A 60,948-nucleotide genomic window follows, 5' to 3' on the forward strand; every position below is an offset into this window, starting at 1 on the left:
CCCTTGAGAAGAGCAAACCTTCAGTGCTTAGGATTAGGGTAAGAGAAAGGAAACAAAACAAATGACATTCAGTTTTATGGATGAACTTTATATCAAATTAAATTCAATGAATTTCTTGGAATTGATATGCTTACCTTCAAACTTACATTTTTTATTTTTTCCAAATGTTACTCTAAATGACAATATGATCTGTTTCTTTTACACAAAATCCTTATGGCAGATAGATAGAGATAGAGATAGAGATAGAGATAGAGATAGAGATAGAGATAGAGAGAGAGAGAGAGAGAGAGAGAGAGAGAGAGAGAGAGAGAGAGAGAGAGAGAGAGAGAGAGATTTCAAGGCACAATTATTTCTGGTATCTGCAGAATTTTTTCCAGTAATAACAAAACTAGGCATTTATGATTATAGTTATCCACAACTAAATAGATGCTTCCATGAATTTGTTTTCCATTTAAATTCATCCCAAGCATCACAATCATATCCATGACGCTAACTTTCTTTTTTCTTTTGGATTTGGGTATTAATACCCACCACAATTTTGCAAAAGACTCTTCAAGTTCTGAAAATTTCAGATTGTTTGTCTCAATGAACTCAAGGAAATAGAAAGCAACACTATGATCAAAACCTATTTCTCTGTCCCTAGAAAAACTGTATCCAGTATAATAAAACCTGAGTATTTCTCTTAGACCACATGTCTGTTATGCTCAGGCTGGCTAGAGACTTAGTGTGGAGTAGTGGTTAAGCTGAGGGATTTAGCCCACTTTCAGCTACAGGAGCTGCTGGATGACTTCGGGTCAGCCAGTCTCTCTGCACAGGCTACCTCAGAGGGCTGTAGTTATGGAGGGGAAAGTGGAAGTATTATGTATACCTTGAACCTGAAATGAAAGGTAAAATAGAAATAAAATAAAGATCTGTAAATAAATAAATAGAATCTATATTCTCTTCAGTCATTCAGCACTCTAAATCTATTGGAGAGTCAAATGCTTGTATACACTACCTTTCAAAATGTGTCTGGCATACATTCTTCAAAGGTTACCATGTACAATAAAACATTACTATATATCTCTGACCTTCACCTTGGTCTTTAAAATCCTATGTCTTTCTTGATTATTTCCCACTGCGTAGTTAGAACTTCATGGTAGCTTAACACAGATTTCACAGAGCCGACGCTTATAACCACAAATATTTCAGAGAAATTCTGCAAATACAGAGCTTATGTTGGATTTTTCCCCAATATCCTTATCCTACATAACTTTGGTGTCATAATGAAAGTCATTAGACAATATGAATTCATGCTGACTAAGCTTTAAAAAATAAGGCCAGAGTGGAAAAGGAATGCAAAAGTATCAGAACTTGTATTTCTTGAATCACTAACTTTTCTAAACCATCTTATTTCTAACCAGGGTCCCACATTCAGCTACCGAAAGAACTTCAAATTAGGCAGATGTGGTCAATAATGCTGTTAAATTACACTTTTAAAAAAAAATGGAAATTGAAAGTTTGTTCAGAAGGAGCCACGTGTTGTTAGTCATTGTAGTTAGAACAAGTCAACATAATGATATAAATGGTTTGTCACTTGGATTAGCGTAGGCGTTGCAGTGGATAGGGGTCTGAAAGGGAGAAAATGAATAAGCAGCAGGCAAGAGTTTGCTAAAGAAGCTCAAAGGATACTTCTTGTATTTCTCTTCTATAATTAGGATCTATTTTAAATAAATATCAGTAAATCACTGGACCTTTCAGTACACCTAAATGCACAAGAAAGAAACCTGTCACCACTTGCTGGCAAAATGAAGCTTTCTGTTATATTCTTGGAATTTAACATTATAAATATAGGAACGCCTATTCTCATATTTTAAAAGGTCAGAAATCACCCTCATCTATTTCAACATGACTGCTTTAATGTACATTCCAGAGAGAGTACTATTAAATTAAAAAGTTTTCTACACAGGCTTGATCCCAAGTAGCTACAACCAAGAATTGGTCAACACTCTCCTATCATTAAGGCTTATTGTAATATAGCTTTTTCTAAATAATAATAAGAATAATAACAGTCAACACACCTAATGTAACTGTTAACAAAAAGAAGAAAATCTGGTACATTAATGTTACTAGACTGATTGATGTTCGGGTTCAGAAAACGCAATCTGAAAAACCTATAAGTAGCTGAACTTGCAGATCAAGGTTAGATGAGTTTGCAGATCAAGGTTGGATCATGATTGGAGCCCTTAGAACAATAGCTAAATCTCTCTCTCGATATTTGGAAATTTTGAAATTATTGGTCCTGAACATCCTATTTTTTTAAAAAAACAAAACCCTCTTGTTTGGAACTGCCTATAGCAGTGGTGGCGAACCTATGGCACGGGTGCCAGAGGCGGTACTTGAAGCCCTCTCTGTGGGCATGCATGCCGTCGCCCCAGTCCCATCTGTGGCATAAGTGTCATTGGCAATGGGACCAGTGATGAGATTCAAATATGTAAACAACCCATTCTCTGTGTGGATGACACTTCCGGAAGTCCATTCTGGGCCTAGGCAACAAAAAATTAGCTACCGGTACTACCAAAGTAGTGTGAACTGGCTGAATCCCACCACTGAATGGGGCATGGGGAGTCAGTAGCATTGGGGGCAGGCCTATGATGGCAGGGAGCAGAGTGGCGGGGCAGTGGCAGGGCAGTGGTGGAGGGTTGGACAGCAGTGTAGTGGCAGGGGCAGGGGCAGGGCAGCAGCTCTCCACAACAGTCCCAATTTTGTATGTGGCCCCTTGGGAAAATTAATTGCCTATCCCTGATTTAGACAATTTAAATGATTTATTTATAAATAAATATAAAATTTATTTATTTATTTATCACCCATTTTGCCACAAGGTGATTCTGGGAAATTTACAGTATAAAAAGCCATAAAATTATAACAATAAAAATATAATATTATAACTATAAGAATACAAACTTATAATTAAAAGATGGGAGAGAACAAGATGTACAGAAGAGGAGATGGGACTTTAGAAAGAGTACAGAGAAGAGCAACAAAGATGATTAGGGGACTGGAGGCTAAAACATATAAGGAACGGCTGCTGGAATTGGGTATGTCTAGTTTAATGAAGAGAAGGACGAAGGGGGACATGATAGCAGTGTTCCAATATCTCAGGGACTGCCACAAAGAAGAGGGAATCAAGCTATTTTCCAAAGCACCTGAAGGCAGGACAAGAAGCAATGGATGGAAACTAAGCAAAGAGAGAAGCAACCTAGAACTAAGGAGAAACTTTTTGACAGTTAGAACAATTACCAGTGGAACAACCTGCCTCCAGAAGTGGTGAATGCTCCAACACTGGAAGTTTTTAAGAAGAAACTGGACAGCCATTTGTCCGAAATGGTATAAGGTTACCTGCCTGAGCAGGGGGTTGCACTTGATGACCTCCAAGGTCCCTTCCAACTTTATTAGTAGTAGTAGTAGTAGTAGTAGTAGTAGTAGTAGTAGTAGTAGTAGTAGTAGTTCATCCATCACCTCCAGCGTGGTACTCCCCCCTTGGAGGCCCAGGCCAACTGGTAGAGCCAGGTCTTCAGGCTCTTATGGAAGGTCAGAAGAGTGAAAGCCAATCTCATCTTAGCGGGCAAGATGTTCCCAAGGGCTCAGGCCACAGCAGAGAAAGCTTTTTTGGAATTCCTTGACCAAAGGGATATGCAGCATGCCTCCTCTGCCAGCATGGATGGCACAGGCCTGTTAATAACCAACACCTTGCACCCCAAACAGTGCAGGTCACAGAACACACTCTGCACCGATTATAGCTTCTGAATGTTCTTCAAGGGTAGCCCCATGTAAAGCACACAACACTAATCCAAGTATCAGACAACCAGGGCTTAAATGACTGAGCACAATCATTGACATATTTTTTTAAGTATTTGGTTTTTAAAATATTTTTTTTAAAAAATACCATTCTTTAAAATCAACAACTGTATCACAGTTTTCAACAAAGTGCCAAATCTGATCACTAGGCCAAAAAAAATGAAGATAACAGATTCATACTAAAATTCATTAAGAATTGATTTTTTTTAAGTATCTGTGATTTATACACTGTATAATGACATATTTTCCATATTTATAGTTTGCTCTATTTTGAATCATATAGTCTAATTATATTTACTATAATCCCAGTTTTCTTCTTTCCTTGCATTAAAATATATACCAAAATATAAACTCTGCCCACAGCCAGGAGTTTGATCCTAACCGGCTCAAGGTTGGCTCAGCCTTCCATCCTTCCGAGTTCAGTAAAATGAGGACCCAGATTGATGATCATAATATGCTGACTCTGTAAACTGCTCAGAGACGCCTGTAAAGCAGCTGAAGCGATATATAAGTGTAAGTCAGGGGTTCTCAACCTTGGCAAATTTAAGACTTGTGGACTTCAACTCCCAGAATTCCTCAGCCAGCAAAGCTGAGAGTTGGGAGTTGAAGTCCACAAGTCTTAAAGTTGTCAAGGTTGAGAACCCCTGGTGTAAGTGCTATTGCTATTGCCTGCTTCAAAGCTCTAGCACAGCCCACCCTGTTCTGCAATATGTTTATTGTTGTTAATTTGTGGTGCACTAGAAAACTTCAGATGGGGACCAAAGCTTTTAAAGGGTGCAATAGTTTGGGTTTAGGGGCCTTCACTGGGCCTTAGAACAGCTCAATCATCAGAAACTTCCTGAAACCTATAATTTAACGATCCTAACATAAATGGCATGGCGGCAGATCCCAATTCATAATATCACAATGTAAATGTACATCTGAGTGTCCTCATTACACTGAGGGTATCTTACCCCAAACCAATGGCTGAACTCTCCCAACAGTTTTGTATAGGCGTTAAACAGCAGAGTAGATGAATCAAACCTTCTGGGTCCTCTCCAAGTAAAGACATCTGGGCCAACCTGTGCTCCCTCACTGCAACTTACAGGTACCACTTACTTAGGAAGGAGCATAACCCCAAAGCACAGCTCCCAACACTTGCTAAGAGTCCTGAAGTATAACAGAGTTGGAAGAGACCTTGGAGGTCTTCTAGTCCAATCCCCTGCTCATGCAGGAGACCCTATACTATTTCAAACAAATGGCTGTCCAAACTCTTTTTAAAAATATCTAATGATGGAGAGCCCACAACTTATGAAGGCAAGCTGTTCCATTGATTAACTGTTCTCACTGTTAGGAAGTTTCTCCTTAATTCCAGTTTGGTTCTCTCCTTGATTAGTTTCCATCCATTGCTTCTTATCCTGCATTCAGGTGCTTTGGAAAATAGATTGACCCCCTCTTCCTTATGGCAGCTCCTCAAATATTGGAACACTGCTATCATATCACCTCTAGTCTTTCTTTGCACTAGACTAGACATACCCAATTCCTGCAACCATTCTTTTAGTCTCAGAACCCTAATCATCTTTGTTGCTCTTCTCTGCACTCTTTCCAGAGTCTCAACATCTTTTTTATGTTGTGGTGACCAAAACTGGATGCAGTATTCCAAGTGTGGTCCTCTCTAATATCTCTGTTCATTGTATGAAATGGGACTGAAATATCTAAATAGACAAAGAGGAACGTACTTTCCACAGTCAGTTTCTGACAAAGATTATCATCTGGATATTTAATCTGAAGATTAATTACAAGTAACAGCCATAGAACTGAATGCTAGAATCTGCAATAGTTAAATGTAAACAAGCAAATGGAAAAATTATACATAGGACCTTGACTTGAATATCAGAATTCTTCAGAACAAAGAAAATATTTAAAAACAAAGTTCTGGAGGTCCTTAAGAAATGTGATAAACAATAAAATATTCATCACATCACAATATGGTACCATTCATCACTATCACTATTAGATACCACCATCTTGGATTATAAAAGTAGGGGAGGGGGTATTCATATATTTGATCATTTTTCCTAAAGGGGGAAAAATCAATTATGTTTTCACAGTAATGCTGCCAACTTATTTTGTATCACAGAGATATATGGTTTTTTAATATGCAAATCTTTGAAAAGTTAGCTTTAACAAATTGTATATATGCAAATTATTCCCACTGTCCTCCCAATATCCTGAATTTCCTGTATGAATAATAACTGATACTCCACTCCTTAAAAGTAAAAAAAAAATTGGATACTTTTTGGTTCTCACTTTTCATCTTGACAACAGTCTCTTGTTTGATTATATTATTAGCCTCTCTATCTTTATGACAAAATTACTTCATTACAGCAACAAAACCTTCTGCATGTCTGTCACTGTTAAGACAGATATTTACTAAGACAAAAAATATATCATATAAAAATTTCCTCAGGGTTATCCCATTTGTGAGCTGAAGAAACAAAAATCTGTCTTAAATAATAATTGTTACTTGGCAGTTAAATATAAATATTGTATTAAAATATTTAGCAAACAATATCCCACTGCCGTAAGAATCCCCCCCCCATTTAAAATCTCAATTTATAAAATTATTTATACTTTATTGATATAATGTATAGGCTGCCCATTCTCCAAGCCCTCTGAGCAGTTTACAATTAAATATATTAATTAGACTAGAATAATAATACCCTTTCCAAAATAACTTTTCCAAAAATCTCAAATACGGATTATTTACTTTATGCTCATGCATATATAATACTATTTTTGAACTGAATAATATATCAAAAAAGAGTGAATTTAAACTTTGAAAGTTGTTTAATAGCAGACAGATTTCTGCTGTTACCTAGTAGCAGTGTTAATAAACATCACATACTGCTTTTAGATAAAATTTTATTTATTGTTTAGCAGTTGTCAACTATTTTTATGACAACAGAAATAAGCAATTATGGTGAAACGTTCACCTCTAAAATTAGTGTTTATCACCAAAATTCTTAAGCACTCCAGATGTTTCTTAAAAGCTCAAACAAACTTTTAATTTACAATCTTGATAAATGTTAGATTTCCAGCTCTGTCAAAAACAAAAAGTAACTTCTACCAAACTCTACTAAAATCCCAACTCTACCCCCCCCCAAAAAAATCACAACAGCTATCAAATCTCTTAGCTGATGAAGAAGGCTCTAGACCAGTGGTTCTCAACCTGTGGGTCGGGACTCCATTTGGGGTCGAACGACCATTGGCACCCAGTGATGTATAAGTGGTTGGGGGTCACCACAACATGGGGAACTGTATTATGGGGTCGCGGCATTAGAAAGGTTGAGAACCACTGCTCTGGACAACCTCTGCATTTCTAAGAGGACCATGATTAAAAAAAATATGTCACTTGTCTACTTTGTGTATTTGGATATTACATGCACATACAAAAAGTACAAAGTTAGCATTGTGATGCACAGGGCTGTTGTCATCCTTTTGACAAAAGCATTCAAATCCTCCAGATGCCTGCATATATGGAGTCTGTATGGCTTCAATAGAGCTGTGAAGATCTTTAACAAATGATTACGTGAAACACTTCTTGAAGTGATCTAATTAAAAAAGTCTGCTCCCTCATTTTCCTAAGAGAAGCAACCACTGCGCTTTGCTGTACTTGTTCATAGCCTTCCCTGGGCTGTTCTAGCATTTTCCATATCTGGAAAACATTTTGACAAAGGGCCAGAAGATGATAACAATACTCTGCAAAGTGAAACAAAGCATCTCATCATGGACTATACACAAAGAGTCATCACTGCAGTGAATCAAATTTGTCTCACACAAGCAGAGGGTTCAGGAAACCTTATCAGAAATAAAGATGAAACTGGAGCTGCATGCTCTGTTTCATAACTGAGCGTGGGTTTCCTGTTATCACTCTTTCTTAAAATGCCAGGTGGAGTAAAGAACTAATATAGATAAAAAAAGATAGTGTTCTCAAAAAAAAATAATTTAAAAGAATAGTTCAGAAGTTTGGTTGTTTTTTTTTTGTTTCCAGTAGCAGGCATTAGTGATTATGTATTCACCCAGCACGTGTAATTTTCACTATTGTACACTATGAACTTCAAAGAATGTTCTGCCTATCTTACTTATACACAGAACCCATCTTTCATTAATTCCTATTATTCATATCTCATTTCTGTGTCAATGTTGTCATTTATGCCTATATAGTATTAAGAAGGCTACAGTAGTACTGAGCAAGTCCTCAGAGTCCTGAATATTACTTTTTCAACTCTATTGCTAGCTTATAGAGCTAAAAAGCATGACAACAAAACAGTTTAAATTTAACTTAGATAGGTTAAATTTAACTTAGATAGGCTTCCTATTGAGGGATTCAGCTTTGCATTTGAGAAGAAAGTATTTCCATGATTTCTTATCTGCAGTTTAGACAACAGAGGGGCAAACAACAACAATAACTAGAATAAAATGTTGGTGGTTGTCTATGAAATCTATTTTTCTCAAAACATATTGAATCTTTTCCTGCTATTACCCTATCTGCAAGATAATGCAGCCAGGCACGCTGGCCAAGGAATTCTGGGAGTTGAAGTCCACAAGTCATAAAAGGGCCAAGTTTGAAGACCCCTGTCCTAATGCATACAAGCATCCTATTGCATAGAGGATTAAATGACCCACTGAATTCTTTCTAATGGGCTGATCCACATGTATCTATTGAACAATTGTAAACCACAGCAAGTAACATGATCTGCATGTTTGAAATGCAGAGAAGCAACAGAAATTCTAATGAAGATACTCTCTCTTTTCATGGAATCTGCTCTGACACCTCTCACATTACTTGTATGTTATTAAAAAATCAGTGATGTTCCATACATATTTGAGTCAAATTTGTCTCATGTTTTTCTGGGCCCAGAAGTCATTTAGTTACCCAATACAGATCAGAGGAGAATAATTGCTCACTAATTCTCTTGGAAATGGAAATGTGGTTTGGGTAGAGATGCAACTACAGAAGCATCACCTTTTTTTGCATCTGTTATCTGATGGACCATAGGGGCACTGGGGAAAAGGATAGTTGGGAAGGGCTTCTGTTGTTTTCCTCTTTCTTTCTGCTCTGCCTTTCCCAGTTGGCAGACTTTTAGAATCTCACATTGAGTCTGTTTCTGCAGGAAGAATAAAAATCAGAAGGGCCTCTGTAGGTTAGATCTTAAGCAACAGAATGAAGTTTAATGGAGACAAATGGAAAGTTATTCGCTTGGAAACATAAATCAAATGCCCTGACACAGAATAGGGAATGACTGGCTTGGCAGCTAAGATTTTCAAAAAGGGCTTGAAATAAAATTTGATTGCAAACTGGATATGAGACAGCAGTATGATATGACTGCAAAAAAAAATCAATTTTAGTCTGCAGCAACAATATAGAGTTTCCACATCATAGGAAGTAATTATTTGACTTGATTCTGTGTTGATGAGGTTCCATTTCTAGAATTGTGCCATATTTTAATAAGAATCCTTTAAGAGAGATGCAGAAAAACAATAGCTTTGGAGAAAGGCAACAAGAATGATCAGGGGACTAGAAAATAAATCCTACGAAAAGGAATTGAAAAGTGATGGGTAATTTTAGCCTTCAGAAAAAATGCCCGAGGCACTATGATAGTGCTCTTTAAATGCCTGAAAGAACATCACAAAGATGTATGCTCCATATAACTGCAAAATGCTGGATGGAGAATAATGGATGTAAGTACAGAAAAGCAGGTTGTGTTGAATATGAGAAACAACTTTCCAAGAGTAAGAGCAGTTCAACAGTAGAACCAATTATCCAGAAAAAAAATGTAGATTCCCCTTTACTGAATGTGTTCAAAAGGAGGTTAGATAGATGTTAGAGGTGGTTTAATTTCAGTTCCTGCAATGAGCAAGTGGGTTGCTGGATTCAGTGAACTAAACAGTTCCTTCCAATTTTATGATTCCAACTGAAGAGAATATATATATAGTTTAGTATTGAATTGTGGAGTTATTGGTGCTTTCTGGGCCTGATTGTTTGCTTGCAGATGTTTCATTCATCTACATCATCAGTGCTAACAAGCATGGGGTGTGCTCGTTTATATTCAGTAGCTCTCCCTGCCAGTATTGTTAATTTTGTGGATTTCTCCTTGGTAGATTAGAGTATTGCTTTCTGCTTGTTTACCTGGTGTTTATCCATGTTTATCTGGGTGTTGGTTGCTGGAGGGTATGTGATCTCATCTTTTTTTCTTTCTTAGCTTGTTATTTCTTTTTAATGATCTGTGAATATAGTTTATTTCTATGTGTCTCTTGATGGCTGATTTGTCTGAATGCCAAGCATCAGGAATTCCCTGCTGTTTTTTGATTTAGCTTGGTTTAGGCTGCTCAGTTGAAACTATGGCTGAGTCTGCCTGTGATGTGAGATGTCATGTCTTCTGATGCTACTTGGCGTTCATAGTGCTCTGCTAGTCTTCTGTCTGCCTATGCTACAAAGCGGCTGTTATAGTCCTTACAGTATCATCTACAAAGTTATCTACAACAAAGCAAGTCACTGTTAATGTGATTTGCCTCTTAGCAACCACTTTGTTTAGTGACTCAGTTGAAATACCAATTGTAATCACTAAACAAAGATTACCTGTAATTGTTTCTTTTGGGTTGCACTGCTATAGGCATTTTCAACCTTGCTGTTCTTTCCTACTATCCTTGGTTACTTCCCTAAACTGCAGCTTTCATGCTGTAGCAGAAAATCTCAAGTAAGGCATTCTAATTTTGCCCTACAATAAATCTCCCTAGGCCTAGGTAGAAGCATTTTAAACTTAGAGAGTAAGAGGGAGGCTTTCCTCCCTTACTACCTACAGCCCTTCAGAACAGCCTGGTGCAGATTTTGAAGGTAAATACACTAAGTAGTCCTTACTTAGTGACAATTGGAACTGGAAACACATTTATTTACTAAAGTCATTAAGAGAACCAATGATTGTGCTTACAATCTTACTTCAGCTTTCCTTTCCTGTTATAAACCTGCAAAGGTTATAAATGTGAGGAATGGTTGCAAAGTGAGTTTTTCTTCAGCATAGTAGCTATGAAAGGTAACTAAATGAGGCAATTGCTAAACAAGGACTACTGTAGCAGGCAAAAAAACACACAACCTTTTTGCCCCTGGGACAGTGTTTCTCAATCTTAGCAACATTTTGTGGATTTCAACTCCCAGAATTCCCCAGCCTGCTGTGGGGAATTCCCCATTGGCCAAACCACAAGATGGTTTAATCAGTCTTATTTAATTTGGGTTAATCACAGATGTACAATATATGATATATATGTATGCTTACATTTACAGATTCTGAAGTGAATTCCAGTGTTCTACATTATTGGTTGAAAGGTTATCATTCAAGGGCTAAAATTGCATGGAAGAAAGCTGCATTTCTAATATTTCAAGGCTAGCAGTTTAATAAAGTCTACACTGCATTCTATATCCCATTTGAATCTCTTGGGTTTTGCCTGGAAATGTTGGTTTGGAGCTTATTATTATAGGAAATTTCTATACTCTTCAGCCAAGCGTCAATGATAGGAAATCTATGATATTATTGAGCAGCAATACAGTTAATGTTTTGTTTTGCTTTTCTAAATGAGACAACTTGCAGTCTTAATTTTAGCTTATTTCATCAAGTTTAATAAAGAATATCTGAACTGTTAATTTGAGATAACTAAATGTTTTTAGAAGAAGCTGCTACTTCCCCAGCTTGTTGATTGTTCATAGTAGCTTCACTGCATCAAAAAGCTTTCTACACCTAGAAGAAAATATTGCTATGTCACTTTTTCACAGTAGAATGGTAGAAATTGTATATGAAAAATATGTTATTCAAGGATAAGTAACAATTATCAAATGCATTTCTTAAAAAATGCATTAATTATTGGGTATTACTGTTCAATGTTTTCTTTGCATCTCAAAATCATTTTATAGAATATTCTATAAACTAAACCTTTCAGAGGTCTTTTCCTTTCCCCGAAGTGTTTAAAATTCAAGTAGACAGTAGCAATTTTCTTTTAATCTAAGCAAACTGATGTGTCAAAGGCAATCAGAATACCAAAGCTATCTCCAGAGAATCCTAATAATCTTGATGAATAGCTGTGCTCTCTGGAAAACTCATCCACTGAACTCTTGACATCGAATGTCACAAATACTTACAGTTGTGATAGGCAGAGCAGCACAGGTCTCATACCCATAATCTGAAAGACTCACTATATATTTAAAAAAATAGAAAGATTTGCCCGAGTTCTGCACCAATCCAACATCAGCATGTTTGGGGAATTCTTGCCATAATATGTTTTGTGAAATGAAGATGCAGAGATGTTAATTTATTTTTCTATGCCTTGTTATGGGGGTGTCCAAAACATATTTTTTTGCACTGCACAGGTGGTGGCAAAAAAACAACTGGGCCCTGTGGAAAGAACCCACATTTTAAAACTAACAACTATTATTCAGAGAGCTAAATCACAATAACTGGAGAAAGAAACCTGGTGTTATTAGGTTAATTTCATGCAGCCAAGATGTCAGATCCTATCCTTAGAATAAGCACACTAGTACATGGTTTCTCTTGAGCCCAAGAGTTTATATGAGGGGGCCCTAATAATACATTTCTAATGCCTAGAAATACATATAACCTAATTCAAAGGGATTTGTACATATTCCCCAAACATACAAATTAGCTAATTACTGAAATGTATAATTATGTCACATTATTCAATTAATACAGGCATGTCAAACTCATGACATCACGTGATATCACGCAACGTATCGGAGCTTTTTCGCCATTGCAAAGGGATTTGTACATATTCCCCAAACATACAAATTAGCTAATTACTGAAATGTATAATTATGTCACATTATTCAATTAATACAGGCATGTCAAACTCATGACATCACGTGATATCACGCAACGTATCGGAGCTTTTTCGCCATTGCCGGCAATGGGTTGGGCATGGCTCCGGTATGATGAAACCAGCCCACTGGCCGGCAGTTTGATACCCCTGAATTAATATATCATTTTTCTTTATTCATGTTTTTACTATTGATCCCTTAATCAGTTTAAAATTTTCTTACACTGAATTCTTATTCAGCTTTTTGTCACTTGTTTTATGTTAAGTTCTTTAAACTGCTAATTAATTTTCTTCTATTTTGGGATGTTTTGCTCACCAGGTGTCCCAAAGGTGCTTTTGCAAAAGGCAATTGGACTTTTGTGTGGTTTTTTTTTCCTTAAAAAATGTTTCATTTCTCATCCAAGAAGCTTCTTCAGTTCAGAACTTTTGCAAGCAAAAAATAAAGAAACTCCAGTTGCCTTTTAGAAACCATGACCTGGATGATTGAGAATCTCCCTGGATATGTATTCATCAGATATTTTTCAATCTTGTTGTTTGGAAGATCTCGTTTAACTGTAAAATAGTTGTAAATCAAAAGGTGATTAGAAAATGAAGTTGAATGAGCCAGTGTTCTTAAAGGCTCCCCTATGGTTGAGAGCTTGATGGCTTCCCTTGTCTCCTGGTGCTCAGACCAGTGGGATGAGCCCTATCCTGCTATCTCTCATGAAGAGCAGCCATCCAGAGCACAAATGGGCAGTCTCTCGTCCTCTCCTTATCCAGAAAGGTTCCACTGGATCAAAATTGCTGCCAATCCATTGGATATTGGCCTGGCAGAATCTCAGCACTTTTCAGAGACATCTAGTTCATCATTTTCCTCATCCATAATTTACAATTCTCATTATCTATGCTGAGCTAGAGAAGCAGTCAATACTTTGATTACTCACCACCATTCTAATAAGACCTTTTCTGTATAGATAGCTTCTATCACTGCAGATAAGTGTCATAGGTTAGAGAAGGTAAAATCATTTACAATTAAGAATATAGTAAGATATCCTAATCTAGAACAGAGCAATTTGTGAACCCCAGATCACATCACATTGATTGAAGGTGATGCGGTGTACTCCAGATTTTGATAAACTGTTCCCTTGGGCCATCCATTCTTGAGGAATGTCGTTAAATCAACTGGGTATGTCATCTGCTTCCTTTGGAAGCAAAATAAATAAAACTCAATGAAACAAATGGGTAGCCCTGAACTACAAAAGATTGCCTGACTTCCCTTGGACCAAATCTAAGTCTCAATCTGTGTGTGAGTATGAGTGTGAATGTGTGTGTGTGTGTGTGTATGTGTGTGAGAGAGAGAGAGAGAGAGACAGAGAGAGAGAGACAGAGAGACAGAGACACAGAGACACAGAGAGACAGATACCCTTGTAAAATGATTGAACAAAATATATATTTCTTAGCAGGAAACTGGTAGAACATTAAAAAACAAAAGGTGACTTGCCCAACCATATTCTTTTCACGAAGGATAAATGTGACGCTCAAGCACCCATCCCTCCCTCCAAAACCAAGACCTCTCAAGCAGTAAGCTAACTAACCTAACACACCCCACACAATAGCCGATTCCTTTATACTGTAACTGTATACCACCATCCATTTTAGCCCTCTAGTTGCAACTTAACTACACTGATTTCAAAATGAAAGGGCATATCCAAAATAAATTGTTGAATTACATCCACTTAAATAATTCACACTTTTTAATTTTCTATGGATACATCTGGGAACTGCACAGAGGCTCTGGAAGATAGAAGTTCATTTTGCAACATGCCATGATCATAATAATTAATCTAGATATGAAAATTAAGAGGAGCAAGTGATATGGCAGTCATTAAGTAAAATGTCAACTAGCATAATACTGTTCAGGGCTTCAGTGTTAAATCTTAGTTCTTTAGGTATTATTATTATGTTATATTATTGTTATTGTTGTTGTTGTTTTGTTGTTGTTGTTGTTGTTACAAAGCTAGACATCACCAAGTTGCTAAATTAATCCCCTGGGCATTGTGTAAAAAATACGACTTGCCTGTGTCCAAAAAGTCATGGGAACATAGAGTGGAAAAAGTTGTTGAGAATGAGAGGGTGAAGATCTTGTGGGACTTTCAAATACAGACAGATCGCCATTTGGAACACAATACGCCAGATATCGCAGTTGTAGAGAACCAAATTGTACAGCTGATTGATGTCGCTGTACCAGGAGGTGCCAAAGTCAAAAAAAAAGAACTGGAAAAAATTACAAAATATCGTGACCTGGCAATTATGGATGAAACGTGTAACAGTGATACCCATTGTCATCAGGGCACTGGGAACTATGTCCAAAAACTTTGCAAAATACATCAAGAAACTGCAGCTTCCAGCAATAACTCCAGCAACGTTACAAAAAACTGTGCTACTCGGAACATCTTATATTTTAAGGAGTTGCCTGGTTGACATCTAGGATGCTGATAGCAATCTGTGTCAACCATCAATGCCAGCCAATTTGAATGTTTAGTTGACTGAGGTTCATGTTTAATGAATAAAAGATAATAATAATTAATAATAATAAAGTTGGAAGGGACCTTGGAAGTCATCTAGTCCAACCTCCTGCTCAGAAAGGAAACCCTATACCATTTCAGACAAATGGTTGCCCAGTTTCTTCTTAAAATTTTCCAGTGTTGGAGCATTCATCGCTTCTAGAGGCAGGTTGTTCCACTGGTTAATTGTTCTAACTGTCAGGAAGTTTCTCCTTAGTTCTAGGTTGCTTCTCTCCTTGATTAGTTTCCATCCGTTGCTTCTTGTCTTGCCTTCAGGCGCTTTCGAGAATAGCTTGACTCCCTCTTCTTCATGGCAACCCCTGAGATATTGGAATACTGCTATTATGTCACCCCTAGTCCTTCTTTTCATTAAGACACCCAATTCCACCAACCTTTCCTTATATGTTTTAGCCTGTTCTATGCTATAACCCATTCATATCAATCTTCTTAGTTAATGAAGCAAAAGTCTATAATCTACTATTAAAACAAGCACAAAAACACGGATACAGATTAATATTGATAAACACAACTGACCAATGGTATTTTACAAATAAAATATTTCATTTTAATGAATATTTTTTCAAAGTTCAGGCATCAGAAAATGACTCCTTACCCAATAAAGGGAAATATTCCTTTAAAATAAATATACATGTTTTCAAAGGTCATGAAATTGCTGATAGTTCAGTTATGACTATGTTGTGCATTTGAAATGTACAATACAGATTTTTTTTATTTCCAGAAATTTAATTTTTGCCAATAAGCTTTTTAGATGTTTAGATATTAAATAACTAGAAAAATAAAAAAGTATTTAAACTTAGCAGAAAAAAATAAATCACATTTGCTATTTTGTTCTCTAATTTTGTTCAATGTCCCCTGAAGAAAAAATAAATAAATATATGTCACTTTTTTGCATGCAAGAAAATACATGGGTAAAAAGTATACAATATTTCTAACATGCTAGGAATTTATGTCATCTTACAGGAATGAACAAGCCCTTGGAAGTTAAAGACAGTGATTTTCAGATCTCACACTAATCATGGAGGAGAATAGCATCTCTCTGCCTATATAACACAATTAGCTAGTATCATAATACTTGACTGCAACCCTTACTAATGGCAAAGTTAGGGTGGAAAGGCAAACACATTTCACATCTGTTACAACTAGAACAGCTTCAGAGTGTTCCAATAAAAAACAGAGATGGACTGGGATATATGCTGTGTTTAATGGAGAAATAGCATTTAAAAACTGAGTTTCAGAATTTCCGTAAAAATGCTTAACGGCATAGAGGAAAGAGATGCCCTGTATCTTTTGCAACTTGTAAAAATCGATGCTACCTATCAACTGAAAACCAAGACTTCTTCCTAACTACCACCATCTCCCTCCTGTTGACAGATTGCTAAATTATTTTTGCCACGAGGAATTGCACATCAGCAATCAGAAATGTTGTCCTGCTTCATTATGCCATTGTATACCCATAGCTTCCACAATGTAATGCCACAAGAAGTCTGTCCTTAAGGATTTCTTTTTTAGGATATTCAGGCAACTTCAGCATATTGATACTGAAACAGAAAAAAAAAGAATCCCCCATTAAAACATGGCATTTGAAAGTAGAAATTTGTTTTGCATGAGGTAATTAATATGACACCACACTTTCAAATCAGCATTCAAATTCTTACTTGTCTGAAGTAAAGTATAAAAGAACAAATGCACTGCATTGCAGTCCCCTTTAGTATTCCAATGTTATCTAGCCAAAACAAACAAAAAAAATCTTTTACAAAATGAAAAAGCAATAGAGCAATTTTAAATTAAGGATCCTTTAGTGATTCTGTACTACTGCCCATTAATGCTCTATTGCAAGAGGTACATTTTTCCCCAACAAAATGGAAGACATAATTTAAATTATGTAGAATCAATTCTACATCAAAATTATCAGAAGTGAGTGTTTTATTAAGTTATGCAAGAGGATACCTAGGCAAATACTTGTCTGGGACCCCAAAGAAAAAGAATTTAAGGAAAACATTCTGTCCTTAATGTATTTCAATAACCTACCATGTACTTGATGTGGGTAGCAGATTTGGCGTATATGGCACAGCAGCAATTGTGAAATTTTGCAATCCACTACCACCCATTATATGGGCAAAGCCACCATGGGGTACTCTAGAACTGAAAAACATTGATGATAAGAAGTTTAAGAAAAATTGCACGCATCCTTAATACATGAACCCTGCAATGACTTTTTAAAGAAGATCTAGAATGGATAACAAGTTGAACTGAAAATAAAAAATACAACACTGTGCCAGCTTCCCCTCAAAGCTTTCACTGGAAGATCCACAGAATAGAGGTCTTACATACTTTTATCAGCTGTTCAGAGGGGAGAAGGGAAAAATATACAAGATTATTAGTATCCCTGTGCTCTTTATTACATTTAGGTCAAATACACACATTTTTTCCAGTATAGCAATCACATTTTCAGTTCTAAAACATCTAAGCTATACATCTACATTTTTATGCAACTAAAGCTTTCATTTTGGCAATGAAGCTATTGAAGTATGTGAAACATATAGCTAACCACGGCAAACAGAGACTGAAGATGCATTAGTATGCTTCAAGATGAAATAGTAACTAAAAATCCATATGTCATACAAATTCTTTATGAATGACAGAAATAAATTGTTACGGTTGCTACAGTTCTAATATAAAGAGCAACTGCTAAAAGTTCCAACTTCTTTTAAGTATTTACAGAACAAAAGTAATGGCTTTAGGGTAAAAATGAAGTGGCCTTCCTTTTAATATTGTTTTGTGAAATAGTGTCCTTCGCAGAGCTGTATTTCAATACATAACACTCTAAATAACAATATTAGTTACTGGCTTTCCTGATGCAGCATTTGGAAATGTTTTATCTTAACTGGGCCAGAAATACCCAGTGAAGAGAAATCCTTCATTAAGTATTTTACAAACTTCTATTAGAAAGGCTTATAAGCAACAATTTCATGTTTATATTTCTTAAGAACTCATATATATTGAGTTTTTATTTCACAAAGCAGACTGTGAGCGAAACTAGATTTTTGCAAAAGTCCAGCCTTCTTCACAGGAGGCATTCCTAGATTTCAGAAACAATTTTTAATGAAGCATGAAGAATGAGAGAAGGGAGCCATAACAATTGGATTTCCCATCTTGTATAGCCATTGATAGAAATAAGTCAACATGTCTACACTACTTTCCCAAAAGTCAGGTAATCACTTTTTCATTTCACATCACAAGAATTACAGAATAAAAAGGCATAAATTAACAATCTTATTGGTTTTCCTTTCTTATGTCATATATTCTGCTTTAACTTTTCAGTTTTATCAGAAGATAAAGCAATGGCTTCATTATAATTGTAGTGTAAATATACTTTGTAAAGAATACCGGGGCAAAAAATCCCACTCTATCAATGAGGTACAAGGTAATTTATTAAAGCCTTAATCTGAAGAGGAAGAATACACTGCATTGGATTAATCCACACTGCATTAAATCTGGGCCAGCATTAGCTTCCAATCTATTTTCCCTTGAAAGAAGAAAGAATTTTGCCTGTCTGTCATTTGTCAAAGCCCCACACAGTGCTACTTGGTTTGGGATTTGCTTCCAGACTGGCCCAGATCTCAGATACCAACCAAGCTCCATCAGAAGCAGAAATTCAGATGCTCTTCTAAAACGTTTACTGAGCACTGCTTTTAGCTGCTGTCTCTTTCGCAAAAATTCCACAAAGGAAATTTATTTTCTGCTGGGAGATAGATACTCTTAAAGACTTGGAGAGCCTATTATTATTTTCTTGAGCCCTTGTTAGCATGTAAAAAAACAGCACTATGGAAGAAGATTCAGTCAGCAAGCCTCTATCCACTGCCTTGTTTTCATGTTTTTGTGTTTCTGGTGGAATCTAGTGATCTGTACAATACAATAGTTGAAAAAAACAACCCCTAAATTATTGAACTATGTAATGATTCTATAATTATGATTCTATAATTATGCCCACAACTGAGGATATTCCTATTTCAAGCATCAGTCACTTTCCCCAAGAATTGTAAACTGCTCTAATTCCTTAAAAATATATTTATCCAAACTTTTAAAATTGTTAACATTTTCAAAAATTCCTCTCAAGAGCAAAATAAAATAAAATAGTAAACAGTTTATCTAAAGAAAGAACTAGCAACAATTAAGTACAACTAGTTCTTGACTTACAACTATTCATTTAGCAACCATTTAAAGTTACAATGGCACTGAAAAAAGTGACTTAAGACCAGGACTACACTAACAACTGTCACAGCAGCCCAACAGATCAGAATTTGGGGCCTTGGCAACCAGTACTCCAATGGGGGAGTGTCACACTGAAGGTAGTAGATAGATTAACAATATATCCCACCTCCTTCCCTGCTCATCCTCTCTGCGTCCCCATCTTTTAGTTACAGCTGATAATTTATCTTTTTATTGTATTTTATTCTTATTGTATACACATTTTTGTACAGTCTTACTCTTTGTAATATTGTAAGCTGCCCAGAGTCACTTCGGGGTGAGATGGGTAGCAAACAAATTTAATGAATAAATAAATATATTTACAATGATGGTAGTGTCCTGGGGCCATATGATCACCATTTGCAACTTCCCAAGCTGGCTTTCAACAAGCAAAGTCAATGGGGAAGTCAAATTCACTTAATGACCATGTGCTTCACTTAACAACTTCAGTGATTCACTTAACTGTTGCAAAAAGATCATAAACTTGGGCAACTACAGAATTTCTGTTCTTAATTGCGATCATAAGCTTAATAAAAAGCTTGCCTTTAATAAAAAGCTACCTTTAATAAAAGCTAATAATGCTTTTTTTTCCTTTAAAGCAGATATGTCAAACTCGAGGCCTGTTGGCCAGATCTGGCCTGTGATGTATTTAGATTTGGCACGCAAGCAGACTAGTAGGAGGTGATTATGTAGCGAGGGGGTGAGCTGAAGCGGCAGCAACATCAGAGAGGCCTGGAGGAGAGTCAGCTGGAGCTGTGGTGTTGCTGAGGCTCTGCTAAGGTCCCAGGATTGGCACACATAGCTCCAGCTGATTGGGGTTTCTGGCAGCCTCGGGGATGGCTGATAGCTGCAAGCAGTCTTCGGGGGGGGGGAAGGTCAGCTGGAGCTGCGGGGCTGCATGGACACCTCAGAATCAGTGCACATAGCTCCAGCTGATGTGCTGCATGAAAAGGCCAGCCGGAAGAGGATATAAAAGGAGGAGTTTTGGCGGGAAGGAGAAGGAGTGAAGTGGGAGAGAAGGCAATAGGGAAAAGAGATATCAGTGGGGCAAGCCTGGGGGACAGAAGGGGATAGGCAAGGCTTCTGTGGAAAAAGCACAGGGGTCAGCAACTGGCCCTTTGAGGTCAAGCATAATGCTGATGCAGCCCCCAATGAAATTGAGTTTGACACGCCTGCTTTAAAGCATTAATAAATCAAGTCCGTTTGCAACAACAATGTGTTTCACCAAGACAAACATTTTCTATTTTGTGCCATGCAACTGCTAATTCTTGGTCCATCTGCTGAACAACTCAGCTTCAGTATTCTGCAATGGCTATATAAATGCTTCAATATGACACACTGGCAAAAGCAAATTATCAGGTGATGTCCCTCCTGGTACATTGCTACTTGAGAGTCTTATATAAATTGTCCCTCTGGAAATCTGTACACTTATTTCCCCCCACACACACCCCGATATATACATACATTATCTAATGTTTAATAAATGGGCTACAGGAAGCCAATGGCATGGGAAAATGAAAACATCAATCAAACAGTTTGTCACAGCACCCATATCAGAAATCTTTCCTCCATCACCAATAAACATTAAGCATTTCTAGTTAAAAATATACAAATGTGAAATTAGTAAAAAAATTGCAAGAAATGGAAATGAAAAAGCCAACAGGTTGGCAAGAGAACGCAAAGAAGAGATCGTTATTATGCTGCACAGATGTTACCTATAGGGCAGCTCCTCCATTTAAGTTCCATTCAGGTTGAGGGATCAAAATATTCTATCATAATTCAATCAATTAAAAAAAAAGAAAAGAAAATTCAGTTGGTGCAACAAAATGGCCAAATCCAGCTGGAACAAAACCAGTTCCAAAAAGTTAAACTATATCCTATCAAAGACCTTTTCCACATCCAATAAAATAACTCTTTTCACTTTTTATGAATGTATAATTAAAATATCAATTAGTAATTAATATTAGCCAAACATTCTCCCATTTTATAAAATTAGATGACATGGTATGTGTAGTTGAAAGTAACAACATCAGAAGTCTACAGGACAGGATTACTTCCAATATTTTTGCAGCCAAGCTTAACAGGGAAATAAGATGACAATATTCTTTAAAATCACAGTTACATACAGAAGACTCTTTTAATTTGAAAAAAGCCTTACTCAGAATAATATGATAGTAATTCAAGGAAGCCTTGTTCATTTGTGGATCTAAATATAACAATATATTATATCAGATAAAAATTAGCATAAATGTATGGTTAAATATCCATTGACCTTATGTAGAAGGATAAATATCACGAAAAATGAATACAAGACATATCAACACATAAAATATGAGAAGATATATGAAAATTATTTTTAAGCTGATACAGCTATAGTCATAGATGATACAGATATAAATATATAAAAGAAAAATCCCTACTTTTCTTTACCTAAAATATGGCTATGATATTATGATAGGGAGGTTTAATTTTCCTGGTTTTTAACTTTATAATTGGGGATACCTACTCACTTTAATTTGCCTATGGAATACAGTGATCAATTTTTTAAAAAATCCACACAATTAAAAAGTTATTATGCGAACTCTTTGACATTACAGCAGGGACTGTGGCATTTTTACAGTAGTTATAGCTCTACTACTGGATTTTCTGTGCTAAAGATGGTACCTCTGCAAGATACTTTGACCATAGAATAATTTTGAGCTTTGGTGCCAAGTTATTATTTCACTGTAAAACAAGGAAACTGGTCCAAATAAAAAAGTATTTATTTGTTACAGTATTAGATCTATAATCTGATTTCAAAAAACACTATTTGTTAGATATCCAAAAATCACAAGCTGCCATATGATCTAAAATCCATAGATAGTTGTAGGAATATTTGCTGAAAATGTCATGCTCTTATCTGGAACAGAAAATGTTATGAACACTTTTCAACAAACAAGTAAAAACAAAATGCACTCACCTGCCAGTGACGAACTGCAATAGCAGCACCCGTTCTTCTTGAGTCAGTTCTTTTACAACTTCCCAAAACCACTAGAAAGAAAAATAAAACAATTTGTTTGTGTTCAGTCGAAATTTAGCTGCTAGATGCAAGCCAAAAGTCGAATGAGTTTCAAATTATAAACATAAGTCTTCAAAACAGAAGTTAACAACTAATTTATCCACCTAACTCAATTATACAATTATAATTATACTACTTTCTTACATGATGGCATAATTAGTACAAGTTACAATTACAATACAACTGTATATCATATGCTATGTAATTATATTATATAACCTTTATATATTATGTAATGATCTTTAAAAAATTAAGACAAAATTCTTCAGGAGCGTGAATGCAGTTTGGGATGTTCCTAGACGTCTTCCATTATCATTGGAAGACCCGGCACTCTCAATTATTAGGATGTTTTTATCAATTGCAATTCTTTCTAGGCGAGCGGAAGCTGCAATTTCTTACTAAAAGGCATGATAGTTCTGAACATAGTTTGAAGATGTCATGTAACCATATGTAGCTTCTAAGGTACTCATTTTGGTTTATTTATTTATTTATTTATTTATTTATTTATGAGACTTATATACCGCTTTAAGTGCAAGCACTCTCTAAGCGGTGTACACCAGTAAGCAATGTATATATATTTTACATTGCCACCAACAATCTGGGTCCTCATTTTACCTACCTCGGAAGGATGGAAGGCTGAGTCAACCTTGAGCCGGTGAGATTTGAACTGCTGACCTGCTGAACACAGTCAGCTAAAGTGGCCTGCAGTACTGCACTCTAACTGCTGCGCCACCTCGGCTCTATTGGTTGCCAATACAAATATGTAATACTCTGAAGCAGCACAGTGTTTGAATGCATTTAAGGCCAGATTCATTGCAATGACTTTTCAAATTCTGAACTATTTGCAAAATGAAGGTATGCAGGTAGATGAAAGGGCCTCTCTGCTATAATGCTAAAATATTATTTGGGAGGCATTTTTATTCTTAATATTTAATTCCCATATTACACTAAAAAGATCGATATCTAGATATATGTACCCATACACACACATTTCACTTTTTATTTCATTTTTAATTTTTTCACTGTGCTAATATGGATTTCTTTCCACGTTTTACTTCTTTAAAACAGTTTTGAAATCTGTCCTGCTAATTCTCATTAATAAGTAATATGACTACATTATGAAAATTGTATTTTGGTAAATTCAAACCAATCTTACTGTGCCTCATTTCCACAAAACATAAACAGCCTGGAAAGACAGGTAATATATTAAAAACAGGGGGAAAGCAACTGGTTGAAATGTATAGCTGTAGCAATCCATCCCATACTCTACCTGAATAACTGGGTCATCTCTTTCATAGCCACTTGTATATTCTGTATTTTTAATCCAGTCATTTACATCAATTTCTGGCATGCCTGAAAGCAACAATTCCTTTTAAAAAAAAGGAGAAATCAAATTTTGTTATGAATATGACAAGTTAAACTGGTCACATTTTTAGCTGTAAAGTGGTTTATTTTTCTGAAGACTATTCACCTTTGAAAACATTATTCTGTTATGACACAGAATGATAGGATTTCTAAATCAATATAGGATCAACTGTTGAACACAGAAACCCGAAAACTACAGTATCAGCATATGCCTGGTTCTTTAGATTACATTTAGATTACAAAAAAAGGCATATAAAATATTCTACTCACTTTCAACAAAATAAAGTGAAACTGTTGTCCAAATTAATAAGTTCAGTGTTCCAAAGTTGCTACGTTCTGTACCATTAACTATAGCAGTGATGGCGAACCTTTTAGCGATCAAGTGCCCAAACTGCAACCCAAAACCCACTTATTTATCGCCGGGTGCCAGGTGAGCGTGGCCCACTGGGTGGGCATGGCTGTGGTAGTCTTGGCAGATTGGGTGGGCATGGCTGTGGTGGTCATGGCAGATTAGGTGGGAGTGTCCAAGGTGGGCGTGATCACCTCGATGTTGCTTGTGGGGAGGGACGCCTTTGGGGGCCGGGCAGGGTTGGGGGAGATCCAGGGGGTCTCTACCAGGTGGGGCAGTGGGCAGGAGGCTCGTCCTGCGGGGTGAGGTGAGGCAGGGCGGGGGTGCCATTGTCATAGGGTAAGGTGTGGCAGGGGCGGCTGCTGCCTGACATCCATCGACCTCTGCACACAGAGACCAGCGAGTGCATGGGTACTGGGATGCATCCGGCCATGTGGGACCTCGGCGAGTTAGTGGGCGGCTGGTTGAAGAGGGACAGTTGCCATCTCCAGGGCATGGCCTGTGTGCCCACAGAGAGGGTTCTGAGTGCCGCCTCTGGCATGCGTGCCATAAGTTCGCCACCACTGAACTATGGAAATCATAAGGTGTTCAATTACACAATATAATTTTACTCACCAATTCATATTCATCAAAGAGTTGTACCAAAGAAGGAGGAATGAACATATGGAAACCTTGAAGAAAAGCATTTATCTGAGGCTGAATGGCTCTCGTCATTCGAAGCTCAGTAACAAGCTGGACATATTCAGCCTGAAAATTGTGAAAATATTTTTTTAAATTACTATATTTAATCTAATTAAATCAAATTTTATTTTTATCGTGGTTCCATTTATCTCCTCGTTGGGTTGCCCCCTTCTGGAACTTTCCCCACCCCACTCCTACCCTTATATTAGACAATTCTGGTAAAGGTTCAGTGTCTAAGAAAAAATATTAGAGAATATTCTTATTTTGAATTTTGAAAGCCATTGTGTAAGGATTTCTAATGGCCCTGAACAATGCAGAGCTATTTGCAATACCACAGTTCTATTGCAGATATGATTCCTTGACTGGAAGAAACATTTCATTCATTTTTATTTTAATGGAAATGAAACTTAATATACACAGAAAACTATTTTCTAATGTGTTCTAAGTCTTTAAAATATAAAAGTTGTAAGGAGAGATTTTCCTTGGGCATACTTTGTTCACACATCAATTTCACTTCTCAAAAGAAAAGTAAATGTCACATTCTTGTTTATTTTTTACAATATATACCTGTAACACTTTTAATGTTCAACCACATCTATTTTTTTAAACCACATAAAATATTTATATAAAATGAGGTTAAATCAACACTTCTCTCCAGTGTGGCTTCTAGTAGAAAAGAAACTTATGTTTCAATTACACGATTACACGTTTCTATAATCAGAATTATAACACTATATGATTTGTTTGATTTACAGAGTAAGATGGGGAAATCACAGTTCCCCAAACTTGCGCTAAGGACACAAAAGTTTGCAAGGAACTCACTGCCTGAAATATGGCAAAATGATGATTTTACGCTGTACAATTTCTTCATCTTTCTGAAAATAATTTTGTAAGATTTCAAATAGGTAAGTTAAAACTACCTTAACACACATTCAGGTAAAAAGAAAAAACCTCCAGAAACCAGGAAAACAACATCACATTTAAATGCTACATCACCACCGCCTGCAGTGCTTAGAGGCAAAAAAATAGTTTTTTTTTAAAAAAGGAAGCGGGAAGTGCCCTCCCCCCCAAAAAAAAAAGTTGCACGATAATTCTTAGACAGTAGAAAGGGAGGCAATTCAACCAGATTGAACTATACTGCCTCAATAATTTAAGGAATGTCTAGATTGAAAACTGTAACAGTAAACACTTTCTGCAATTTGAACTACTATGGAAAAGAAATTCTCAAATAAGTTTATATTAACTTACAAGTATAATAGAGTCGATGATGATTAAAAAGAAAACAAACTAAATTCCCCTGTGAATCATGTTTATTTTCGTGTCAAATCTTTTTTTTTTTTTTTGATGCATGCTGTAAAATCTATACTCTGGATCAAGAAAGGCATTTAAATGTCTTCCAGATATATTTAATTTCAGGTCCTGACATCTCCAATGATGTTTTGGGACAAGAACTGTAATTCAGCACCTGTGAATGGTCTAAACTATCTATTCTGGTATTAATTATACTAATATCTTAAACCACAGAGTTAGGCAAGGCCTTTAAGGCCCTGGAGGCTAACCTCCTGCTCAGTGCAGGAATCTAAATTAAAGTACCTCAGACAGATGGCTGTCTAGCAATAAAATAAAGCCAAAATAACATTTGGCCTTTTTTTTTGCAGCCATATCATATTGTGGAATCATATTCAGTTTGTAATCAAATGCTATTCCAAAATCTCTTCCACAAACACCATTACCAAGCCAAGTGCAACACATTAACTGCTAATTGATTTTGCTTTTCTGTCAAGCTGAGGAACTGATGCAATGATCCTCTTTTCTCCTCTACTTTCCCAGGGTCTCTTTGATGTCCTATGACATTTTTTGTATATGTCTCTTTTAAATTTCATTCACTGAAGTGGGGAAAATAAATGTAGCAAATAAAATGAAGGCTGCACCCTTTTCTTCCTTTTCCTTTAGACATGGTCGGGGTCAAACCCAGTTTCTTTATCTGCCTAATCCCATGAGACTCAAACTGATTTTCCTTGCCCTCAGATAAAACCTCCTATAATCACATCTAGATCAAAAACTAGAAGCCCCCTCACCAACTTTCAGTACATTGCAAGGGCAGCCCTAAGAAGAGACCTACAACTATCCCTCCTCCATCAGCCGATGACCTCAACATTCCATTACTTTAATAATGGACTTGCTCCGCTCTTCTGCACTCCTTAAAAGCTACTTTGCCTAAGAATAGAAATAACTCCAGTTACATGGACAAGGATCTTTCTAGCTTCCCCAAACTGACCAGCAAATCAGATTGCTAGGATTCCCCATCTTGTAGTCCCCAATTTCTATAAAATTCTTTGCTTTCACATTCTTTTGGTCCCTTTTTCTTGCAAAGCAGGCACTCAACAATCTTAGCAATAAACATGGTTCCTGCTCCTTGGTGTTGTACGCTCGTACTTCTGAACTATTTTTCAACCCATTTCTCTAATCTATCAAGAACGTTCTGCTTTTTATTTCTGTTTTCTAGAATACGTGTCATTCCACACAATTTTGTGCTATTAGTAAGTGTGCTGAATATTCCCTCCACTTCCTCATTAAAATAATTGAATCTTGGTTAGTACAGGGTCCAGAATGGAAAGTGAGACACTCCACTTAATTCTTCACAACAATGATGAAGAACAATTAATAAAGCATTTACAATATATTGCCAAGCTTAATGTTCATGCCATCCAGTCCACACTTCACTAGCCTATTAAGCCAGAATATTGTGGGTATTTTTTTCAAATGCATTGCTGAAACAAAGACATAGATAGATATAGATTCAATATTTAAAGATATTGAAATTAGGTAGATTAGATCATTACAGGAGTCTCAAAAAGATTTTCTTTGACTTATTGATAATCAAATCTTGCAATCTACATGGATCATTTCTCCACTGAACAAAGTTATTTATGCTGTTCTCAACATGTAAATAAACAATTTAATAAATGTTAAATATATTAAAAGGCAAGAGGGAATAAATCTGGACTGATTCTTTTTCTGTATTTATTCCTACTTTCAATATGCTCTTCTTATTGCATGCACTGTTTTTATAAACTGTTTTTGTGAATGCAGATATATTTATCTAGACCATCTGGATCTTCCTTACTTTCTCCATAAAGGTGTTTGAGCCATAAGGTAATAAGATCATCATGACCTAAATCAAGCGCCTAGCTTGGTAATACAATTCACAGTTTGGAGAATTGTAGTTGCCAATCCAGCTACCTGTTTTTGAACACTGAAGAATATCAAAAATAATCCTTGATTTTGCACCATATGTGATTTGTTACTTGTTTATGTCAATCATTTAATCATTTGTTCTAAATATTTACTGGAATTGTTCAGAACAGAAAGTTAAGTCTTAACAGACGTTTAACAGCTGCTCTCAATTCTTCCTAACCAAAACAACTTCAATTGCCTCCACTCTTAAAAGTCTAGCATTATATTTGTCAGGTGTAAACAACCAGACCCACACTTGAAGAATTCAATTAGCTATTTTATTGCTCGAACTATACATAGGAATCTTCTCAGACTGATAGTTTGCAACAGGGTAAAACCAGATAAGGTTCAGTCAAGGGGGACTCAGACTTCGCCCTCTTATGCCCACATAGGGATTCTAGACTAAGTTCCTATTTGACTCCTCCCCCTGGCTCAGTCAGTTTCTCTCCTATATTATTCTTCTAAATCTGTAAATAATTATTTTTATAACAGTTTTATCAAATAAATTTTAAATATTTCACCTTTTTTGCAGTAATGTTTTTAGGTATAAATGTTGTCTTTTTCCCTCTGTTTTTAAGTCAGCATTTGAGTTTTATTGTTGTGGATCTGAAAATCTGATATACATCTATATATATGGTCTACCACTAATACTAAAAAAAATATTTTGAGTATGGAAATATACTATTATAACCATATAATTTCAAAGTATTTCTTATGCTGCTAATTCGATTCCTAAAATTTTGCTTTCTTGTCTTATTTCCACTGCCAATGACTCTAATACCAATAGAGATAAGGAAGGATATAGAGAGGACAACTTTGTCCTCAATATACTGCATTCTTTGATAAAGAAAACTATTTACTGTTATCTGGCTTCTTATTCTTTTAAATACTGTGTATACGTGTAAAAAATAGAGCCATAATTCATCTTTTTAAAAACTGAAAGCATGAAAGACCATTCCAAGTTATCAGAATCATTCTCTGAATCAAGAAAAATTATAGTTACTTTCTGATTTGAAAATTCATGTTATTGGTAACATCAGATATGTCTGATTTTCTTATATATCTCTTTGGAACAAATTCAGCCTGATCAGAGTGTATCACTTTGTTTAAAAAAAAACATGTATGCTCTTTGTAAGCATTGCCATAAAAAGCTTGTAATCTACATTCAATAAAGAAATAAGACATATGACTCTAGATGGGTCAAATAATTTCATTCTGTGTATCAAAAACATGAAAAGTTCTCTCTATAGCAGGGGTGTCAAACTCAATTTCATTGAGAGCCACATCAGCATTGTGGTTGCCTCAAGGGGGCCAGGAGTGCGTGGTGTGGTGATTGCAGCTGACTGGGTAGGCATGGCCGAGTTGGGCATGAAGAGCTCGATATCGTTCGTGTCAGGGGATGCCTGGGGGGTGGGGGGCTGAGGGGAATCCAGGGGTCTATGACAGAAAGGGTGGGGACCAGGGTGGGTGCTGGGCTTGATCCATCAGAGGATCCTACTCTGATGGCCGTGAGGATAGCTGCACAAAGACAGAAGGTGGAACCGAGCAGGCACATCCGGCAGAAAGTATTGCGTATCTCTCCCCTGCTCCTTTGCCTCTGGCCCTCCAAGCAGCAGGCGTGGTGGTGGCACCAGTAGCAGGTGAAGGCAGAGGCACAGGGGGAGAGGCACACAATCCAGCCCACCAGATGGCCACGTGACTGCTTGTCACATCTCAGCTCTGGGAGCTGCAAAGATAGAAGGTGGGGCGGAACAGGTGCATCTGGCGGGCTAGATCACAAGCATCCCCCCTGCACTTCTGCCTCTTTCTGCTGCTGGTGCTGCCGACATGCCTGCTGCTTGGAGAGCCGGCCCAGTGATCACAGCTGGCTGCGGAGCCCCCGGCCAAGAGACCGGCAGGCTGCAGCTGCTACTAGACACCATTGGCCCTCGCACACTCACTGCCTCCTATGTGCATGATGGGGGTGCGCCCAGCTGGGCTTGGGGGTGGGGTGACCCCATGGGCCAAATCTGGAATTGGCCTGTAGGCCTTGTGTTTGACATGTCTGCTCTATAGTGTTCCTGACTTTCATTTATTGCCTAATAGTTTAACCAAATTTTCTTGAAAGATTTCATAATGTATTGTAAAAATACCAATAGGTCCTAGAACATTATTCAGTTTTGTTTTTTAATTGCTTCTTTCAGTTATGTTGATTACAAACTGCTTTTTGTTGATATGTAAACTTTATAAGCAATGTTTTGTTCAGATATTTTCAATGTTTCCCAGTATAATCTAAAATAATAATTGTTCCATCATCTCCTTTGTTATATAAACATGTTAAATTTAATCCTAGATAGTTCTGAAGTTGTCATTTTATGTTCTTTAGAAACTTTTCTGATTCATGTACAATTTACTAGAGCCTTCTTTTCTCTCCATTTGAAGACAGCCACCACCCTTTCACTCCTTCAGTCATTTCACACCTCACATATTTTTTCAGAAATTATCAAAAATAACACATAAAGGCATCCTCTTACACCTTAAGTATAATTTATCTGGCCAAGTAAGCAGATATTCCTCACCAACAAACCTCAAACTGCAGTCTTGCTCCCTTCATCATGTTCTTCATAGTTATCTCTCTTCTCAGAAAAAGGTTACCGTACATCACAACTGGATTTTTCAAAAATCAACACCTAAGCCTCCTCTGATATGAGCAGAGCAATTGCCTATGTCTAATAATTCCATCTGCAAAGCTGTTTTCTACTGCCAGTGAAGGTTTACCAGCAGTAAGCAGAATTATACTACATGAAAGAATTTCACTATGCTTTCAAGTATGCTGTCATGCTGAAATCACTTGCTACACACATAACATAATAGCATTGCTAATGCTATTGTATAATCAGAATATATGGAGCTTTATAGAATGACCTATGTACAAAAAAAGCCAATGCCAAAATCTTATTATTCAAGTTCTAAATCAGTGGTTCTCAACCTTTTTAATGCCGCGACCCCCAATCAGTTGTAAGTCGAGGACTACTCAACCGGTCATAAGTCGAGGACTACTCAACTGGTGCAGCACTGTTTGGAGAATGGGACTTTTGGCAGGCTCAGCAGGGCAGAGACAGCCTGGACAATTCCTATTGGCTTTTGAAAGCCAATAGAATTAGACTCTATTCAAGAGAGTCTATTCTATTGGCTTTCAAAAGCCAATAGAATAAAAGTGAGTAGCACAGCTAAGGAAAAGGGAGAAAAAATGGCGGACTGCGTTGTTTGGCGACCCCCGTGAAATGGTCGTTCGACCCCAAATGGGGTCCCGACCCACAGATTGAGAACCACTGTTCTAAATGAAGTAAAAAGAAGAGGAAGAAATAAAAGAATTTTAAAAAGATATTAATACGCTCAAAAGAGCCTTTTCCATATATTCACAATATTCAACTGGGCTATACTAGTAGGGGAACATAGGAGCCTCTGCTTCTGCAATCTAAAAGTAAATCTCCATAATTAACTTCTACAATTGTAATCGATCCTCCTTTTTTTCCAACAGATAGGATACTGTATGTAGGCAGTAGTACAAGAATAAATTTATTGTCACAAATCACATTTAAATTTTATCCAAGGCTAGGAAAAGAATGTGGACACAGAATTAGGAAATACTGCTGCACCATCTGAGGGTACACATGGATAATGTGTTTTGTACAATAGTACAGTAATGTTGATTTGGGAACGAGATAAAATAAGTTTCATTATTTTCCTCTGTTATTAGTAGATAATCTGTAAAAGCCTGAGAAATACTGGAAAGCCAGATATGGAGATCTTGGTGAAAGGTATATTTAAAATTCTAATTTTAGAAAAAAAAAGTATTATGTGCCAGTATATTTAGAATTAAATTATATTTCCAGGGAAAGGACTCAACATCTTTCCTTCAAAGCTCTTCCATTGAAGAGGTCATAACAGACTACTCTGCATCCCCCACATTCCCCCCCCCCCAGCTTGGAGAAGCTACCTTGCACATATTTAATTGTTAGCAAAACATTATTTCGGTTTCATTACACAGAGATGCCATGAAACAGGAAGATTTAACCTGAGCTTCAAATCTAATGTATTTCAGTTTCAAGTTAATTTAGAAAAACTATACTGCATGTATGGAATCATGTTAAAACCCTTTTGCTGTTTCTTTTTCAAGATCTTATCAACTCCATCCAATAACAACTTTCTTTGTCTTTCCTTCCTCTCAGGCCATTCACTTGTTCCTCCTCTTACTTCTCCTCCTTAAAATCTGATTCTCATTCATTCTCTCTATATAAGCAAAGCTTCATCCCTTCAGGTCATTCATTTCTTTGGCATTTAGCGTAGGTTCACTCAGCAATCATATATTCTTGCCCTCTTCTTGTTTTATAACACACACAACCTAAGGAAGCAATTCAGATGGCAACTTCAACTTTTGTTTTTCGTGACATTCCAACTTGCACTTTCAAAGTATGAGTCGGGAATGAACTAATCCAAGTTCTTATATACTGTTGTTTTTTTGCTTCTTTCAGCAAACATTTATCCCTCTCAAAACACTGCATACTACCCACAATATTCTACCAACATTTGCATATCTTAAAAGTTCCGTTTCCTCATTTTAGTAAATGTTTAGTAAAAATTCATCTACTTGCTCTAGCTTTTTGTCAGTATGATTTGAGATTTTTCAAGCAGGGTAAACATAGTGAGCTCCCTCTCACGAGGCAACAGCTACAATACTGAAATATTAATACAAAATACAAATACAAAATACAAAACATCTCTACACAGATGTCCCCATTTTGCAGGGGAAACCGCATATTATAGCTGTCTATTGCAATGGAAATATTTAAAAATTATATCTTTCTAACCACATAAATCATTAAGTAACTTTTCCCTCAGAATCAAACTGGCACTAAAGATATTTCAAGGTTTCCTCAATAACGTAAACTAATAAAGAAAGGGAATGTCAGGAGACATGTGATAAGATAGAGGTGATTTTTCTTTTCAAATATGCAGTTTAATGAAAACATGCAGGAATAAAAACATGTCTATTCATCTTTCAATGTACAATTCCAGTTTTTTTCATATTCTAGTAATTATGGCAATTATGAACTTTAGTTGTGGCTGATATTTTTTATTATTATTTTTCACAAACCTTCAGATAAACAATCAGATTCACTTCAGGATTTGCTTATTCTCCGATATCCTATTCCAACATAGTTCTTCAAACACCTGAATCCATACCTTTGCATCACCTGAAACTAGCTCCCATAAATCACTCACGCTGATTAAGATCAAATACCAAATAAACAAATAAAAAATGGTTGTGACATTACAAAAGCTAAGAGATAAAAACAAAGAGACACCAAGTGGTCACCAACTAGCATGGCAATTGGTTAGTCTAACAAAATGCAGTATTACACAAAAGACAAAATGGAAAAGAAACAGCAGACTGTGAAAGATCCTTTGCAAATACTTCATAATAGTAACAAGTATATTGCCTAAAACTCTTACAAAAATATAATTGTTTTAATTATATTTAATCTACACTATGTGCAATCTACACTATTTAAAACCATACCAAAACCACACCTTTTCTATACATCCTTAATAAAGTAAAAATGAAATATCTGTTTTATTATATGTTTCATTCATCAAGAGTAAGCCTGGATCTAGATTAGTTAATCATAGATTAGACTCACAAAAATCTACAGAAGTTTAAATTAGTTATCATGAACTTATTCCATATCATTGCATGGATTTAATCTAAATAAACCTCATTCTAATTTTGACCAACTGAACTCATATTGTATTATATGCATCTTCCTGACAGACATACAAGATTTGGCAACCTGCAATAAATGTACATAGGAAGACATACATATGGATTTTTAGTTTTAAATCTGATAAATATCTATTGAAAATGGAATATGATCAAAACTTTTCAGCAATGCCTTTGCCACTAAAATCAATGGAAATAGCATTACTTATGCACTCAACCCTAGGAAGCAGACAATGGCAAACCACTTCTGAAATCTTGCCAAGAAAACTTCAGTACAACAACTACTTGAAGGCACAAATTTAAAAAAAAACTACACTAAACAACTTTCTAAAGACTTTAAAAAGGCTATTAATATGACATGAAAATAAAAGTTGTATAAAGTAGTGGCATGTAAACAGAAATCTAGGACTGAATTGCTTCTCAAAGCATAGATAAGAAAGGGGAATGAGAATACTATTAAAGAAGAGGCACAGAAGAAGGCTACATATGTTTTATTGTTTTATTACACACTGTCCCTTCAGAACCAATAAAGGAATATGCCTAGCGTATTAAACAGACTCTGTATGATATCTCATAACAGTTGGTAGCCATGGCTGCTTATTTCTGGTTTAATTTCTCAACACACTAGGAAAAAGCTGCCTATTAGAATCAATTTTGCAGTTAGTATACCAATTGAAGGGGGCTATCTTTCAGAATCACCCCAGACAAACGTAATCCCCAATGACTCACTTTGTTCTCCTGTGTGACAATTATGCTTGCACCACCCAGCTTCAAAGGCACTTCTTCCATTGCTCCAAATACATCCGTTTCCACCGAGAAGGTCAGCTCTAGCCCCAAATCATTGATATCATTGTCTAGAATCCACTGCAAGTTCTTTGCATACTCTGGATCAATAGATGCCACATCCTGATAGTTTACAGGAATACCTTGGAGACAATGCAAACAAAATTCAGTTTGCCTGCTGAAATGGTTTCATTCGTGGTCAATGTCTGCCCTCTACAGACTTTCTGAAATAACACAGGGTGAAACAGATTGCCTTCAGGAAAGTGATTTATTACAAGCCGTTCTGTTGCCACGAAATTATTGTTAACTGGTTGACAACTAAAGCTACACTGTATAGGCTACTGCTGTGGTTAAGAGCAGAACACAAGAAAAAGCCTCTTGCAAATCCTTCCTAAAAGATTCACTAAAGATGGACCTTTTATACTTAGCCTGTCACTTTCAGCTTCCAAGCCATTTGTAATACGTCCATCACATTAGCTAACTAGCCCTAAACTGCTGTAATATCTACATAAATATTTTTTACATGAAAAGCATTTGTAAAAGCACTACATTAATGCTAATTGGTGCCATCAGATGCTTAGCTATCATTATAGTTAGATGGGAAGCTTAAAGCTTTTTATATATATATTGTTGCTTTTGTAGTAATGCTGCAGCTCTCATTAAGCACAGTAATAGAGCGTGGAAGAGGCTTAAATAACATAATATAATTAACTTTTAGAGGTCTTTATTATCCACTAGACATCTCAACAAAACCATTAACATTTTAATAGAATCATACCAAGAATATGCTTGTAAAATGATCTTGTGAAGTAAATGTTGACTAGTTGTCTGTGATTAAGAGCTAAACCCAAGATTTGTCCAGCAAATCTAAAATAGTTCAAGTGATCAGGATTCACAGAAGAGTTGCTATTGGGCTGGAAAGTTGTTCCTTTAAAAAAAAATAATAGATTAAATTTATAGCTTTTAAAACATCAGTCACTTTATATTACAAACTCTTGTTTCGTTTTTGAGATTTAGAATAATGTACAAAATGAAGTGATAAAAATAAACTTTTCTCCAGAACAAAAAAATACAATAAAGGAGAAAACAAATATATTTCAGATGTACAATCCTGGTTTCAAATAAAAATTGATTTTCACCAATAGATTTCTAATCATCCCAGTTGTAGCAATAAAAATAGTTTCAAAAAGCATAGTATACAATTTTTGTAGACAAGAATTCCCTCATCATACACATTATACATATTTTACACCATTATACATGGTCATCCTCAGTGGCAGATATACATCTGGTCAATGTTAAAAAGCTATAGGTAAATTGAATGCAAAATATATAACTCACAGTAGATGACTAAATTTAAAATATATAAAATAACTAAGAAGAATTCATCAATCAACATAAACATTATAATTAATCAATAAACATAATAGGATGAAAACCTCTACTGCTCATTCCACAGGTGACAGAATCTTAAAATTTGAATTTTTAAGGCACCACAGACTTTGTTGATTTTTTAATTTTACTTGTCATTGTACAAATTACAACTGTCCCATTTCAACAGCCTAACAGTAGTAGACATAACAGTAGCTTGCCTGCCTTCTCTGCCAAAACTACCGAAATTCAAGGTTGGAGAGAGGGAATTATTCCTTTAAAATGTACAATATTCTCACTTTCTATACAGAAATAACCTCTGATTTTGTCATTATTTTCAGATTAAGAAAAGACCAGTCAAGAAATTGTAATTAAAAGTTTGGGATAGTAGTTTGGCCACTTGATTTTGAATCTAAAGGCCTGAAAGCAGCCATACAGGTAGTCCTTGACTTATAACAGTTCATTCAGTGATCATTCGAAGTTACAACAGCACTGAAAAAAGTGAATTATGACCATTTTTCACACAACCGTTGTAGCATCCCTATGGTCACGTGATCAAAATTCAGACACTTGGCAACTGACTCATTTATGATGGTTGCAGTGTTCCGGGGGAGGGGTCATGTGATCACCTGATAATCAAAGTCAATGGGGAAACCAGATTCACTTAACAACCGTGTCACTAACTTAATAACTGCAGTGATTCACTATTCATTCTATTCATGTAACAGTTAAAAATCACAGAACTAGTCACTAGAATACTTTAAAACTATTTCTTTGCATCAGGCAGTGATCATGGCGCAGGTGGCTAGATTCTGCGCAGCAGCATTGGGGATTCGCCAAAAACATAAATAAACATTTTAGATCTTTTTAATAATCTTTTATAATTGTTATTACGTGTTTTTATCCAGCATTAGGCTATACTTAATGTATTTTTATTGTCAAGTCAGTATGATTCAGACCTTGGTCACCCATTGATTACATCATTAATTGTAATATATCGCTATGTCTTCTTGTGTTAGTTCTGTTTAGTATTTTTTTATTTGAATGTTTAATTTATGTGTTGTCCTTTGGCTGTAATAATAAATTGATTGATTGATTGATTGATTGATTGGATCTTGTAAACCGTAAGAAAATTTAGAGCAAAAATATATTTCTGGGGAGAGATTCAGTTAAATATTTTAGATAATAATAATAATAATAATAGTAGTAGTAGTAGTAGTAGTAAAGTTGGAAGGGACCTTGGAGGTCATCTAGTCCAACCCCCTGCTCAGGCAGAAAACCCTATATCATTTCGGACAAATGGCTGTCCATTCTCTTCTTAAAAACCTCCAGTGTTGGAGCATTCACCGCTTCTGGAGGCAGGTTGTTCCACTGGTTAATTGTTCTAACTGTCAGGAAGTTTCTCCTTAGTTCTAGGTTGCTTCTCTCCTTGCTTAGTTTCCACCCGTTGCTTCTTGCCTTGGAAAATAGCTTGACACCCTCTTCTTTGTGGCAGCCCCTGAGATATTGGAACACTGCTATCATGTCCCCCCTCCCGTCCTTCTCTTCATTAAACTAGACCTACCCAATTCCAGCAGCCGTTCCTTATATGCTTTAGCCTCCAGTCCCCTAATCATCTTTGTTGCTCTTCTCTGTACTTTCTAGAGTCTCAACATCTTTTTTACATCGCGGTGACCAAAACTGGATGCAGTATTCCAGGTGTGGCCTTACCAAGGCATTGTAAAGTGGTATTAACACTTCACGTGATCTTGATTCTATCCCTCTGTTAATGCAGCCTAGCACAGTGTTGACCTTTTTGGCAGCTGCAGCACACTGCTGGCTCATATTTAGGTGATTGTCCACTAGGACTCCGAGGTCCTTCTCACAGTTACTACTATTGAGCAAGGTACTTCCTATACTATATCTGTGCATTTGTTTTTTCTTGCCTAAATGTAGAACCTCGCTTTTTTCACCATTGAATTTCATTTTGTTAGAAAGCGCCCATTGTTCAAGTCTGTCTAGCTCCTTCTGTATCTTAAGCCTGTCTTCTGGAGTGTTGGCTATTCCTGCCAGCTTGGTGTCACTTTTCCTTCACTTTTTTCTTGTTTTTTACATGTTGAAAGCTTTTTTTTGTTGTTATTTTTACTTTGTCGCAAGCCTTAGTTCGTTTTGAGCCTTGGCTTTCCTCACTTCATCTTTGGATGAAGTGAGGGCTATTTGCTGATATTCTGACTTAGTTATGTGCCCCTCTTTCCATTTTATATACTTGTCTTTTGATCTTTCAATTTGTCAGAGAGTTCTTTATGCAGCCATGCTGGTTTCTTTTGAGAGCTGTTATTTTTCCTCTTTGTTAGTATTGTGCTAGACTGGGCTTTTATTATCTCATTTTTCAAAATTTCCCAAGCTTCTTGAGTTGTTTTCCCCTTGAGGATTCTCATCCATGGAATCCTTCCCAAGCACTCTCTAAGTTTATTGAAATTAGCTCTCTTGAAGTCCAAGACTCTAGTTTGACTGTGTTCTATTGCTTGTGCTTCCATAAGGTGGAATTCCAATATAGCATGATCACTTCCTCCCAAGGTTCCTATGGCTTCAACACCTTCTATCATTTCATCTCTGTTAGTGAGAATTAGATCAAAAATGGCTAATCCCCTAGTTCTCTTCTCTACTTTTTGGGAGACAAATTGTCTGCTAAGTTAGTGAGGAACCTGTTTGATCTTCCACTTGGTGCAGAGTTTGTCTCCCAGTTGATGTCAGGGTAGTTAAAGTCCCCCATTATTATTGTGATGTGCTTCCTACATACGTTAGTTAGCTGACTAGCAAAAAGTTCATCTATTTCCTCTGTTTGGTTGGGTGGCCTGTAGTATACACTTATGGCAATGTCATTTTTTCCCCTTTTATATTGACCCAAATGCATTCAAGACAGTTTTTATCATTGTTGTGCTCTATTTTTGTAGAGATGTAGTTATTTCTTATATAGAGAGCAACTCCACCTCCTCTTTTATTTGTTCTGTTCCTTTTAAATAATTTAAATCCCTCTAGCTGTGTGTTCCATGTGTGGGTTTCATCCCACCATGTTTCCGTAATGGCAACAATATCATATCTGCCCTCATTAACCTGAATTTCTAGTTCACCCTGTTTGCTGTTCATACTCTGTGCATTGGTGTATAGATGAACTATAAGTATTGTAACCTAAAAAGAGACACCAACATACCATCAGCTGATTGAGTAAAAAGGGCATAATCTGGGTTAACAATCTCATTGGAAAGGATATCAAACCATTCACGTACCACACCTTGACCCTAGAAGGAAAAAGTATATATAGTATTACATATGCATAATTTGAAATATGCTAAGATGTTCATTATCAGTATAAAATGGCTTGCCTTTCGGGTGCTTGTCAATCAACTCATATTTATGACCATTTGCAATGACCCATGGACACATGACCACAATTTACATTTTTTACCAATTTCCAGCCAAAAAAAAACCCCATTCAAAAGTATAAATTCGCTTAACAACCACATGGTTAACTTAATGAATGCAGTAATTCAAATTATGACTGTTGTAAAAACGTTCATAAAATTGAGCCCAATCACCTGGTACCCCGACTTACAACTGTAACTGCTTATGACCAAAATTCTGGGTTCCACTGTGGTTGTAAGTTGATCTGTACTGGACCTTCAATGGCAGGTCTAGAGCTGCCATGGAAGTTATGAACTTCTGACCCCTCTTTTAAGAAGTTATGGCTCAAACCTGATTAATCACCCAGTGTTTTCAAATAAGAAGACACAAGCATTAGCACCAGATATAGCACTTTGTAAAGGAACACTAGTAGGAGGTTAGAAGTAACACACAATTCTGCTATTAATCTTTGCTTTCAGAAATACTTGTGTTTTGAAATATCTACCTCAAGCCCATTTCAACAGCCAAGGAGTATTTTCTCCTTCATTTAATACAAATTTTATAACAATTTTTGAACAATTTCTATCCTAAGGAAACTGGGCTCCTAAAAACCACATGATACAGTTATTATCCAGTATATAATGTTACTCACCATGCCTTCTTCACCATGGAAACGTACAGCAATTCCTTGCTTCAACTTTACACAATTTGCTTTAGATACAACTTCACAGCTGCTCCTAAAAATAGAATCTAAATATGAAAAACATTAATTTCTCACTTTTGTTCAATATGTAAGTATTTAATACAAAGAATATTATACACATGAACTTCCTTACCTCTATGAACCAATAGAATGTCACTTTCACTTACAGGCCTATGAACCATGTCAGAATCCGGTTGTCCAGAATGCAAGTGTTCATAAAACCATTCACAGCGATCTTTAAACGGCTAAGGAGAATATGCAAGAATAAATGTTTGATTTATTAGGGAGGGTAGAATTAAAAATAGAAACACTAAGACAAAGATTATGATTTCCGTGCAAAAATTCAGCATAATGTTTGTTTCTTAGCAGAAGAGATTCAAACAGCATATCACAAAATGTTTTGAAAGACTCCCATCATTTGGAAGGATGTATTTTCACAATGCCTAATAAGGTATAAAAGTGCAAAGCTATCTTGGACATAGAGAATTAGCAAAATGGTTCTGTTGATTCATCCCACTGATTACACAGCAGGCAACTTTTTCAGAGGCAACTGAAAAAAACTGGGAGAATCAAAGGTTGTAAAGTGAGTTAGGCCACACAATACAAATAGTTGTGCTTGGTTTAGAAAGGTCTTTGAGCAGGATCTTCGGAGGGGGGGTTCTCCGCGATATGAATTTGCGGTACATTTTTAACTTGTTCCTCATTTCAATTTTCTGCAATCTCAATCAGAGGGATCCCCAAGACTGCAAAGTGGGAGAGGGGCAGTTGGGAGTAATTCCCACTCTTTGAAAATATAGATTGTCCTTCTCCTGCTTAAAATCTTTGCATAGGTGACAAATCATCCCTTGTCATTTGGAAGAAAATAACTCTAGCCCAACTACATTTTTCTTTCTTAATATTTCTAATTTTGGCATTTTAGTCTTCAACCAGACGTAGCACATCTTGCTTACATCTTTAATCAATTTCAAACTAATAGTCAGACTCATCAATCTCCTCTTATCCTGCATCAGTGTTTAGCGCATAAACGTGAATAATCTTCATAAAGCGTTATCCAAGAACTCTTAACTGATTATTATTCTGTCAGTAATTGGATTTTAGTTTCTTGCTAAACCATTCCTAATGATGAAAACACTGCCATTTTTCATGTCCTGAGAAATAAACAGTGTGCTCTTCTGACTGAAAGCATCCAGTTCCAGTCCATATTAACTTGCTAATAGCTAAGATGTCAATGAGTAATAGATGCATTTCATCTTTCATTGTGTTAAGCTTTCCCATGCTTGTGTTTCTTGTATTCCATATTCCACCTTGATTTTGTGTTTAGAGCTTCAGCTTTTCTTTTCTCGCACTGCAAAATCAGCTAGCAAACATTACAAAGGCTTTAATCTGTGAAATAAATACTACCTCAGTAGCATGTTGAGTGCCATCATCTGGCACTGTATCATCAATCATTTTATATTTTCTATCCATGTGGTTTACCACTACTTTCTCAATTCAATATGAATTGATGCCTTTGCCATTGTCAGTAAAGTGATCGTCTGCTTCAAACATCTTTCGGTATACTTGCTGCCCAATATTGGTGCTTACTTCCTTTAGCTGGGAAGCTGGGATTACCTTTATTCCTTTGATCACCCTCCTGGGAATATACAGCCTTGACATGACTATGGCATATACTATACTAATGACATTCTTCATTCATCCCTCCCAGGAGACCCCAGCACCACCACCATAAGGCTACACAGCAGGACTTGGATGGGGAGAGGAATTTTAAATTAGGCTTTGAATATTTACCTGTGCTTTTATGATATGCATAAATCTGGACATAAGTTCAGGACACTCAAGAAGGAAATGGAAGTGATCAAATATAATTTCAGGATTTCTAGAAAAACAAACAGAACAGAACAGAGCTCACTAATTCAGGTCAAATATAGATCAACTCAGATGGAATTTTTACCTGTTTTAAATGCAAGAACAATTACAGTGAACTTCAATATTTAAGTCTAAGAAGGAGCATGGGTGAAATAGAAAACTTGCATCAAACTCAAAATTAAACAGCTGAGTTGAAAAAGTTTTGTTGTAACATTCCAAGTTGGCTGATTCTAATAGAGCAATACTTGGAATCGCTCAAGTGTTCCACCTATGCCAGGAGTAGGCAACCTTGGCTCTTTTATGACTCATGGACTTCAACAGTTGAAGTCCACAAGTCATAAAAGAGCCAAGGTTGCCTACCCCTGACTTACACAAAACAATAGCAACTCAGAACAAGCCTTTTATTTCCAAAACTTTTCCCCCACAAGCACAAGAAGAGATGGGACAGTAGTCCACACTGGCTTTTTGTTAACTAATCGACAGCGGTTCATCAGATGATTTTTAACATCCCTTTCGGGAATTATTTTAGAAAAGTTTCAAAAGAATAAAAATGTATCCAGAATCTTACTAAGAATCAGATAAGCATTCCAACCAGTTACGGCAACTACTTTCACTGAGCTACGCGCAACTTACGAAGCATGTGTATTTCTGGTGACATACCGGTTTACAAAGCATTTAAGAACATTGTCGTGTTTGCAGACAAACTCTATGAAGCGAGGAGATGTCATTCTGCAACAAAAGTCCAAACAGTTTAACAAAGTAACTATTGTAAAAAATAATTCATTGCAATGTTTTCTTTCCAAGATATTAAAAAAACTACTTTTGAAGCAGCTTCATTAAGGTTACCTGCTCTATATTAAACATTTTATCCATAAAGGTTTTTGAAAGGATAATTTAAAAAATATGCATAAACTCTAATTTAATAGAGTAGATGGGTGAAAAAAGCTACAAAAACACTCAGCTATGGAAGCACTCCCAGAGAAAGGTTCAAACCCCTTTAATGGTCTAATAATCTAATTTGAACACTTGTTATACAATATGTTATTTTAAAATAGAGCCCAGCATACAATTACATATACATAGATATTATATATGTTGTACATATTATCACTGTGATAATACAAAGGATGAGATGATATACTGCACTTGCCTATAACTTGTTGGTTTGATCCATTGTGGTGCGTGAACCACGTCAATATGATGTATACATGACGTATTGTTAAATAACTGTGACTTAATGGTATGTAACCTACCCAGAGTTAACTCCAAGGGGTCCTAAGAGTTCTTTGGGGGAGCCCTAAATGAGTATAATCTTTGTGACATCCCTCCACTGGCTATGATGGTCCAAGAGTTTTATTATCTTGCTCTCATTTTTCACAGTTTTCCTATTTGACCTGTCTCCTGACAATTAAGTGCATTCTCAAATAAATAAATGAGAAAGTGTAAATCCTTCTTTAAGTTAACATTTACTTCTGGTGATTCTCCAGAATTCTGCTGGGATCATATATGGCTTCTGGTGACAGGACAGAAACAGAGATCTCAGTATTCACAGGTCGATTATTTAACTCAGGCCTTGAGTTACAATGGCAATCGGGACCAAGACTGCAGTCACTAAGCAATGTGGTAGAAAAGTGTGGTGTAACAACATTTAGCAACAGCAATCCAGCCAGCCCCGGGTATCACTGTAACCCCAAGACCCGCAGGTCACTTAATGGGAAGCAGAGAATAAACCAGGTTTTAAATGATCTGGAAGAAGAAGGAAATGAAAAGCTCTGAAACTTACCCTTGAGGCATCTGACAAGAGCAACACATATAAAATGCTTGAATGACAGCACTCAGCCGGTTTGCTGTCACAGAAATAACATCTTGGCAGTCCACGTAAGCTTCCTGGGCACTGCCAACTTCATACATTTTAGATCCCTCTGTTTCCACAGAAAGTGCATTCGTCTCACTTGAAGCTACTTCAAAAGTCGGTGTAGGAATGCTATCTTCTTGCTGACTGGGTCCTTTTGGCTTCAGCAAGATAGAAGAGATGTTGGCTTTGTCCTTCATTAATTCTGCAGATATTAGGGCTAGCCATTCGTCTAATGAGTGCCAAAGTAATTCCAAAGGCTACCAAATATAAGTTAAGGGGATAAATTTTAGGTCAATGTACAATAGTTTATTGTATGCATTTACTGATATGAACACTGGCAATTCTAAGGTATTTTCCTTTTTTAAACAAACAAGTAGGGAAGCCATTTCCTCTGGCATATTCTCTGTCATGAAAAATAACCATTTTCCTGATAAATATTAAAATAAAATATTAAAAAGAAATAAATGAGAGCCAGTATGGTGTAGTGGTTAAGTTGCTGGACTAGAAACTAGGAGACTGAATTCTAGTCCCGCCTTAGGCATGAAAATTGACTGGGTGACTTTGGACCAGTTACTCTCTCTTAGCCAGGTTCACATCAAGCTTGGGCAACAAGCTGATCGATTAATTCCTGTTGCAACCAATCGATCAAAATTAGATTGATGTGGAGAAAAAGTTGATCCTGCACTTGCTGAAAAGGAGGAGGAGGGGGGGAGGGGAAAGGGGAGGGGGAGGGGGCAGATGATCTAAAATCCAGCAGTTAAAACCTAAAAGAATCTCTACCACAGCAGAAAACATCAGTATGTTTCTTTCCCAATTCTTAAAAGAGATTGCAGATAATCACACTTTGCAAATACCAAACAAATCACATATTCTAATATATACAAATGCCAATCATTTATTATAGAAATCTCTATAAGAATAACCTAAACCAGTGGTGGCGAACCTATGCCATGGGTGCCAGAGGTGGCACTCAGAGCCCTCTCTGTGGGCATGCACGCCATCACCCCCGTCCTAGGCCTTCAGCTGAGTTTTATAAAACCTTTTCACTTTAGGCCTCCGCCGCCGTGTGCAAAAAAAAAAAGTTCAATCAGTCAATTTCAACTTCTCGCAGGAAAAAAAAATCTTGCAAAGTTGGAATTGATTGATTGAACTTTTTAGTCCTACCCAGTCTGCTGTTACCACCGCAGCCATGCCCAGCCAATGGGCCACGCCCAGCCAATGGGCCACACCCACCCAGCACTCGACGATGCATAAGTGGGTTTTGGGTTGCAGTTTGGGCACTCGGTCTCTAAAAGGTTCGCCATCACTGACCTAAACAGTAACAATGCAAGATTACAGTTTTTGAATAGCTGGCAGAAAAAATATCCACAATTTATAGGATAATTTATTTTTGTCATTAATTTATCAGTATGACAGCAAAGTATGAGTTGGGCAAGTCAAACACTCTGAAATTCAACTTCCACCAGGTATATAGAAAGAAAAAAGCGTTTATACTGTTAAAAAGGATTGTAACTGATGAGTTAATAAACAGCAATGTCAAATTTCATTGTAATGAAGAATGAAATGCATTCTTTATGAAGCTGGATCAACATTTTCCATTTTTGGTGTCCTTCAGATATTTCCTAGTCAAGTATTGCTAGCCATTCTGGAGGTTACTGGAGTCTTGATGGGTTAGACTCCTGCTGAAAAAATAGACCACAGTTTCAAGAGTCTCCCAAGAGTCTCTTCACTTTCTGCTTTCCCAAGTAACAACAGTGGTAAGAAGGCTGTTTGTAGAATTACATTTAGGGATTACTTAAATGCATCGAATGTTAGATAACTTGATTTATAAAATAAATGAAACAAGAAGTGAAAGTTTGGCTTCTTTTTTTTTGTTCATACAGTAACATAATCATGTGACAATAATAAAGGCAAGGAGTAAAAACATTACTTCAATATTTGAAACCTCACAGTTAACAAAGCCACAAACAAGTCGAATAAATATTCAATTGCAAGAAGCATCACAGTATCAGACAAATGAGAAACAGTTGTCATGCCTTTAGGTAAATAAAAAATGTATGTATAAGTATTAGAAGATGATAGTCATGGAAATCATGTGCAAAAGCAGGGGTGTCAAACTGCCGGCCCACGGGCCAGACGCATCACGTGGAAGCCGCGCCCACCCCATTGCCAGCAATGGCAAAACTGGCCCAATACATTGCGCAATGTCACGTGACGTCGCGAGTTTGACATGCCTGTGCAAAAGGGAAATAATTACCGTAACTAGAAACTATAAATATTAAATCTTCCACCAAAACCTTTATCTAAGAAATCTACTGCCTCACACACAACATAGAGATTTTCAAAGAAATAATAAAACATAAAAAAAATCTAACTTTGTTTCCAAAAGCCCAGATATTGTACCGGATAAATTTGGGTCTAAGTAATTAAACTAATCAACTAAAGATATGCAATCTGCATAAATGTATTAACATCTTAAATAGAATTAACTTTAGACACATAAATATAAAACAGTAATGATTATAGGGGAAGAGAAAAATCAAGGCGGGCCAACTTAAATAGATATCAAACAAATTTATTTTCTTCTCATGTGGATTACCATACACAAACATGATACCATAAAAATTCCTCTCTGTATTATCTATTTTTCTACTAATATGTAGTAGCATTACTTTTCTGACCTTGAACACTTGACTTCTTGGAGTTTTATTTCCATTGTAGCCCATATCATTTCCATTATTGGAAGTGGATGGACCAAGACGAAAGACATGGCAAAAAATCCTCACTATCCTCAATAGACTCTTCATTTGTGCCTCATAATTACTTGACAAACTGAAATAAAGCATAGGCAATTGTTTTAGTTAACAAAATGTATATAGAAAATTTATATTGCAGGAATGCAATAACTCTAAGTAATCATATAATAAAGACTGAAGGCCCCATTCTCCAAACATATTCAAACATCAAAATATAGAGGAGTCATTTCACAAATCTCCATCATTTGACGGAGACTTTAAATAATATAGATAAGCTATCCAATCAATTACTATGTCATATTCCAGTAGTTCTCAATCTTTTCTTTATCACGGACCTCCTTTAAATACCTTTTGTGGCTACAGACCCTGGCCCCCAAGACTTAACTCAAAGTTAAATCATAATATTTCTTCAAGCCTTCATGGACCCCCTGTGATGATACCACAGTCCCTCAGGGGTCTGCGACCACAGGTTGAGAACCACTGTCATATTCCATTTGCAAGGGACAAGAGCTCTATGCAGAAAATGATGCTAGTTCTGTATCCATATCTTGTATCTCTATATCTCTAATCCAAGCATCTGAATGGGACATGATGCTTATTCTTTATTGACATAAATATCATTAAAGCATTTTCACATTCAACCCCTTATTTTAGCTTTACTTCCTTTCCTCTGTAAACAAAACCATTGTGTCTGTTCAGAAAATTCTAGCTGCTTCCCTATTATCTTTGAATCTACGTAAGTTCAGCTTGATGGCAATCAGAATATATCATTGCAGGAAAAGGAGGAGGAATAACAATAACTATGTTACCTAAGCAATTTATGGCCATTCGTAGTAGCTACTTCAGCAAGACTCGTTAAGATTTTAAGATACTGGTTTTCATTCTGCTGAGATAAGTGTTCTAGGACTTGGCGCAACTGGTTATAAAAAGAAAAATCATTAAGATTTATTATCACATTAATTAACATAAGTAAGGCTTAACATTTCTGCTACTAATAAGAGCTAGTTTATATATGCATAGCTCTATGGATATAAACCCCACTGAATTTAAAGGAGGTTATTTTATGCAAGTTCTCAGGATAACACTATGAAAATGTATACCTATAAATTTGATCGAGATGCCTTTCCAAATAAACATATATAGAAACTGACTATAAGCATGATTCATTTAGAATTTCATAGAAGAAAAAATGCATTTACTTAAAGGAAGCACCCACACATCAATTTTAGGTTCAACACAAGAGGAAAACTGAATTTACCATGTTTTCTCTAAGATCTTCATTTTGTGTCATTTGAATAATTGTTTGAAAAAGTCTAGGATGATGTTGTATTAGAACTTCACAGGTCTCTCCATAACCTCCCTGGAAAAAAAAAACAGTATTTTCATATAAGCAGGCATTTCTACACATTCAAAAATTGTTTCTTAAATGCTGAAGATAACTGAAAAATTTGATAAGATCACACACGGGTGTAAATTTAATAGCCTTGCTAGGAAGGCATGGCCATTTTTTTCAAAAACTCAGAATTCACTGTCATGGAAGTGTTTTAGGTCACATCTCAAAATTTTAAAAAATCCTTTTTTTCAATTCTAAAATAAAGATACGTTTCTCTTTCACCACAGTAAGGAATACTGACGACCAGAAAAATATATTTTCCACAATGTTACAATATAAAACAGTATCAACTTTACGCCAATTCAAGTCAAACTACTGGAAGGAATGCCTATGAATTTAGGCCTTTCCTTTGAAAAAACATAAATATAAATACACCCAGGCCTGGGCGTCATTTCCTGGTTATGCTAATAATATATGACTATAATATTTCTCAGCTGCTATACTTAATTTTTATTTTTGTATTATGTTTTTAATTGGCTTTATTAAATGTTATTATTGTTTGCTGCCCATATTTACTTGTTTGAGATGGGTGGCATATAAATTGAACGAACGAATGAAGGAATGAATGAACAAACAAACAAATAATATACCCAAAATATCTTGTGGAATTTCACCCATCTTTAATATTATTTTAGTTGAATATCTGGTAGTTACTAATATGGTTTTGGAGGTGATATCTGAACTATGTTTTGTGGGCACCATGTTGGTGGCCTCTATAGCAATTGTTCTTACATTATCTGTCAACACCTCCATAAAATGCTAAACAACTGTGTTTACATGATTGATGATTACAATGGCAATGAACAAGTCCATTTAAATTGTCCATATATAAAGTTGAAACCAATTTATACCTGTACACAAAGATCAAGTGGGGTGACTCCATTTTTGTCTGGCAAGTATTTGGCTCCTCTCATCAGGAGAATCTGTGCAGTGTCTCTTTGACCATGGCTATATAAAATAAAGAAACCTGATAAATTCTAGTTAATGCAGGCTTTGCTGTCACCCATTCTTTTCTACAATCCATAAAACATTTGATAAATAATATGCATGATTCTAAGGAAGTCTGAATGAGAACTGATTAGGACATCCTTCACACAGAGGTTGGAAGAAAACATCTACTGTCGTTGCATTACTGTGAAAATCACAGATGGACTTAATTATACTACGATTATTACATAATCAATTTCATATAAATCTTTAATGAAACAAACAGAAAGGCAACTGTGAGGGCCTACTGTGAACAATTGGTCTCATTTGGCACAAGACAGTTTCAAGTCCAGTTAAGCCAAGGCAATTGATGCAGTTGATTAAGAACAGGGGTGAGAAGGACAAAGCCAGCATTATACGTACTTTGTCACTTTTGGTTGATTGCAATTGTAACACAAAGTATATTTCATGTAATGTTTAAAATGGCAGAAAAGTTATACCTGCAAGCAAAGTAGAGGGAAGTTGCTCCTGACACATTGGGCCTGTTAATATCTGCACCGCTATCTAAAAGACACTGAACAGTCTTTGAAAAAGAAAAAAAAATGAATGAAGTAAATGTATAAACATGATTTAAGCTTCAATCCTATGCTCTTTAGTTTCACTAAATTCAATGCAACTTATTTCCATTGCATGCAAACATCTACAGCAGTGTTTCTCAACCTTGACAATTTTAAGGCATGTGGACTTCAACTTCCAGAATTCCATAGCCAGCATTCCACTGATCTACAGGATTATGTTTCTATATTACCAAAAACATGTTCTCCAATAAAAAAAACCTTATATACTGAAATTAAAATTAAAAATTAAATTTATTTTCCTACCTTAGCTCTACATTTTAGACTTTATCACATAATCGTCAGAGTCACTGAGAGTGAGATGGCTTGCATATAAATTTAGTAATAAATAAAAAATAATAATGTTCATTAAAATGAGAGATCAGTTAGATTATTAAGAATTAAAATAATATCTTCCCAATGAATTAAGCCCCTTGTAAATAAGTATGTCTATCAATATTATAAAATGTTTTAACATAAACTGAGAATGTTGTGTACAAGTGACAGAAGCCTTATTAATACAATCTACCAGATTTCAAGGTTATGTTGTCTCTAAAGATGATAGACATAGATGAATCACTGCCATCCCAGCTGCACCACAAACGATCAAGTGCAACTAATGCTGTCACTGCATTATGATCCAGCCTAAAACCTGACTGAAATAACTAAATGTCTAAAACAGGGATGTCCAACCTTAGCAACTTTTAGATTTGTGGACTTCAATTCCCAGAACTCCCATGGTTGGCTGGAGAATTCTGGAAGTTGAAGTCCACAAGTCTAAAAGTTGTCAAGTTGGACATCCCTGGTCTAAAAGGTCTAATAGTTTAAAATTTATGCTGAACTGAAAAGTCCATCATTTTCAAAATCAGCAATTATTTTTTAACAATATTATCTGCTGAGAGTCAATAAATAACATTGGCATTTTCTGGGATTGGGAATCTTGAATATAAAATGTTTACAGTCTGATTACTGTTAAGGCCAGAGCATTCAGGATCAAGCTATCTTCTTCAACTTACCGTCTTATGGCCATTTTGACAAGCCACGTGAAGTGCTGTCTGCCCCATTGCATCTTCAACATCTACATTGGAAACATGCTGTACAAGGTCATGAAGCAGTTCTGTTCGTCCATTAACAGCAAGCCAATGGATCTGGGTCAAAAGATAACAGGGCATGTATTCAGCAAGGAAATTTACAGGTTGCTCACATGCATTTCAGTGCTAAACAATGATCTAATGTTCATGGAAACAGAATACTTAAGATCTCCATTAGCTTAGAAATTTCAGAAAAGTCTATAAAAATAGAGCTAGTCCACAACTTATGATCAGTCGCTTAACAAATGTTCAAAGTTACAAGAATCTAAAAAAAAGTTAGTTACAACCCATCCTCAAAGTTACAACTGCCACATTACAACCCCCCCCCCCAGCCACATGGTCATTTAAACACTTGGAAACCAGCTCACATTTACAACCAGTTGCAGTGTCCCATGATCATGTGGATGGCAGGAATAAAACTATAGCACTTACTGCTGTCAGACCTTCATTGTTGCAAATGTTGACATCAGCACTATACTCCAGTAGCTTGCTCATACACTTTTTCTGGCTGCATAGAAAAAAATAAATTAAATATCAGTCATATGTCCAATATCCTTTTTTGTTTTATTCATTAATGAATGTATATACCACCTCAATCCAACTGGACACAAGGAGGTTTATAACTTATATATCAAAATACAGTAACTATTAGTATTAGTATTCAGTAAAGAGGAGGAAGCACCAGAGGCTTCATGATTATATCAAAGCAAGTAAAGACACTTTATTGAAAGAATCACTGAAAAAAGGGCTATTTGTGAAAATAAAACTGATGTATGACTGTACAAAACAACCTTGAAATCAGACTAGAAAAATGGAAAACCAAAGTATTTCATAGACATTTTGGAAAACCAGGGAACATCAGAACATGGCAGTGGTTTAATGAACAGTACATTCAAAAAGGAAAGAGATGAAACGCTATTTGCTGCCCAGGAACAGCCACTGGCAAACAAGTGACATCAAGGCAAAAAAAAAAAAAAAAGATCTGTTTGGATAGTAAACATTGGCTTTACTGAAATAAGGATAGAACAACTGGCAATATAATAATTGGATTGCAAAAAAAATGTTATGATCAAGCTGGGAAGATATCACACCAACATTTATGTAAAAAGTTTTGTTTTAAGTATTATTAGAAACATGAAGCCACTGATAGAGTCATTGAAAATGATATAGCAAAAATGTTACGGGATTTTAAAATCCAGACTGACACCGTGAACACCAGATACTGCTATCATTCCCAATCCTTGTTGAGGACAAAGAATTGGAAAAGATGACAAAATAGTGAGATTTGCAAATAAAGATCACCAAATTTTGGAAGAAGCCAACAGTGGTAAACAACTGTTATTGGAGTGCTAAGTACAATACCGCAAGGACTTAGAATTTAGATTGTCTAAATTTGAAACAATTTTCACTAGCCGGGCTATACATGATCATATTGTTGGACACCTCATACATGCTACCTTTATAATTCCCCAATTCCTGAAAGTTGCCATGGGCACAGATCAAATCATGAAGAAAAATGGACCACATTGGCTATGACACACAACTACTGGGACTGGAATAACAATGCAGTGATATAAAGCATAAACCTGTATAATTGTATAATAATATAAAATTACTTTAATTCCCACATATCCAATAAAAGGCCTTCTTAATGTTGGAAATTCCCTCTGTATAACATGCAAATATTCCTCCATCTGAACCTGTGGAGGCCGAGTCACATTCTTTTAAATAGAAAATTAATAAAGTCATTAGGTCTATGCATAGCATTCTGTACCGAGCATTTGCTGCACATGTTCGGACAGAAATGTGTTTCTTTTTCTTCTTCCTTCTAGAGATGACATCACCTTAAAACTTAAATCAGGGTGGGCTGTATACAGAGATGAGATTACATAGACAAAATTATGTCCAGTTTGTGTTTGTGTATTTTTTAAAAAAATAAATAAGACTGGAAAAGAGAGAAGGAGACCTCTGGGAGGTAAATCCCTGCACTGCAGTCCCCACCTCCAAAATGTGTCCAAACTAAATTATAGATACTTGATTGTTTTGCTGTCATATTCAGTGGCACAAATAAATTCTTCAGACCATTCAGGATATTTGGAATATTCTTAGCAATGCGTCACCAAACTTAGGAAAAGAAAGAACAGGCTGAAAATCCTTCACTCCACCATTCTGCCTTTGATTTTAGCACTGATTCATGACATTCCTGTAGCTCTCCAGTGACAGGAGCAGGTTACAACTCTTCCCCTGAGTATAAATTATGGATGAAGTCACACTAGGTTCCCCTTTAGTTGAAAGTGCAGAGTACAAAGATCATTGTGTCTTAGAGAGTTGCAACTCAAATCTTTAAAATGGACCAGCACTTTAGTAGAAACTAAATATACTGCTCACAAAAATAAAGGGAACACAAACGTATAGGATCCTATACATTTGTGTTCCTTTTATTTTATTTTTTTTGAGCAGTATATATAAATATATTAAAAAATTACCTGATAGTACTATAACCATGGTCTCAGTTCAGTTGGACTGAAAATGAAATACTAAGCTAAACCTGTTATTATAAACTCGATTATATTTAAACATACCCTATAAACATATTTCTAATTTTGAAAAAAAGAATGAAATTAGATGTAGTTAAAATTAAAGCTCAGAAACATCTCTACATTATTTGAACATTTTTAATGCAGGTTGTCGGTTTCCTTGGATTGAACCCGAATATCATTTTTCATGCATACCTTTAAATCTCAAAAATATGGAACATAATTTATTTGGCAATATTTGCATCTAAGACACCCAGAAGATGAACAAAATTATAGCTTCTTATAGTGGTTAAGTATTACTCTGAAGCGTAAACAATCCTCAAATCTGACTAATGTATAGCATCACTATATTTCAACGAAGATTACGTTAGGCCTCTTAAAAAGCTGCACTAAAAGATCAAAAACTGTACAATACTTAGCTATTGTTGTAACAGCTACTACTCAAATAGTTAAAGGTGATTATTAGAACTTACCCATTCCGAGCAGCTAAATGAAGTGGAGTGCACCCAGAAATATCCTGGTAATTGGGATTTGCACCTTTTTTTAGCAACAGGATTAGACATTCAACTGATCCACAGCTATGGGAGAAAATTTAGAAATATCTTAACAAAAAAACAGTAGAAAAGGATTATTTTCACAAAAAAGCAGCAACATAATGATATAACATTAAATTTGAAAGTTATGACTTTCATTTCAACTTATCATTTTAAAAAAATTGAGCTAAAAATTAAGATGATCAGCCAAGATAAAAAAGTTGTTTATTACAGAGTAACTAAAATATTGAAACTGAAGGGAAAGCTGAACATGTTAAATAAGTTATCAAGTACTTAAATTAGGGGTTCTTTGATGTTTTTAAAAATTACTAGTCTATTGTATGGAATATGGCACAAAGAGCTGTCCTGCAAAAATACTTTCAGTATTTCAAACTGCTGCTCAAACACAAAAATTGCTTCCAAGAATGGACAAATCCTACAGACTTCTCAACATACTATTAATACATTCTATGCCTCAAAGGCACCTGAGTTACTTTGATACTTAATGAAATACATGACAGAAATAAAACCTGTAGGGCATCTCTAACAAAAGCTCAAGAACATTTTTAAAATTGACATTTCGGGGATATTTCAAATGTAAATAACTAGAATTTCCATAAAGCCACTTCTATGGCCTCATTGAATTAGCCCTTAAGAAGTTTAAATAATATCTACAGATTTGAGATGAAGGTTGGTTCATCAAAAAATTAAGTTTGGGGTATATTGGAAAGAATACATTCAAAGAATGTACTTGAAAGGACATCATCTTTCCCATGCTAGAGGCGCAAAAGGGCTCACTGACTCATATGATATGGGCATGTGATCATTTAGCATATGTGGGAAAATGTATTAATGTTTATTACTAGATATATAGGAAAATCTTTAAATGTTAAAGATATTAATGTGATATTGAATTAAATACTAAAGTTTTGGAATTTCAGTGTTTATCAGAAATGGTGGTTGTACAGAGCAAGCAGCACACTGAAGGGAAGAATTAGATTAACAACTTGGAACATTGATATTATTCAATTTGTCAAGGAAAGATTATTGGAAATTTATGATTTATCTGTTTTGGAAAAGACAATATTCGCTACTAATCAAAAGATGTGTTTGTGTGTGTGTGTTTATGAGAGCCAGTTTGTTGTAGTGGTTAACATACCAAGCTAGAAACCTGGAGATGGTAAGTTCTAGTCCTGCCTTAGAGACAAAACCAGCTGAATAATTTTGTGCCAGTCATTCACTCTCAGACCTAGAAAGGAAGCAATAGCAAACCATTCTGAAATCTTGCCAATAAAACTGCAGGGACTTGTCCAGGCAATTGCCAAGACCCAACTGGAAGGCACTCACTCAAAGATACAAAAAAGCTTTATATTTTTAGCTTGCATTTTTATTTTTATTTTTTACCTTTTCTTTAAGATTGCTTGTTTTATTTAAAAAATGTTATCATTGCACAAATTAAAATATGATTTAATATATTCTAAAAATAAAAATAACTTTCAAAAATATGGGGCATACAACGAAAGATTATTAACACATTTCACAACCTTCTGAGGACTGTCTTACTTAGCTGCAATATGAAGCAAGCTCCTCTTCACACGTCCAAATGCATAATTGACATCAAATTTTGAATTTGAAAGCAACTCTGAAACAGATCTAAGACATATTTTAGTTAGCTGTATTTTCAGCTACTTTTAATAGGGACAGATAGCTGTTGTATATGACACATCACTGTAAGTCAAAGAAAACAAGAACCCCACCTTACTGCTGTTTAAATTTGGATACTCAGCTGAATTTTAATTGCATCAGTGGAATATTTAAAAACAGGATGTGCAAGTGTCCTTTAATTGTTCCACAGCAAATTTTAAGAGGTGTTGATTAACATGAAATATACCCACCTACATAATTACTCTCAGCCACCCTATAATCCGGACGTCTCAACACTTTCAGAAACTGTGCCACAGACCATTAGTTATTGGTATTATATACGAGGGCACTTTGGAAATAAACCTCCAAATCTGGGCTATGTGGGGGGGAGTGGTGATCAAAAACATCCCAACGGAACTGCTTCAAAAGTTCTTGGGTGCGTCTAGCAGTGTGCAGGCATTATTGTGAACCAACACAACAGAAATCACATGCCCCGATGCTTGTTATGTATAGCTCATCTGAGTTTTCGTAACATTTCACAGTAGACTTCTGAACTGATGGTCGAATCTCGCTCCATGAACTTCACCAGCAGTACTCCTTTGGCATCTTCACATTTGGCGGGATTTTCTATGGCACCACTTCCAGTGTGGTGTTGGTTCACAATAATGCTCATCGCACATCACTCGATGCACCCAAGAACTTCTGAAACAGTTCCATTGGGATGTTTTTGATCACACATCCCTGTAGCCCAGATTTGGCGCCAAGTGACTACTACTAAGGAATTTCAAACCTTGCAAGACGTTACGACAAGTGCCTCAATTTGAATGGCGATTATGTCAAAAAGTAATGTGACATTGTAGTTTTCTAAGGCGTATAGTAAAAGTTCTGTCTCTGCGAGTGTCTATCATTGATAACCAAACGGAGGTTTATTTCTGAATTGCCCTCGTATATATAGATTAGGTGTTCCAACAAGACATAACTTATGAATAGTCACAGCATAAGATCAATGTAAGAAACATACTCAGTATACTTAAGTAACTATGAATCTGAGAAATAATGAGAGGAGATAAGAGTTACCCAAAGGAGAAAAAAACCTCTCCAAATTTCAAGTAAGATTGAGGTCGTTTTCAGAATAAGCTATCGTAACAGCCAGAATAAGCTATCGTAACAGCCAGAATGAAAGTTTATGGCACAAAAAGAAAGCACACTGGAATATAGATTTTCAATAGCAAAGAAGAAAGGACAAAACAGACCTCTTAATCAATAAAAGGAAGAATATAATAAGAACATCAGAAGAACCACAACCACCATACGTTTTGAAAGAATACTCGAGAATAATCACAGAAAAGAATGGGCAACTGCAGGTTTAAAGGAAGATAGAGCACTTTTTATTAAAATCCTTTAAAAGAGGATTATAGAATGATGTGTCAATAAAGAATATATTTAGGAAGTGATTTCATTGTAAAGGAAGAGAGAAGCACAGACAAAGCTAAATACCTACTGAACTGTTTAGGAATTCAGAAGAGGCAACTGATGTACTAACATCCTATGTTAATAAATACAAAACAAAACTGTGGCCTGAAAAATTTAAAAGACCAGTTAATATAACTGTACTGGAGAAACAAATGCAAGAGAATGTACAGATTATTAAACAAATAAAAAAGATGAATAAAGCCATACATGGAAAGAAAAATGCCAAACGAACATGTGTGTGATGTTAACAAATGATGAACTAGACCAGTGGTAGCGAACCTATGGCACGCGTGCCAGAGGCGGCACTCAGAGCCCTCTCTGTGGGCACACGCACCATTACCCCAGTCCCGCCTCCTCCCAGAGCCCCCTCACCAGCAGCCTCCCCAGAGGAGAGTCGCCCCCAGGCACAGCCCACGCAAAGCAGCGCAGCCAAGGACATGGTAGCTGGGCAGTGGGGACAAGACTCTGCCCTTGCGCCCCATCGTGCGCAGATGATGCTGCAGGGCATGGGCGGAGGACCTGGCTGCCATGGCGCTGCTGGGCTGCCTGGGTGATCTGTGGTGGGCCATGGAGGTGGTGGGTGGCCCAGCGGGCAGGGCAGAGCATGGACAGGATGGGGAGCGGTTTTTGGGCCTCGGTCTCTAAAAAGTTCGCCATCACTGAACTAGACAAAAAGTGTTTGTACTTGGCAAGGCTGAAGAAGTAGAAGGGAAAGAAAATAGATAAGGTAGATAGATTCAAAGGGGTTATGGGAATATTACTGGAAAAACTTACAATATGTACACTGCTAGAGATAGGCTGATAGAGCAAGCAGTCACTAGGAAATGAACCCAACTTAATGGCATAATTACAAAATATTTTTCATTCGTTTTCCTATGTTTCACTAACAGTGCTTAAAACAGTCCTATAAATTTTCTATTTTATATAGGAAACATCATTGTAAAAAGTTCCAATTTAAATTTATTCATGGGAATGATTACTACACCCAAGATAGAAGTATATTTTTTTTATAAAATTTACCCAGTTTAAAACTGACATACACATTGAAAAAATAAGAGCAGTGCAGTTCTAGCTTGCTTATCAGCAGCTTTGTTAGGTTATCACCTTCAAAAAACCAGTTGTGAATAATTGCTTCATTTTTTCAAAACAATGGAATGAGAAAATACAATTTATTCAACTCTGGCATTTTCTTCAAATTTGGCTGAAGTTTTTGTAACACTTCTGGATCACAAGCAAGAAACATTCAAAAACAATCTCTTTTGTCACCTCTATCACGATTAGGATGGAAACATTTCATAATTTTAAAAATAAAAAATAAGCTTCAAATGAGATCAAACAAAAAACAGTTTTAGACACAAATATTGCACCTTCATCATATTAAAAAAAAAAATAGTTCTTCCTGTGATCCAATATGCAAAGCCTCAACAATTTTTCTTACAGAGCTGCTTGTGAAGACTCACCTGTGTTGATCAGCCATAACCATTGGCATTAACGTGTAAACAGCAGTTTCACTATCTGTGTAGAAAATAAATTATAGCTGTAATACATTTTGAAGCATATAATGACCTTGCTACTTGACAAGATTGTAGAAGCATCGACAAAGTTTTTCCAGTACAGACATTTTCTGGTTACAGTCAATAAACATCTGTTAATCATTATGGTATATAAAGGATATTTGTATATTCTTCATTACATAGTATTTTTCAAACAAGTAGAGCTTCCGTCCCATGAGGTACCCAAGGAAATCTTTAAATAGCATTAATTCATTTGAAACTACTTCCCTCAGCAACTAAATAACATCCTCATCTCAAAATACTGTATTTCTGAAGGAGCAGTAGATAAAATATTAACAAAAAAAAAAATAGAAGCAAATGTGCTGCAACTATTTATCAACACAAATAACGTAAGCATGAACAGTACAGCAACAATAAAATTATTCTCTGGTAAGGAATAAGTATTTTAAAAAAGTAAATTTAAAATGAAAATTACACAGAAAGAGGATGTAAATTGCAAGTTAAAATGACTAGTGAATGGAGAAAAATATAATGCTCCAACACTGGGTTTCCTGCCTGAGCAGGGGGTTGGACTAGATGACCTCCAAGGTCCCTTCCAATTTATTATTAATAATTATTATTATTAACTAAACTATCTAGAATAGACCACACATAAACCTGTTGATGGTTCTCTGGGCCAGGGAGAAAGGATTTTCAGTCACATTTTAAGGGCAGGCTAGCATACTTGCTGCTGACCTTCAGAAATAATTTAATATTGATTTACCCCAGAGGCATTTGGGAAATGATGTAATCCCCTTTCTGTTTATGGTACTATTGTTTTTATATTTAGTGCCCATTTGCAGTTATCTGCTGTATATTTTCACTTTCTAATATGAACACTGAGAATTGCTTGGAATAAAAATACAACAAATAAATAAAATTCTGATATGGTGTTATCTGATATATCTCAGTCCTGCCACATTAAAAATAATGACCAGCAATTTCAATTGGGCCCAGAAGCCTCCTGCTAACCAATGCAACAACTATAACATTGGTGAAATTCTACGTGGACCTGATTGTCCTACCCATAATCTGGTCACCATATTTGTACCAGCTGCAACTTCCAAGCCCTCTGCAAAATGCATGACAGTAGTCCATATGAGTGGTTATCAGGGCTTAAATTACCATTGCCAAAGCATGGTCCAAGTGAGGGCATAAATAGAGCATGTACAAAGTACATCCTGGCCAATTTCCACCTGCTGCTTGAGCAGCAGCCGAGTCCAAGTTACAAACCATTTCCCTTCAAAAATTCAACCCTGCCCAAAATGCCTGGACCAAGGTTATTGAATTGCCTGGTAGTTTACTGCCAAATACCAAGGAAAAGTGATTGAAATGTGAAGAAACATTCAGACTTCATATCAGAAATGGTCTGAAAATTAAATCAGTACTTAAGTAATAGCTACTTAAATGAGCAAATGAATTCCCGTGGCTTGAGGTTTTCTAAAGGAGATCTAGGTAGCCACTATCTTGGATAATTAGTAGATTCCCGCTGCAAGCAAAGCGTTACACTACAAAACCTAGAAGATCCTTTCCAATTCATCCCTTCTTTGACATAAGTGCCGAACTTCAGCACACTTTGTTCTGACTTTGCTTAGCTGAGAAGGAATTCCTGATGTATTTGATTAGTAAATGGGAAGAAAATAAGGAAAAAGCTGCAAGTCAACCACTTCCAAAAAACACTTGAGTATAATACGGCGTCTCCAGTTTTAGAAGTACTTTTCCTCCTAGATCTCTGCCCCCCCCCGCCGCCAAAAGAATCTAAGACTTTTTCTTTTCACTCCTTCCTCCTTCCTATGATCCTCGACCTGCAAGCCACAGCTCTTCGGACATGCACACACCCATCTCGCATTACTGTCCCCGTAGCGTGCGCTCTTACCCTCCGGCAGCTCGATGGTGCGGGCACGACGGAGGGACCTGGTGAGACGGTTCAGCTGCTCCATGGCTCTCTCCATCCTCGGAGCCAGGCCTCCTCCAACACCGTCACTGCGGCCGCTTTATGCCCGGCCTGCCACGCGGAAATCCCGGAGCCCGTCAAGCTCAGCCCATGGCCAGCGGCGCCACGAAGGCTAAACACAACCACGCTCACCCGCTGCCGGTTCCTGGAACTCCACCGCTTCTCGTTTTCGCAATACGCATGCGCCAAATGCCTACAGCAGGAACGCCATAGAGCGAAGTCAAAATAAACGGGACCGCTCTGGAGAGGCGCATGCTCAGATAAGTACCAGGCATGAGGAAAGCTTCCGCCCTCAATTCATCCCTATCTTTAACTTCTTGGGCGGGGCATGCTACATCATGACGTATATAGATAGGCATAGTGATCCAAGTGATGCCACAGAAACCATCATTTACCAAAGAAATCATAATTTTTCAAACTTGGCAACTTTATGTGGACTTCGACCCGCAGAAGTCCTCGGCTAGCTGGCTTTATGCAAGATTCTCCGCTAAAGTTATCAGACCCAGAGAGCAAGTAGATGGCAGCAAAAGGTTGGGAGTTTCGGCATGG

At 36.4% G+C, this 60,948-nt stretch overlaps 1 protein-coding gene across 5 annotated transcripts; it reads right to left on the minus strand.

The window, feature by feature from the left end:
• Positions 1-15,782: 15,782 nt before the first annotated feature.
• On the minus strand, positions 15,783-60,575 carry HACE1 (HECT domain and ankyrin repeat containing E3 ubiquitin protein ligase 1). 5 transcript variants are annotated; one of them, XR_005557639.1, is made up of 25 exons: positions 60,322-60,575; positions 58,353-58,407; positions 55,339-55,428; positions 53,716-53,820; positions 51,138-51,213; positions 50,631-50,762; positions 49,501-49,583; positions 48,925-49,021; positions 47,939-48,040; positions 47,490-47,596; positions 46,606-46,756; positions 43,853-44,181; positions 42,703-42,798; positions 41,992-42,079; positions 40,337-40,448; positions 40,153-40,250; positions 39,310-39,397; positions 35,527-35,676; positions 34,695-34,891; positions 24,899-25,030; positions 23,840-23,938; positions 22,471-22,541; positions 17,292-17,405; positions 16,919-16,986; positions 15,783-16,801 (listed from the first exon to the last, which is right to left on the minus strand). XR_005557639.1 is itself a non-coding variant. In XM_039351075.1 (24 exons), exons 1-24 carry the CDS (start codon positions 60,395-60,397, stop codon positions 16,699-16,701), a joined length of 2,724 nt encoding a protein of 907 aa, XP_039207009.1. In that variant the 5' UTR covers positions 60,398-60,575; the 3' UTR covers positions 15,783-16,698. The 5 variants fall into 5 exon arrangements, 4 of the variants coding, with proteins under 4 accessions (XP_039207009.1, XP_039207008.1, XP_039207011.1 ...); XM_039351075.1 differs by lacking the exon at positions 16,919-16,986 and having other exon boundaries at positions 42,730-42,798; XM_039351074.1 differs by lacking the exon at positions 16,919-16,986.
• Between the last annotated feature and the right edge of the window lie 373 nt (positions 60,576-60,948).

This window comes from Crotalus tigris, unplaced genomic scaffold (assembly GCF_016545835.1).
Source record: "Crotalus tigris isolate CLP2741 ecotype Arizona unplaced genomic scaffold, ASM1654583v1 scf7180000018371.15429387391:27106975, whole genome shotgun sequence".
NCBI classification, from domain to species: domain Eukaryota; kingdom Metazoa; phylum Chordata; class Lepidosauria; order Squamata; family Viperidae; genus Crotalus; species Crotalus tigris.

What these genes read in the sequence shown, in the direction of transcription:
- HACE1 (XM_039351074.1), bottom strand. Translation starts at nt 60,397, where the DNA reads ATGGAGAGAGCCATGGAGCAGCTGAACCGTCTCACCAGGTCCCTCCGT. An exon ending in CATTTAGCTGCTCGGAATGG is followed by an intron (nt 51,214 to 53,715) that starts GTAAGTTCTAAT and finishes TTTTCTATGCAG; the next exon opens with CCAGAAAAAGTGTATGAGCA. An exon ending in CAAGAAGTCAAGTGTTCAAG is followed by an intron (nt 44,182 to 46,605) that starts GTCAGAAAAGTA and finishes TATATTTGGTAG; the next exon opens with CCTTTGGAATTACTTTGGCA.